General features: G+C 48.7%; 2 protein-coding genes across 2 annotated transcripts in view; both read left to right on the forward strand.

Moving 5' to 3' along the window:
• Nucleotides 1-6,191: 6,191 nt before the first annotated feature.
• LOC144121937 (fatty-acid amide hydrolase 2-A-like) lies at nt 6,192-55,883 on the forward strand. The gene is made up of 8 exons (XM_077655392.1): nt 6,192-6,661; nt 14,070-14,283; nt 35,473-35,682; nt 43,028-43,147; nt 44,021-44,181; nt 44,490-44,585; nt 51,677-51,870; nt 53,742-55,883. The coding sequence occupies exons 1-8, from the start codon at nt 6,473-6,475 to the stop codon at nt 54,163-54,165; spliced, it is 1,608 nt and encodes a 535-aa protein (XP_077511518.1). The 5' UTR covers nt 6,192-6,472; the 3' UTR covers nt 54,166-55,883.
• Nucleotides 55,884-70,096: 14,213 nt separating this feature from the next.
• LOC144120183 (fatty-acid amide hydrolase 2-A-like) overlaps nt 70,097-72,089 on the forward strand; it is a 51,865-nt gene continuing 49,872 nt past the window's right edge. The window contains exon 1 of the mRNA XM_077652605.1: nt 70,097-70,622. Within this exon, the coding sequence (XP_077508731.1) occupies nt 70,446-70,622 (177 nt within the window). The 5' untranslated portion in view covers nt 70,097-70,445. The remainder of the gene's footprint in view (nt 70,623-72,089) is intronic.

A 72,089-nucleotide genomic window follows, 5' to 3' on the forward strand; every position in this document is an offset into this window, starting at 1 on the left:
ATTTTCACCGTCGCCTGTAACTCCATATTCTTGAGTAGGCGGACTACTGTATGAACAGCTGCGTGACACCATGGCGGACCCTCATAGTATGTGTCGCGGTCTCGCATGCGTTTGCACGATAATTGCACAGTTTGCACTGAAAATTTTTGCGCGCATATCTAACGACACAAGGGCGTTACTAAAGCTATACAAAAATGTATTACTCGTTTAAAGAAAGTTTGAAGTTTTCGATATAAAAATGCACGCTAGCTGCAGTGGATAAAACTTATTCATTGCGTTATCGGGCTTTAACGTCCCAAAGTGATCAACCCAGGCAAAAAGAGACGCCATAGTGAAGGGCTCCTGAAATTTAGACCGGCAGGGGTTGTTTAACGTGCACTGAAAACGCGTGGTACACGGGACTCCAGAACTTCGTCTCCATTCAAATTCGACCGCCACAGCCGGGTTCAAACCCGCGTCTTTAAGGCCAGCAGCCAAGCGCCGTAACAACTGAAGTAGGGCGGTGGCAAAAGTTATTAATTGAATTTTTGTTCATTTATCAGATTGCGACGAAAATTTTTGTCATTGCTAGCGTCCGCCAATCCACATAACCTAATTCTATTATGATTTTGTGTACGGCTATCGGTATTTTTTGTTAAACCATTCAATTTTGAACCTCATGTATGGAGGTTGTGTGTTCTTTCAAGTTATGGCTCTATTTTAAAAGAGGAAACAGAGTTCATTTCTGCATGGGTAAGCGGAACCGCTGACGGGACCAATCAGAGCTTACCCATCTTAATATTTAAGGCGGCGTCCCATAAATTTTCAATGAGGGGTTTACATTCAGATTATAAGTTCTGATTGGAGCGCGACAGTTATCTTGCTCTTTCACTTATACGGAGAGCTGCTTCTGATTGCTGTTTGGAATAGGCCATCAGGCAGGACGCATTCTTTCACTCTGGCGCAGGTTCGAATCGCACTCTGGGAATCGCACTCTGGGCTATATTATGAGGTCGTTTTTTATTGTGATTCCGAAATTGTTTGGGTAAGTCTCTCCTCATATACATCTTCAGATCCGCCGCTGTATCAAGTCAATGTACACATTACTTTTTCAAGAATAGAGCTCCATGGAGTCAGGTTTTAAAAACTCATAATAATAATAATAATAATAATTGGTTTTTGGTGGAAAGGAAATGGCGCAGTATCTGTCTCATATATCGTTGGACACCTGAACCGCGCCGTAAGGGAAGGGATAAAGGAGGTAGTGAAAGAAGAGAGGAACAAATAGGTCCGTAGTGGAGGGCTCCGGAATAATTTCGACCACCTGGGGATCTTTAACGTGCACTGACATCGCACAGCACACGGGCGCCTTAGCGTTTTTTCTCCATAAAAACGCAGCCGCCATAAAATATAATTATTATGCGACAGCGAAAAATGTGCCCCAAGTGTTTAGCGAGAGCTTGGAAAGAACTGGTTCTAAATGTTGACAGGAACGTGACAAATTTTTTTAATTGTGGAAAGAGAATCTCCCCCAAGATGACAATTTTTTTCTCAGCTGCGCGGGGAACATGCCCGCTTGCCACGCCCCGTGTACACTATCCTCGCAGCAAAGTCCTGAGAACTAACAGCAAAATCTTATTGGCTACGCTTTTTTGTGTCGAGGTCAACTCTACTCCATGGAACGTACTAAGTGCAGATGTATGTTTAAAACTGCATATGTTATGCGCAAGTGTGGCCAGTCCTTCTCGTTTCTCAAGAGGTATCCGCAAAGTTCGGGGCACACCTAAGATACGCTTTGAGGGTATTGCGCGTTAGCGTTAATGGGTATACCTTCAGTGCCCTGCGGTCTCCTTTGCATATTACTTCGCAGACGGGGACATTGTTCTTACGGACGCGGGTTCAGAAATGAGAAAGGAAATGCGGACGACGCGCACTTTCTACAGCTTCGCATCATCTGCTGGGCCAGCAGTGCACATCATATAGCGGGGTCTTTCCGGTGGCCGCCGCCACTGGAAAACTGAAATTTTTCTTGAACTTTTTATTCGAAAGGAAATCGTTTGCTTTAGAAAGTTAGGTCATTTGAGACATGCGATGAGCTTTTTACGCGACCGCGTATACCTGCAGCTCGTTCGGTGGAAAAGCCACCGCCGCGACCAAGGATTGACTGGAAGGCCACGAAAACCTGACGAAAATATTCACAGAAGTTTTAAATCAAAAAAAAAATTCGTCGCCATTCGGGTTCAAACCCAGGCCTCTGCGTGCTAGGCGGCATGCAACAGATATGTCACATAGGGTTTTCTTAACATTGTATTTATAACTGTGAAGCAATGTTCTATGTACATGAACTATGCACAAAACGCGAAAAAACATTCACAAGTCAACACAATGCATAGTACGTTACACCTAAATCAAACGCGAGAAAAGACCGCACATAAGGTACATCACTACATCATAATACGACAAAAATAAGCAACGATACGTCGGAAAAAGGGCCATTTGCATGCTCTTCCCTCCGCCTATGAACCGCTCCGTGTATTTTGGTTTAACGGGACATAATGTACTCAAAAGAGCACGTACAATGCCCCTCGCCGTCTACAAAGACATTTTTGTTCGAGCTGCATGAAGATACATTGCCGGTTATAACATGTTTACAGAATAAGGTCATTTTTGTGTCCGCGATAATTGTCGCCTTTGTGATATTCCAGAAACGACTGTGCATTGTTTCATCGATTGAAAACATGCACAACTCTTTTCGGACATCTTGCAACGGACGTGGAAAAAAAAATTTGTGGCGGTTTAGCTCTGGTTAAACATGGAGTGACTCGACAGCTAGAGCTGGACGAGTGGAACTTGCTCGGTTGAATTGCAAAGTCAGTCTTTTGCCGCTTCGTTTCTCTGGGCGTTCCTTCTTCAACTTCGTCCCACATGACACAGCGCATGCCCACAACTGTTGCAGCTCGGTTTCGCCGGCACGCCACGCCGCCAGCAGCAGCAGCTGCTCCGCACTGCCTGACGAACCACGTGGCTGGTCACGTGACCGGCCACGGCGTCGCGCCGCCGAGAGCTGCTCCACACCACGTGACCAACAACGTGACCACGCGGCGGTGGCGGCGTCGATACGCCGTGGCTGCGCCGCCACGGCCACGGCGCCGCCCCGCTGAAGGCTCGAAATGCTACCGTAATGTAGCTATCGCTACAGAAAGGGCCATTTGAAACGAATTTTGTACAATAGCTCATTACACTACCATTTGTTCTTTCTGAATGGACTACACTACCCCTGGAAAACAACCATAATGGACCGCCATTGTGAATCTGTTGTCTTCTCAAAAGTCCACTTCAGCAGAATGATGGTTTTCTAAAGGAATGGTATGCCCAGACCGAGTGTGAGAAGTAGTGGCAACCATTCCCAGGAGAAGAAAAAGAAGGAGGAGGAAAGACGGTGAGGTTAACTGAAGAATAGCCGGTTTGCTAGCCTGCACGGGGTTAAGGGGGGAAGGCGTATAAAGATGAAGGAGAAAATAGAGTAGCAGGAAATTGAAGTCACTATGCAAAGCGCAGCGTTCGGTAAAGCCACAGCCTATCGTGCAGGCGCGAAGTTGTCAAGAAGCGGAGCAGTGCCTAGGAGGTCTTCACCGCTGACCATGGCCGCAGCCAGTGGCGGAGAATCTTCATTTTCGTGAGTGAGCGTGGATCTAGACATCGAAGTCTGTGAACTTTGGCATCGGAGTGAAGAAGCACCTCGCATTTTTCATAGCATCCTTGATGCGCTCTTCTATACCTGCTGTAATGTCTTCTCTGCAGGCATCTTCCATAAGGGCTTTAAATATATAGCAGTCTATGAGTTGCAAACGATTGGCAGATCTGCATCAACCAAGACCAGGAACAAATATATATTCGGGAATGTGGTCACTTCCATGTGTTTCTACATCGGCAAACCACCGGACGCGTCTTGCAAGGCACTGAGACAACAACGCCACCTCCGGACACCCGCTGTAAGTCAGCCCGCAAAAAGTACGTTGGAGAAACGTCGTTAAGGCATTGTAGGTCGTCGTGAGGGGCGAAGCAGACAAGACTTCTTCCTTTCAAATACATCCGGATGCCTCCCCACATGGCGTGATGTGCATTAAAGTAACCAGTGACGAGCCAAGACCCAGGTGTTACAGCAAGCAAGTCCCTGAGTCTGTCGGCGCAAACCGTGTTGTTGGAGATAAGTACACGCCCACAAACGTAAAAATCAGGGTGCACCTTTTTACCGTTAGACAGACGTACTGGTTGAGGATGTGGAGGCGAGCCGCATGGTGCACATAAGTAAGCTCCCTTCGAATGTCGGCAATGACCTTGCTGTTTCCCCTGTGCATGTAGGATGCAAACGCTTCATAGCCAGAAGTTAAGGCGGCCTTTTGAAATTTGGGCTCACAAATCACAGCGATTGGAGATTGGTATGTATAGATGTATTCGCGAATGTCCGAAATGCAGGAATTGAGTACACCAGCATTCCACTGGAAAGTGGATGCTTCTTTGACTTGACTTTCAAATGGTAATGCTAGGAGGGCCATTCTTTCTGCTACTGGAAAGCTGCAAGGACTGGATTTACGCGTCCAGTACCTGCAATGCATTCCATGCTGCTGGCGAGTGAAGGATAGACAGCATCACATACATGGCGTTCATAAGGGACCTCAAGATAGTGATCTCCTGCACTTCCTCCCCTAGGGCTAGATCTCTGCCTTGGGCTCGCTCAACTGTAGGCGTAGGACAGTGGGGGCCTGGTGTCTACTCAGACACCAAGGTCGAGAGTGGCTGCGGCTGTGGTAGCCATGCCACCTCTTAAGTACTGGTTCCGGCTTCACTAGTAACCGGGCTTACATTCCTCGGCGGAAGGGGAGGACAAGTAGCAGGAGCGATTGGGGTTTCTCTGCAACTGTCAGCCGTTTGTCTAGTGAGATCGTCGGCGACGAGAACGGCATCGACGCACCGTAGCTGCGGCCTCTCTGTGCCTTTAATGTTCTCGCATCATTTGCTTCAACACTGGCCGTTCTTTCTTAAGGCGGGGACAGACTTTTGAAGAAGCATCATGAGGGCCACGGCTGTTGGCGCGCTTCAAGACAGTATCGCGGCAAATCTCACCGCTATGTGGCTCAGAGCAGCGCGGCCACGATATGGTGTTATTAGAAACACCACTGACATGCCAAATGTTCATGCACTTCCGGCACTGAAGCGACTTCTGAACGAATGGATAAACTGCATGTCGAAAGTGGCCAACCTTCACATGCGATGGCATACAGTCGCCCTTAAAAGTTAGCTTAACGCACATTGACTCTCCGAGGAGCTGAACTTTGTTTATTTCGATACTGTTCGTCGCTGTCTTAATGGGTAACGGCAGGTCGGCGTTAGAGATGGTCGCGTCGACGTCGTAAAAGGCGCCAGCGGTTGTGCCATTGTTTTCAAGAACGAGAGAGCGGACGGCGATGTCTCCAATCTTCTTGACGGTGGCTAGACTTTTTAATGCGCTCCGCTTCATTACATCGATGGCAAGGAGGTTGCTTTGGCTCCTGATGCTGACGTCCTTGATCACTTCCGGGACGCGAGCCTCGAGGAAGACTCGAGGAAACCACTCCTAGCACTGCGTTCTTCATCGTGGCCACAAAGGGTCATTGATTCAAGCGTTCTAGAGGGGAACCAAATCAACGCGTTGTGTTGTGTATGGCAGTAAAGTTTGTTGGGAATGTGCACTGATGAAATAGTAATTAAAAATAAAAAATGGAAAAGGCGCTATCGCGTTTGCTCTTCCGTTTGCGTCCTTCTGAATTCTGCGCGGAACTGGACTTTTAACACTTTCTGCGTTAATATTGCGTTCGCCGTTGATCGTGCTTCGGCCACTTTTGCGGTGACCTTCCCAGGAGGAGCTTTGGGCACCACCTTCTCTTGATAGGAAACCTAAATGCCCGCTCCCTTCGCCTCAACTCACTTCCTGGACGAACAATTCAAGTTTCTGCCTGACCACACCGAAATACGAAGCACTGGCGTAGTATCTAGGTCTTTTCGCCGTCAATTTTCGCTTACACAGCCTCACACGTCTGATTGTAAAGGTATAAGTGGGGACGGATTGAGAGCAAGCGTTTCTGCGTACAACAGAATCGTTGACAAGGAGGTGCTGCTGAGGGCAAGGGCATGCTTCGCTCGCCACGATAAGAACGGCGGCGCGCAACATCAGGTCGAGATAATGGCATCTGAAACCCGCTCGCTCTAATTCAATCTCGTGCTCATTACCGGCGCTCGATGGTTATAAGCTTACTCGAACCATTCACTACGTAGGGCAAACTGCTGTCTCAGAAGCGAGGAGCCTTGGGATTCAACAAAATCTTCGCAGTATTCTCCTCACGTACCCGTCAGGTGTTAAGTTCCTGCAACTTCATGCCGGCCTGAAACAGGACACTCTGTCAGTATTCCGTTGCGCCCCAAACACTTCCTTCGCTCTCACCCACAGGAAATCGACATGGCCGGCATTATGGCGAAAGTGCGCCCATTCATCGGAGAACTCCTGGTGCGCCTGCTCGACCGCTTTTTCGAGTTTCTCCTATTCGTGGCCAACCTCGGACGCCGTCGCCAGCGCATCCCGCCCACGAGCGACCCCTTGCTTCTCGCCCCAGCTGTGGTCCTAGCGAATGCCATAAGACACGGACGGGTGAGTGCGGCTACCACTTGTTGTTTGGGATGTAGGGTGTGGGTGGAGGGGAGGGGTGTGTGTGTAGGCGTATGTCACGTGCCACCGTGCGTTGATAGAAGAGAGGAAGAGTGCAAGGATCAGGGAAAGTAGACCGTGTACCAGGCGACAATGACATGATTTCGTCGATTGCGCGTGCCGTATACTGCTGTCGCTGCAAATGCGCTTTTTAGGCGTAACAAAATGACTGAACCGCCCGACCTGTCGCCGTGGCCGTGAAGAAGGGGAGACGAAGAGAGCTCCCACCGCCCCTTCCCACGCTCCCTTGTTGCTGTACCCTTTCCTTGAACTATCCTACAGTGTATAACGGCAATATGGTACTCTCCGAGAGCGCGCAGTCCTGGACCCGCACGTCCGCTGTGATCCATGTCTGCCTTGCAACATCCGCATTGGAGTGGAAAGGGAAACTTCTGGTCATGCCCAGTACAACGCATGATCAGTGTACTCTGGGAGCAGTAGCTCAACCCTGTGACAAAAACCAAACATCACGGTGCTGTAAGGCCCATCGCTAGAAGCACCTGCACCGCAGGGCAGTGCCGCATCGCTTAACAGCTGCACCACTTCGTCAAGAGGTGTATGACTCCCAAGAATCTACAGTCTAAAGTAGACAATGACCTTCGGTATATATTGGAATTAACCCATTACGCTAGTCAAAACTAGTCATAAAATCATTCGACCGTAGTGGAAATCACGAGTGCCGTGCCATCAGATGATGGCGACAATGGCCCTGGCGGGCAACTGAAGTATATCTGTAACGATTGATCACTGTGTGCCAATTAGAAACAGGTTCATTTATTTGAAAATTAAGATTCTACACGCTGGAAACGTAAAAATAAAATCAATACAGTGTAACTGCTGCCAGCCGTTTTTACAGTCAACCTTTGATGAGGTTACCATAATTAACACGACGCTAATTTTCGCGTCTAGACTACTCTGGCATTCACTCTGAAATTTTAATAACGGAGTTCTTCCTGTTACTTGTAGGTGGCACAAGTTTGAATCAATTGGCGGAAAAAAGCACATTTCTTGAAACGAAAGTTCTCAGCAAGAAATAAACAGCTTGCTGCCCAATAGGCATGAGCATTAATCAGAGTCTGTCGCAAATCTGTCCGGTAAAGCAAATTCTTTCGACGCAACAGAGTTGCCAGGATATGGGTGGGAGGGATTCACTATGAGAAAAAATGATTGGGGTCGCATGCGAAGAAAAAAGATGGCGCACGGTGCACGTATATTTATCGTGCAGGTTATCCGGCGTCCTCTCTATCGCTTCGGACGTCGCTTGTATAAATGCTTTTTTTCTTTTACAAGTAAGCACAAATTGAAAATTGGATTTTTTAGGACAAGAAATAACGCAGTAACTGTCTCACATATCTCGGTGGGCACCCCAATCTCGCCGTTATTAAGGGAAAGTATAAGTAGGGAGTTGAATAAGAAAGCAAGAAAGAGGTGCCGTAGTGGAGGTCTCTGGAATTCATTTCGACCACCTGAGGATCCTTAACGTGCACTGACATCGCACAGCACACAGGCGCCTTTGGCGTTTCGCCTCAATCGAAGCGCTGCCCCCGTGATCGGCTGTGAACCAGGGTACTCCGGTTCATTAGACAAGCGCCTTAGCCACTGAGCCCCCGAGGGGGGTAAGTATACACGCTAAATCGAAATCACTGCTTTAGCCTTTTTGCAACCAAGCTGTATACTTCTACCGTCCAAAGAAATTTTCGTGTCGTCGGCGTCGTCAGCAAAAAACGCGAGGCTAAAATTTGAATGCTATTCCGAGTGCAAAAGTACTCAACAGCATAGAAATCATATATAAAACTGATCATGAAGTAGTCGAATGTAAAAATAATAACGAAAAGAACAGAAATAAAACATTACAAATAAAAATAATAATGCACAAAAATAAAAAGAAATGCATATTAAAAAATACTATTTAAATGGTAAATATCCTTTGCAAACAGGCATACAGCACATAACTTAGTACTCGTTTCCTTTAAGAAAAACAAAACGAGCCTCGAAACCACATGATGGGTGATAAGGCGGGTGTGAACAATGGAAACACCTTTTCACCAGTGCATCTCAACCAACCACCATTCATTGTTCATGCATTGATTTAAGCTTACCATAGAATATCGGTACAGTTCGAACTGAAAATGTCAGTGTATTTCACACTCATCATACAGCAGTCGTGATTCTCGTTGTGGAGTAATAAAGGGTAATTATAAGTATATTTCACTTGCCGCTGGTTTCGCTCTTTGCAGAGCCACGTGTGTAAATTTTCAAGTGACATCGCAATGGGTAATTGGGCGTCGTTTTACAACTTCGCTGTTCAACCACCTTCAGAACGTGGATTGGAGCCGCAATTGTTTTTTTTTTTTGGTCGACGCTCTATCTGAGCGTCCGAAGCCACACTTCTCTTCTTCACACCCGTCCTGTTGCTGCTCCTTCAAGCTACTTTTTAAATGCCCTCTTTCATCTCCATATGCAACGTCATAGCGTTTGAGGAAAATTTTGTAGACGATGCCAGTAACGGTTCCTATGCGTGTACAAACTCGTCGTTTACCTGGTTAGAAGGAACGCGTGCTGCTTGGACGCCGTACTCAACTAATATTCCGGCAAAACATTCACCGGCATCACAGGAATAAAGCATGGCCGCGCGTTCCCTATTTTTGTTCTGGCTCCGGTTTGAGAGGCTGCCGTGCGTCGTTCCTGGAATCGAAGCGCCTGGCTTTGACACCTGCGTCTGTACGCTCCTTTTTCATGTGAATAATTCGATGATGACGATGATAGATTGTGGCTTATTTGGGTTTAACGTTCAAAAGCGGCTCAGGCTATGAGGGACGCCGTAGTGAAGGGCTCCGGAAATTTGGACCCCCTGGGGTTCTTTAACGTTCCCTGATATTGCACAGTACACGGGCCTCTAGAATTTCGCCTGTTTCAAAATTCGATAGAGGCGAAAGTTCTAGATTACTTTTATGGCGCAAAGACATCTGTGGCTAAAAAAGCGCCATGGCACAAGGCATTTTTATTCTACCTCAGTTGGGGGGCAAAACCCATTTCCCAACATTTAACCCAATATTAGCCGAGCACCAGATCAGGGGAAAGCTTGTACTCATTGTGTCGCCGCTCGGTGCCCGGTGGCACTGCGGATCGCACCCAGTACCTACCGAATTCGAAGCGGATGCTCAGACAACTAGGCCACCGCTAACGCGATATGGATAATTTACTGCGCATCCTTGGCCTAGAACGCATCCTTAAATGCCGGTCGCTCTTGGCTAGCGCTTGATATCCCACCACGGTAACCATATGCGCTAGTTGCCGTGTAGCAGAGTTATAACTTCATCAGCGAAAGTACGAGAACACCAGGAGAAGAAGAACACAGGACAACGCTGGGCTAACAACTGAGGTTTAATCGACAGATGACGAACCTGGGTCACAAAACACGTATGCTTATAAGACGCGCTAAAGAAAAACACAGACGTTGCGAGTCACCGAAGCATGTTCTGGCGAACAAAAAAGACAACTATTCTGCCTATAAACCTTACGTCAGCATATCGACGGAGAGGAAATTATTACATCTTTATTAAAAACAAAGTCGCTGAACTCGCTCGCAGTATTCCTTTAATTGGGACCAGACAGCCCCAGAACGGTGCTCTCATATGGTAATGAATAAACACTGCTATTTCATAAAAACTGCATCCGCGCTAAAATTCACTTCTCTTTTCAACTTGGAATGCTCTCAACTGCTGCAACAGTTGACAGATGTGACCCTGCCTAGCTGGGAGCACTCCACATCCTGCGGACTCACACGGATGATCAGATTCTTTATCTGGGCGCTGACAAAGCGATCATTTGTTCACAAAGAAGGGGCGAACGAACCTTTGCACACAGAGAATGGCAAGGGAGTAAATTTTAGTGTCAGTCACTCTTATCCAAAGCTGTTTTTGAGAAGGCCACGGCGAGAGGTGAGATAAGGGACATTGCAGCTTATCTGCATGCAATTGTTAGCAGCCAGCTTAAGGGTCAGACCCGTACACGAATAGCGGAGGAATTAGATTCCCACTGTACAGCCGTATCTTACTCCCGAGTACTCTAAGGAGTCTTCAGAAGGTTCAGATAAGCGTGTTCTTGCGTGGTGTGGCTTAGGATTGTTAGCGGGTAGGTTGAGTGCCCGTGCGATATCGAGATAGCGGCTGCATATTTTGATATTGCTGTACAACAATACCATCATTCCTCGCAGTCAGTGGTATCTACAGAAGGGGTCGCTAAAGCTGAGATAAGCGGGCAATCCCGTGGTGTTGCTAACAATTGTTTGCGGCCAGCTGGAGTGTCAGTGCGAAATTCGACAAGCGCAGCAGGTTGTCAACCACTGTGCATCCACGCCTACTCTACCGTAGAAAGAATGCCTTCCCTGTAATAACTACTTGCGTTGCGTTGCGATTGCAGGAAGGTTGAAACGGAAAGTGCACGGGCCTGCCCACTTGGTCAAGCTGAGCCACAATTGTCGCCACGTGCGACAGTAGGAGAGTTAAAACCGATGTGAGAGGCAAGATTGGAAGAAAGGAGGCGCGTCGCCACAACCACGCCATCCGCAGCGATGACGACAGTTCAGCAACAGATTCCCCGGGGAGAAGCCCTCGCCTCAATGATGAGAGCTCTTAGACTCCAGCCCCGTGAGGCAAGCAAGTCCCTACACCCTGTAATAAATACTTGATCGGAACAGACACATACGTCTGAAATGTGCAATAAAGCCAGCTGGAAAGCAGTATATAATACTTATATTATTACCTGCCCTAACTCATTTGTAAGCGAAATATTTGCTACAAAATGAGCTCTTGTCTAGACAGCAGTGACACTTTACTGCTTCTAACCTTTTTGGGTACCTTTTTTAAAAAGAGTAGTAGACCAGGTACTCCATTTTTGAGGAGTATCTGAACCACCCTGTCGGGAGCTCGCTATGCGAAGAGCCATTCACCAACGCAGCCGGTTTCCATATCTTTTCACTTCTTTAAAAAAAGACAAAAATTGCAGTTGCGTCATATACTATGAAAAAATTGGCCGGGTGGTTTTGCAGTGTTAAGCTCGAAATAATATGCGAAATATTACCTTACCTTAATGTGTTCCTTAAAGCGCGATTGAGGTGTCCGGGAACTCAGGGAGCCAGTTATGTGCGTCTTTAAATTTTTATTCTTAAATGTAAATTTACCCAATGTACGCCGGCGGCCTATTCTCTAGTGCCGCGTTTCTTCAAAGACCTTCCCCACGCCAACGCGTATTGCTCTAATGCGTTGTTTCTGCCACTGTGTTGTCCACGCCGAGGCATGCGGCGCACATCTCTCTGTCACTACCGCCACGTAGCTTAAAGCGCCAATTTTAGGTTAACAATAGCTTTACATGAAGACGAAGTGCAATGCACAGCATCAGAGTATGTTGCATTTCAACACGAGTCGCGATCGGCTACGGTGATAGCGTAGTGCTCTCGTGCAGTGGCCAGCGGAGCTGATCTTTTCGCGCCGCCGAGGGTTCGAATCCCTCTCGCTGCAATGCGTATTTTTGTTATTTATGATTTTCCCTTGGCCACCCTTATCGTCAATCTTTACACCAACGAGTGAGCTGGTTTGACCTCGCAAAGTAGTGCTTTTTGCAGTAAAAATTGATTTACAGAACCAGTTGCTTTCTTGTCCCCTCGCGGGTGGCGTGAAGACTACTTCCCACTTGATTGTTGTGGGTAGCAAGATTGCCGGAAAATTTTTGTTAATCACAGAAACATTTCCCTATCTCGTTTCATCCTTGTGAACCTTGAAAAAAATCACCTCTCCTGTTTCACGCAGCAAAATTATTTACAGATCCATATTTTTTCCGGAGCTCTGATCGGCTGTTGTCAACACTTTCGAGCCGAGGCGTTTCTTGACATAAGGCATCTAAAAGTGCATAAAAAAATCGAAGAAGTTTTTTGAGCACGAAAAGAGCATTACTTCGCTTTAAATGCACGCCTGGAATACATGCCCGTGACTCTCCTGGGCATTTTTCATGCTGTCGCTGACACCTAGAGTAGGCGGGTGTGGTAGGTCTCCATGACAGTTCTTGGATTATTTACCTCTCGTCCGCAGTAGTGGCATGTACGAAGGAGCTAGCGGGCCCAGAGTCGAGTATGGATCGTTATTTGAGGATGAAGAGTCCATTCCTGCGGAGTGGGGAATATACTCATTACATTTATCTGTGGCTTGACTCTAAAAGGAAAAGGCTGCCGCGCTGTTTTTCAAGTGAGGGGACTGTTCTATGAACGTTTATTTTTAATGGGAAAGAATTATATCGCAGCAAGGCAAGAAGCCCGGCGTTGGTGTTGACCAGCAGCAGTGGTTCCAAAAATTTCAAATGATGTCTTCGGGGTACTCAATAAAAATGATATTTCTTCCAAGAGTACAGGGAATTCAACCCAGGATTTTGATATTTGGAGGCGGGACGCAAGCCATGAGCCACAGGAGAGTGTTCATTCTGTTTGAACAAAGGTGAACTAAGTATATGCGTTGCATTATCACTGTACTCTATTGAGCAGGTGTTGCAATCGAAAGCAAGTGAAGCAAATTAAAAATACATGAAAAGAAAAAATAAACATCAAAAACATTTTCAGATTTGAAGTGCATGAGTAGTGTTGAGGTACTTAAGTGATTTTATTTTTTATTCTCCAGGAAAAAAAAACAACTCATAATGGTTTCGAGGAAAGCAAATGACGCAGTAACTGTCTCACAGATTTTTCTAGACACCAGAACCGTGCCGTAAGGGAAGAGATAAATGAGGGACGAAGAGAAGAAAAGAAGAAAGTGAAGCCGTAGTGAAGGTCTCTGGTTTAATTGCGACCACCTGGGGATCTTTAACGCGCACTAACATCACAGCACACGGGCGCATTTTCCGTTCCGCCTCCATCGAAACGCGGCCGCCGCGGTAGGGTTCGCACCCGGGTACTCTTGCTCCTAGCCGAGTGCCTTAACCACTGAGCCACCGGGTGGGTATCTATTGTAAGCATTGCCGAGTTTTGTGCACGTGATTACTAGAAAGAAAATGAAAATCGAGAAAAGTTGTGCTATTAGGCGTGCTAAGAATCATTCTGTTACGGGGAAGCTTGGTTCGGAAGGTGTGAAATTTTCACATGAGCATTCGAAACCATATCTTGCGAAAATATCAAGTAAGTGCTTTCCCAGACTTCATATAAAAAAAATTTCCCGTGAAAGAGTTAACGCAGGAGTCTGGCACAATGTCCAGATGGTGAATTTCTAGCGCTATCATTTGTGGGTTTTCGTGTTCACTTAAAACATATTTGCTTAAACAAACATATTTGTTCACGTTGACTTCATGCGCCTCTGGTCGACCAGCGCAGGTGAGCAGCGAAGCTGTGGTCCGCGCCTACTGGCGGCGCGTTCGGGATGTGGAGCCCCTGGTGAACGCCGTAGTGGACGAGCGCTTCGACGCGGCCCTCAAGGAAGCTCGCGCAGCTGACGAGCTGGTGCAGCGCAGTTCACCGCAGGAACTGGAGCGCACAAAGCCGCTGCTGGGCGTTCCTTTCATCACCAAGTGTTCGGTCATGGTACAAGGTGAGCCATAGCGCACCCGTACGAGATGAACTACGAAAACGCTTTCGATAAATGAAACAAAAGGAAATGCGAGATTTCTCTACAGTGCACCACAGCAACTAAGCCTGTTACTGCAAGAAATGCCGTATTGTTTTTCTCCGTCTAACCGAGCACCACAAACGCATCACCAGAATTGAGAGGTTGGCCTTCCCAAAAGTTTAGGTCATCATGCCAAGAGAATTCGCCTCATGGCGCTATAAAACTAGTCAGGGTTTTTTCAGTCGCCCGTCCCTCAAATCATACAGCAGGGGCCGTGTATTTTAACCTTTCATATAGTGTTTATTTAATTTCGTCGTGATGTCAATCCTGATGAAAGCCGCAAGAGATGTTAAATGAAACGTCCAGTAGACGGTGCGACCGGTAATTCTACTGCAGCCACATCCAAGACCGGCACTGTCGAAGTGACCATGATTCGCCGATTCATGATACGGTCATCCAAATTTTTCACTCTTGATACAGGAGTGGCTCCTAATAATCTCGCCAAGCATGAAAAAAAAAGTATTTCCGTGCTCTCTCATTCATTTTTGTCATCGGAGGTTCAACAGTACAGCATGGGCGTCTTGCGCTGTTGTGAAAGCAAGTGACATTACGGACGTTATTTGGGCACGACAAGTGGGATGTCATCTGCCACGTTATGCGCTTACAGAAGCAGTCGACAAATGCATACGGTCGCACTAAATGAAAACTAAATGAAACGCTAAAAATTCAGCCCTCAGTTGCCTCGAATAAATGAAATTGCTTATAAAAAAGGCCTGTATTCTAGGCGCTGAAGCTGAACTGCAAAGATACACAGTAGATGCGCGCTCTAAGTTTCTAATTGCGGTGAAATCAAAGCATTCACATAGTCTTTTCATGCAATCTCGTCATCATCAGCCGATCTACGTAGATGCATCCACTGCAGGATAAAGGCGACAGATCTGTAATATACAGTGTGCTGCGCCAGGTATTTCCATCCTCTCATTACAAACTTGCTATTCTCATCCACCCATCTGATTCTCTTTCACTCCATACTAGGCCTTCTCTTGGACTTCACTGTGCTACCCTAAACGACCACCGTCTCAGCTAAGCGATTTCCGACTCAATCCGCGTAACCAAGCAGTCCATGGAATGACGATGCGTAACTGCTTCCGGATATGTCGCAGCTGGAGAGTACGGCATTTCTTCGATTCTGCAATCGAACAATGAGGGAGGAGTTGTCGTTATCTTTACCTGCTGCTCTACACTGTTAGGAAACAAAACGCCACGCGGCATTCCCGGTCTTCGCCGTACCACCCGCCGGCTTGAGTCTTTTCCACTCCTGCCGGCGCCCCTGTCACTCTTTCGGTGTGTGCAGCTGCTGTTGCGTCCCGGCAGCCTAATTGGCCTGTCCTCTCCGAAGCAGCGTAGGCGCTCTTGTCCACAGCATGGCCGAACGCGGGCCGCTTAGTCAGAAGGGAGGGGAGAACGGAAGGAGTCGGGATTTTTTCCTGCTGGCTCTTCAAATGGGCCCGTTCACTTTAAACAGATCACTGCCAACCCTCTTCACCAGTTGAATGCTTGTCGGCGTCCGGATAAAGACGACGGCCAGCCTGTCAGTATTCGGACGACTAATGAGCACTGGCCCCCGACACCCAACGATTACTGCTGCCATACAGTCGCTTGCTTAAGCGCCTCCGGAGTTCCAAAAAGGGAAGCTGAGGGTGTAGATAGCGGCGCTCTGGAGACGCGCAGCACACCGCCACAATATATAGACGCGATATCAACATGTATTTGGGTTGTCTGGAGTGGGGCTGCTCTACTCTTTTTTGTTTGAGAGTTGTGCAATGAGGCATAATTTGACAAAAGAGGAGTGGAAACCGGGAGACATGCCTAGCTTTCCGGGACATCTACTACTTGCACCATCTTGGATTTTGAAAAAGAGAGAGATAAAATAAACGAGTCAAAACCGTTAGTCGAGCGTCCTACAAGTCATCCATGTTGCCCGGCAGGCACACAAAAAGACCGTCGGTCAGCGAGCTCGAGCATGGCGGGGGAGGGAATGACCTTTTTTCGAAGGCCTGGAGCTAAACAGACCGTCACCTTTTGGGACCAGAACGGCGGGTGAGAGTTGAAAAGAGTCTTTGAAACGTAACTGGCGCAGTCGTACAGGGCCTACTGTGACAGAACTTTGAGTCTTGGGGAGCGGCGCGACACCCGATCTCGACAACTGCCTCAAAAGCCGACGGCCGAGAACCTCTGAGCCTGATCAAGCCGGGACACGGCGAGCCACGCCAGTGGACGCTGCGGTGATCAGGCGACTATCCCTTTGGCGTCTGTGGGCGCGTGCAATGTCACAGCCCTGGGCTTTGGGAAGCGACAGCGCTAAGCAAAGGACCATGATGGAAGAAAGGGGCCAGCCGGAAGAGCTAGCAGCCGCGAGCAAAACAGGCCAGGGCGATGTAGATGCCGCACTATAGCGACGTCGGCGCAGCTCACATTGCTGCAGTTGCAATTGAACATCGTAGAAGCGAAGCCGGAGAATCAAAAATTGATTCTAGGAACAGAGCGATTGCAACGGGGCCAGAGCACGGAGGCTGGAGATAGCGGAAGCACCGCAGCGATGAACACCGGCGCAGACGAAGATCGGAGGCGAAAATATGCCAGCCTATTCACAGGCGTCTTGGCACCTATTCCAAGTTACGAGCGGCTAGTGCCTAGATGGTTTAAAGAGATTGAGGCTGCCGTATACTCGTACAATGTCCCCACCGAGTGGTGGGGGCGGGCTGGTGTTGTCAAGGCTGAGCAAAAGAGCGCGAGAGCTCCTGGGGCGGTTATCGGCAGAGGAAAGGAAAAATTTTGCCTCTCTCAAGGATAAAATTCTTAGGGACTGGAATTGTCGGCTGCAGAATACGAGATTATTCTCGCCAAGCAGCAATGCAGTCGGTGAAAGGTGGGGGCAATTTTCTGTATTAGTTGAGATTTATCTGGACTATTACCTAGACAGCTGTAAAGTGAGCATGATGGAGGAACTCAAGCAGCTGACGATGACAGACAGAATGAAAGAATGCTTAGGCTCCGATACATGGGCATACGTTGCCTCGAATAAGAAATGGGGATTCCTTAAACCTAGTGACTTTGTGGAGCTCGCGGAGAACTTCGAGGAAAGTCGGAAGTGTACGTCATCGGTAGGATCAGTTCCGGCCGCAACCGGAAAACACACTGCCGAGAAGCTGGCCGCTACGTGGTTTCAATCAGGAGGCAGCGCAGCTGAGCGGCGTTCTGGGCGACAGTGCTATAGGCGCCACGAGAAGGGTCACTTTTTGAGGGAACGCCGGAGAAGAGGAATGGCGGCAGTACAAGATAGCACCAGTCGCAAAGGCGAGAGACATATTGTTGCTCGTGAAGACATTTCAATAATTGCGGAGAGCGAAGAAGGGGGTAGCAGGCGACCCAAGGAAGCAGGTGACGAGCTGGCTGTCAATATATAGTACGGGTCTGGAGCTTAGAGCCCTGGTTGACTCAGGCGCCGACGTGACGGTCATTCGCAAGTCACTCTGCCGAGTGTATGAAAGCGCGGGATTAACACTGAAGCTGACAGGAGCGTTTGGAAGTCAGGCAGTCGCCGAGCTAGCGTACGTGCCATTGAAGGCAGTTGAAGGTGCGCCCCTCATGTGTTTAATCCGTCCGAATGTGGAGTGCTCTACGCTCTTACCGATGAACTAGCAGCAGGCGTAGACGCCCTGATTACGCCAGGGGACTACGAGGAGCTTCTCGGAGAGAGAGCAACAAGTAAATCAGACGGGACAAGAGCTGAGGAATTAAACGCCGACGAACGAGAAAAGAAAGACGGATACAAGCCTCTCATTGACGATGATACAGTAGCGTTCGCCATACAGATTGAGCCCACTTACAGCCGAACCGAAACAAACCAGACAGCGAGGCAACGGTTCAGCAACGCACAGTTGGCTGACGAATTGCTAAGCGAGACTTGGGCGCAGGCCGAAAAGGGCTTACACGGCATGCTTATACAGGGCGATCTACTTTTCCACTGAGAGCCAGTTGAGGGACGGCAGCGTTGTCAGTTGGTGCTACAATCAGAACGGCTCTGAGAGGTGTTAGGGATTGCGCATGAATTGCTGGGGCCAGGGCACCTGGATGAACGTAAAACACTGCAGGGAAACACGTGTTCCTTCTACTGGCCAAGCATAACGAGAGTTGTGAAGCAGTACTGCCGTACATGCCATTCGTGCCAGGTGAAGACCCCTGCACGCACGTTCGATCGAGTGCCGATCACGCCCGTTTCCAGACCAGACAGCACGTTTCAAGTTGTCAACGTCAATTGCATGGGACCAATTGAACCACCATCCACGCGCGGGCGCCGTTACGAGCTGTGCGTTGTCAATGTCAACACTCGGTGGCCCAAGGTAGTGTGCTTGATCGCGCTGAAAGCGAAGGCAAAGTGCGAGGCCGTGCTGCAGATATTTGCACCCCTGGGTATACCTGAAACGCTGTGCTGTGATCAGCGCAAAAACTTCACGGCTCAGTTAACTAGGTAGCTTCTCCACGTCCGACCACCCACAATCTAACGGACTGATCGAGTGGTGGAACGGAAGTTTCAAATTCATGCTATTCCATATTGTTGAGGAGCACGGCAGAGAGTGGGATACATTTGTCCCGTTCCTTCTATGGGCATACAGATTGATGCCTAACGAAACGACGGGGCGCTCTCCGTTCGAGCTAATGTATGGAAGGGTGCCAGTGGGGCCGCTCTCCATGTTGCAAACACTTGGAGCGGAGACTGGTTCGTCCACTACTCTTTAACAGTTGCAGCCGAGGAATACCTTTTGGGGCTACGGAAGAAGTCAGCTGAGGCAAATGCTAGAACCGAAGGCGACTGTATCAAGGCACAGAGAACGTACGCCAGTCGCTACAATCTCCGTGCCACAGATAAACACTTTGCTGAAGGAGACGAAGTGTCGTGGCTCGAGAAGGACGGTCAAGGCAAATTGATGAGGAAGTGGATAGGATCGGCCAGAATTATACAAAAGCTGTGGCCTTATAGTTACATGATCGATTTGAAAGGTGGAACAAGTCGATCTGTGCACGCAAAACAAACTCCGTGCGTATCATGCGCGCGTTAGCGTCGTAGGGACAGTTTTCGAGAAGGACAGGGACTTCAGGGACGTTCCTACATTTCCAGTGCCGTCTGGTGAAGGCAACAACGTGTCGGCCGAAGCTTTAGACCACCTCATTCCGTCGCAATGCAGAGAGCTGACAGCACGGCTCACCAGAAACGGACAAGTATTTGATAGTAAGCCGGGCGAGTGCAGTGCCGAATATGGCTGAAAGCAGGAGCTGAGGTGGTAGCTGGACACGTTTGCAATGTACAAATTGTTTTTCGGAAGGAGGTAAAAAGGCAAGTCGGAGAACTGCGAGAGTGGGGACTGATATTCCTGGTAGATAGCGCCCCCGCCCATCTCGTGGTATGCGCGGCTAAGAAGGACGGTGGCATAAGGCGCTGCTACGACTACCGTAGGTTCAAGAGTATTACGAAACCGGTCGCATTCCGCATGAACATACCATCGGAGCTTTTATTTCAGGTGGCAAAGGCGCGCTACACCACTCTTGTTGACATGCTGAGGGGATATTAGCAGATACCATTAGATAAGAAGCTCCAGCGCTTACTGCGTAAGTAACGGCGGTCGGGCAATACGCATAAATCGTAATGCCTTTTGGGCTCCTGAATGCCAGCTCCACGTTCCGGTAAATTATTAAGGAGGTGTTAGCGCCACACAGAGAGTATTCTTGCGCTTACATCGATGATCTGGTCATTTTCTCCGAGACGTGGGACGAGCATCTGAGGCTCATCGACAACGTCCTCAAATCCGTAGCGGCTGAGGAATTGACAGTAAATGCAACAAAGTGCGTTTCGCGAGAAGTGAGGTAGAGTTCCTCGGTCATATAGTGTGGTCGTGTAAGCATAGTGTCAATCCGACAAAGATACGCGCTATTGAGGAGATTTCCCGCCCCAAACGAAGTGGCAGCTAAGAAGATGTAGCGCCCCTCGCGCCGCGCTCGGCTCGCTGGCCATGGCACGCGGCTTAGTACAAGAAAAACGAAGTTAGGCTAGGCCGCCGCAGCGCGAGCAGAGCAAATAAACAGTTCAAACCTCAACGCTATTGGAGCTGGTTCTTCCTCGCCTTAGCTCCGACAGATTTGGCGACCCGGCTTCGAACACGCAGCCAAATCATCCTACATGAATTCCCCTGGTTCTTCCCGTCCAGAACGCTCAGCCTCTCGGTATTTCGGTGGCCGCGTTCCAGCCAGTCAGCATTCCTCCATTTTGGCCCAATAGCCCCCGCGCCTGGCTCCTGCAGGTTGATGCGCATTTCCAGCTGCGACGTATCACCAGCTAGCAGACCAAGTTCCTCCACCTCGTGTCGTCATCGCCTCCTGACGTCGCTAAGGACTTAGTGAACGTCATCAGCTCGCCGGAATTGGCTCGATCCTTCGTTGAAGGCGGCTATCTTCGACCGCAAGTCAGCGTCCGCGCGCTGCAAACTCCAGCAGCTCCTCAGCGCTGCAGAGCTTGGTCACAGCCGCCCTTCGTAGCTCCTCCGTCGCATGCGCCAGCTTCTAGAAGACTCCGCTGCTCACCACAACCCATTTATGCGTGAGTTTTTCCTTTAGCGCCTTCCCCAACACATGGTTCCTATCCTCGCAGCTGCGGGTGATGTTTCATTAGACAAGCTCGTTGAACTCACTGACCGTGTTGCGGACTACTCACGACTCGTCAACGTCAGCTCTGCGACCAGTCTGCCTCCAACTACGGCCGTAGACTTCCAGCTTTTCAGCATCGAATGTCGACTTGATGCTCTTGCCGGGCGGCTCGATGTCCTCGCGCCTTTGCCGCGACGTTCTCCGCCGAGGTTCAGGCCACGCCGCCGCTCCCCGGCACCTTCGTGCTCCCTGGAATATCAACCATCTGACGCGTGGCCAGCCAACTCGCTCTCGGCTGTCTGCTGGTGCCACCGTATTTTCGACAGCTCTGCCCGCAAGTGCACACACCCGTGCTCCTGGTTGGGAAACGCTGCTACCGGCCACTGACGGCGGCAATTGGTGCTGGTGGACGGACATGCCGCCCCTTTTATGTCTCGGACATGATTACTGACACTCGTTCACTGGTAGACACGGGAGCACAAGTGAGCGTCATAGCCGCCTCTTGGGCAGAACGCCGTCGCAACGAACAGACCTCACCACTCCAAGCGATCAACTCCCCATTCGCACGTATTGCCAACGGTCCCTGACGCTCAACGTGGGATTGCGCCGCACGTTTCGCTGGATCTTCATTATCGCTGACGTCGCGCAAGCTGTTCTCGGCGAGGACTTTGTCAGTTTCTTCAACCTAGCCGTCGACATACAAGCTCATCACCTCATAGATCTCAGCAGGCACCTCTTCGTCAACGGCGTCTCTCCACCACTGAGGCGACGGGGCTTCGCGCTCTCGTCCCTGTTGCGCCGTATGCGAGAGTTCTGTCTGATTTTCCCAACCTCACAAAACCGCATACCAGAGAGTCACGGGTGAAGCACTCGATCACTCACCAGATCGTGACTTCGGGGCCTCCGGTGTTTGTTCGCCCTCGTCGTTTTTCGGGAGAACAACTCGCTATCGCTCGCAGTGAGCTCCAACACATGCTTGAACTCAGCATAGTACGCCTTCTTCCAGCAACTGGGCATCGTCACTTAACATGGTGCCAAAGAAAGATCCAGGCGACTGAAGACCATGCGGAGATTACCAAGCCCGCAACGCTAATACTTTACCAGACCGCTATCCGCTTCCTCACATACAGGACTTCACATCAAATCTGGCTGGGTACACGGTGTTCTCTAAAACTGACTTAATGAAGGCTTATCATCAAATTCCTGTGGAGCCCACTGATATTCTGAAGACGGCCATTACCAACCGTTCGGCCTCTTTGAGTACGTGCGGATGCCTTTTGGCTTGCCCAACGCCGCACAGATTTCAGCGAGCTATCAACGAGGTTATGCCAGGCCTCGACTTTGTGTTCGCTTACACCGATGATCTCCTCGTAGCAAGTTCATCCGGTTCCTGGCATGAAGCTCATCTGCGCGCCCTCTTCCACCGACTGGATGAATATGGGCCCGTCATCAACCCGAACAAGTTCCTCTTGGGCGCAGCTACAATAGAGTTCCTCGGCAACATTGTCACTCCACAAGGCATTCGGCCTCCCGACAAAAGTATGGTGGGGCACCCAGAAAAGGAATGTAAACCAATAGGCCCCTGCCTGTGCCACTTAAGTATAACAGGCTTAATCCAATCGTAATATTAATGAAAAGGCCCGAAGGCAATGTTGTGCTTTTGCCACCCGTAGGTGGGAAAATAAAAAAATGAGGGGGTAATGCTACTAAGCGACCCACAGCCGGGGAAGCGGCCCGGGGAGACTCCCCTGATCTCCCGTGGGACGTAGCGGAGGGGGTGGGACGTAGGTTGTGGGAATGGGACTGAAGGAAGGGTTATGGGTAATGGGATGGGACTGGGGACAGCGAGAAATTGACCCTCATTTTATCATTGCTCGACTCCTGTCTGGCCAGGACAGGGAGGGCGTCGATGTTGACCAATGGTGCGGCTCCACTCACGGGATGCCCGACCACCCAGCGACGCAAAGCTCCGACTCGGAGACAGGAAATCCTAACCCGGGGCAGCTGCCTCGGGCTCCTCCACGACTTTTAAGAGGTCCGGTTCGGACTTTCGAATCGCTGCCCAGCTACTAACCCTCAAGTGTTTTTCGCGGTTTTTCATACTCCGGAAGTATGTGTGGTGGATCCAGCCAATGGAATTAGACTCCCGGGGACCCACCTGTGCTTCAAACCAACCAGCCTTGCACTTATTTCCTCCCCTAGCTTATTGCACTTATTTCCTCCCACACCTACTGAGGTGGGAGTGTTCAGGGCCGTGCTGACCGGGCCACAAGCCAAGAACCTGGCCGAGGGTGAGGTAACCCGGGCCTACTCCACCGCTACTCCACAACATCGACGGTTTTCGCATCGGTCGTACTAAGGTCCCCCGTACCTCGGCGTCCCGCGCTCTAGCCTCACGGCCCCGCGGTCAGCCATCCCTGGCTGCTTCCCCGAGGACATCGCTCCCAAGGAGCCCTTCTGCTGGAAACCGCCGCGCTGACCTGGCCTCTCCGTGACCAGAAACCGACGCGCCAGCCGGTAGCAACGCACGCCCCCGCGTGCAGAGGCCTTTTGATTTTCGAGCACTTTTCGAGCCCAATTCCGTGAGTCCAACCTGATTATAAAACCAGGCCTGCCTCCGCACAGGCTTCGGACCTCACGTGCGCGACTGGCCCACTCAGTCGCTTGGGAGTCGCTGCCACTTCCATGGGGTTTTGCATCCCCAGAGGACGGGCCCCGGCAAGCCCATCCCCACCGCTGGCGTTGCACCGGAACAAAGCCTAGTAGCCGAAACTTCACCGGCCCGTATCCGGTGGCAGGGGGGGCCACGAGCAGGCCGCACAGTCGGATTTTCCCGACAGCGAAATTAAAGCAATTCCAGAATATCCCGCCCCCACGTCACTCAAGAAGCTAAGAGAATTATTGGGCCTCCTGGACTTTCATCGCCGCTTTCTTACGAAGTGCGCCTCTTTCCTGAAGCCTTTGACCAGTGTTTTGGCTACAAAAAAAGATTCTGCTTCGCCACTTGAGTGGACTTAGGACGCTGCAGTACGTCGAGCAGTACGTCTCTAGTTGGCAGCTCCTCGGTTTTTTCTCCCAAAAGCTGACGCCACCTGAGACTATATACAGCACCTGCGGTCGAGAATTTCTTGCTGTTTTCCTCGCCATCAAGCACTTTCGCCACTTCCCGGAGTGCCGGAACTTTCGCGTCGTCACGGACCATAAGCCCTTGACGTTTGCCTTCCAAAGGAACCACAGCACCTACACTGCTTGCGAGGTCCGGTAACTGTGTTTTATCTCCGAGTTTACAGTGGATTTCCGTCACGTTCATGGCCCAGAGAATGCTGCTGCTGATGCGTGTTCTCTTGTTAGTGCTATGGCGTTCGAATCACCAGTGGACATGGGGGAGCTAACGGCTGCACAGCGCAATGATCCAGAGCTGCATCGGCGTCACTCCACATCGACGTACCGGTCCTTCGCGGAGTGTCCACTGCTGTTTTCCTCCCAGTTCCTTACGTGCGAGACAACCAGTCGCCTCTCGCGCCCCTCCGTACTTTTAACTTTCCGTCGTACAATTTTCGAAAACTGCACCTCCTGAGCCACATTAGTATTCGTGCGATGCAGAAGATGATCACATCTCGTTTCCTTTGGCCAAGCATCAATGCCGACGTCCGCCACTGGGGACGAACCTGCCTTCACTGCCAGCGCGTCAAAGTTCACTGGCATTCCGTCACGCCTGCCTCTCCTTTTCGGCCGCCTGAGGCACGATTTTCTCACGTTCACATAGACATTGTTGGACCACTCCCGTTATCACGTGGGGCCTCTTATCTACTCACCTGGGTGGATCGTTTCACCCGCTGGCCCGAGGCGTTGCCCACTGCTGACGGTACAGCCGAGACCGTTGCTTCGGCCTTGATGGCCGGCTGGTTCTCTCGCTTTGGCTGCCCGTCTGTCGTCACCACCGACCGCGGCCGCCAATTTAAATCGACCCTATTTACTGCTCTTGCTAATATTCTGGGCGTCCACCGCATCCATACGACCGCCTGCCATCCTTCGGCCAATGGCATGTTGGAACGTCTGCATCGACAACTGAAGGCAGCCCTTACCACTTATCAGCCAAGAGAACGCTGATCCGAGCACCTTCCCCTCGTCCCCTTGGGCATTGGCTCGGCACTGAAAGCTGACCTTGGCAGCTCTTCTGCTTAGATAGTCTACGGTGTTCCCCTGCATCTCCCTGGGGGATTCTCTCCTTCCTCCCCTCCGTTATTCTATGTCGCTTTCACCTACACCCGAGACCTACGCAACACATTTCGCCACATTACTCCTGCCACCCCTGCAGCCCGTCCCCCTCAGTCCGTGTTCGTCAGCCGAGACTTGGCCTCCTGCGCCCATGTCTTCATCCGCCGTGACCACGTCCGTCCACCCCTCACGGCAGCCTACGATAGGCCGTTCAGCGTCCTCTATCGTGCGCAGAAGACCTTCACGTTAGACGTCAACGGCCGTGAAGACGTCGTGGCTGCTGACCGCCTCAAACCAGCCTACATTGCCACTCCTCTGCCCGTCGGCTCGCCACTCACTCTCACTTCGGCTGCGCCATTATCGTGCCCGCTTTCCTTCAACCACATCCTCTGGGTGCATCCTGTGGCTTCGCTCTAGAGGGGGGAGCCCTGTAGCGGCGCCCCTCGCGCCACGTTCGGCTCGCAGGCCATGACACGCTGCGCCGGACAAGAAAGAGGAAGTTGCGCTAAGCCGCCGCAGCGCGAGCAGTGCAACTAAACTGTTCGAACCTCAACGCTGTTGGAGCCGGTTCTTCCTCGCCTTAGCTCCGACAAAGCTTTCTGTGTTTGGCGAACTACTATAGGCAGTACGTTCCGGAGTACTCGCGGGTTGCGCTTCCTCTGGCTAACCTAACCAAAAGGTAGACCCTCAACGTTTTCTTTGGGATGACAAGGCGCAGAAGGCTTTCCAGAGGATTAAAGAGTGCTTGGGACGCGCAACTGCGCTTTATGCACCAGGCACTAACATGGAGTTTATTCTAGCCACCGATGCCTCTGATTATGCCGTAGGAGCATGTCTAGCACAGTGCGACGGACGAGGAAAGGAAGGAACGCCCGGTCGCCTTACTAAGCAGGAAACTCAGTCCGACCCATTTACGGTGGGCCACTATCAAGCAGGAGGCCTACGTAATCATCTGGGCACTGACGAAGCTTGAGGCTTGGGTGTTCGGTGCACAGGTACGGGTGGTGATGGACCAAAATCCGCTCAAGTACCTCAACCTTACCAGCCCGCGTAGTGCCAAGATAACTCGCTGGACTCTCCCTCTGCACAGGTTTTATCTCGCAATCGAACACAAGGAGGCACTCAAAATGCTAACGCCGATGCTATGTCAAGGCTTGTGGCTGCGAACTGATGGTGCTTCACCAGGGGCATAGGTAAGAGGATTCGGAAACTTCGATTGGGGCTTTGTCATTGTGTATGTTTGCACGGGCCGGAGGGTATTATGCTTGACGCTCCCGTCGCATTGTTTTGCTTGTTGGTGGTGTGGGGCATTATGAAAGCTATGCAGCACACTTGGCGGGAATGTGTCGCGCTCCTCAACGCGACGTGCCTCACCGCAACCTGAGAAGACTGCGAGTTTCTCTTCGAATGCTCCGGCGGCCGTTACGGGCCGACGCAAGCAGCTGGGACACCGCGCATTCTGGCGAACGTCGCTGCTGCTCAGGTTTTCTTGAGAGCGGATCGGGCGGTGCGCGTCTTGCAGTTCATCTGGGCCTGCAGCGCTTCCCAGGAACCTTGGAGTGTCTACGGTGTCGGCACACATGGCTCAAGTGGATCAAGTGCATCTCTCAGCGGCTGTTTACGCTCTACAACGCAAAGCATGTAGCCCGGGAGAAAGGCAACGCAGCGTTCTCCGCGCGGCGGCAAGTGCTCTCAACACGGCGGCAGGACTCCACGTGAGATGAGCGGCGTATAATATCAAACGCGCTCCTTGGGATGAAAGACTCCGCGTCTGGCACTGGGGCACGTGATGCAAGCCGCGGACTCTGGACGCTACATAATGCATGACGACCACGAGAGAGCGCGAGGGGAATAGTGACTGGTGCGAGGCGAGACCGTGAAGAAACGGTTGGTTCCGCCCAGAGACATGAACCTTACGCCTGATTGGTGAAACTGAATGTTTTTGCATGGCGAGGCTATTTAATCTCTTGTTTTGGGGACTTTGGAAGAGAGATCGAGATGTAATAAAAGAGTGAAAAGCGAGGGTCGAGCATCCTAGCAGTCTTCCAAAGTGCCCGGCAGGCACACCCCAGCAGACCGGCGGTCAGCGAGTTCGAGCACGGCGGGTGAGGGGAGGACCTTTTCGAAGGGCTGAAGCTCAGCAGACCGTCGCCTCCTGGGACGAGCACGGCGGGTGAAAGCTGGTAAGAGGCTTCGGAACGTAACTAGTGAGGACCAGTTTCTGTGATGTAGTCGTTGGGGTAGCCCTTGAAATTATTGTTCATAGTCCATTTCACATATTCAAATTCGCGGTTTCACCGGAGGGCCGCCTCCCTGAGGAGCTGTTTTGTAACACGAGCCGTCATTGGTGTAAGCAGATGAAGCTGCCGGATTCATTATAAGCAAACTGGTATATTAGAGCTTAGTCGGATACACAATTAAAGCAAACTTGATCGTTAAAATTTAAGGAGGTTCAGATGATCTGCAGAGCGTCGGAGGACCGTGCAGACGCATCTGGTTCTATCGGCGTCTCTCGTTTGGCTCTCCCGAAGCTTAGTAGCTTGGTGTTCTCTGCAGCCGCCTTTCGGCGGCTCACGTTCTCCTCGGAAGCTCCCCCTCCTTGCCCGCATGACGCCGAGGCTTAAGGAGTTTTGCTTTAGAGTCCCAAAGCATGCGCGGGCCGCCTCGTGAACGCGCAGTTTACGTGGCACGGCGTCGAATGTCCTGGGCCTCGTTGTCTGTGTTTTGACAGGCTTCGGAAAGAATGTGCAGCCGAGTCCCAGTCAGTCTGGCTCGAAGACAGCCCCCCATGCGTGGTTCAGCCCTGCGGTGACGGCGTGAACCGCGGAGAGAGTCGGATGCGGGGCGCCTCGTGATTGCTGCGCAGGAGCGTTAAATGCCCTCTGTCGGCGTTTTGGGTCTGCGTGGCTTGCCAGTAATGAGAATGCTGACACGGTGCGCTCTCGTCCGGGTCTGCTTTCCTCCGGCGCGTTCGGCGTTCTTGGCCACGTACCTTGTGGCCTGCCTCCCGCTCGTTCGAATACGCCTTCGCTTCCATCTAGGAAGACGATGCGGCTTGTACGGACTGTCGTGTTTGTCTCGTTCATTACGTTTTTCGGTCCGTGGAGTCATGCTTGTACCGTGATGGTTGCTGATACGAATGCGTCTTTCTTTTCCATCTGGGGAGACGATACGATTTGAGCAGGCTGCCGTGTTTGTCTCGTTCGTTACATTTCTTGGTTCGGGCCGTCGGGCTTGTACCTTTCTGCTTGCTCATACAAATGTGTCGTCGCTTCCACTGGGGAGCCGATATGGTATGTGCAGATCGCGACGATTGGCTCTGTTGGGACGTTTCTCACTCCGAACTGTCGGGCTCTCTGGATTGTGCCGCATCAAACCGGGCTTTCGTCGCGACATTGGCCTTATAGATTGCGTTGGCAGTGGCTTCTGCACCATTGTGGCCTTGGCAGGGCCGCGTGGTCCGTCGTGTCGTTGGGAGCCCGGTTCGTGGCGAGCTTGCAGCGACACCGGCTGCTGCACCGTTGTGCCGTTGGCAGGGGCGCGGGTTCTGTCATGTCGTTGGGAGCCCGGTTCGTGGCCCGCTTGCGGCGACACCGGCTGCTGAATTGTTGAGTGCGTGGCAGGGGCGCGGGGTCCGACGTGTCGTTGGGAGCCCGGTTCGTGGCCCGCTTGCGGCGACACCAGCTGCTGCATCTTTGAGTGCGTGGCAGGGGCGCGGGGTCCGACGTGTCGTTGGGAGCCCGGTTCGTGGTCCGCTTGCGGCGACACCGGCTGCTGCATCGTTGAGTGCGTGGCAGGGGCGCGGGGTCCGTCGTGTCATTGGGAGCCCGGTTCGTGGCCCGCTTGCGGCGACACCGGCTGCTGCGCCGTTGAGTGCGTGGCAGGGGCGCGGGGTCCGTCGTGTCGTTGGGAGCCCGCTTCGTGGCCCGCTTGCGGCGACACCGGCTGCTGCACCGTAGTGTGCGTGGCAGGGGCGCGGGGTCCGACGTGTCGTTGGGAGCCCGCTTGCGGCGACACCGGCTGCTGCACCATTGTGTGCGTGGCAGGGGCGCGGTGTCCGACGTGTCGTTGGGAGCCCGGTTCGTGGCCCGCTTGCGGCGACACCGGCTGCTGCACCGTTGAGTGCGTGGAAGGGGCGCGGGGTCTGTCGTGTCGTTGGGAGCCCGGTTCGTAGGCCGCTTGCGGCGACACCGGCTGCTGCACCATTGAGTGCGTGGAAGGGGCGCGGTGTCCGTCGTATCGTTGGGAGCCCGGTTCGTAGGCCGCTTGCGGCGACACCGGCTGCTGCACCGTTGAGTGCGTGGAAGGGGCGCGGGGTCCGTCGTGTCGTTGGGAGCCCGGTTCGTAGTCCGCTTGCGGCGACACCGGCTGCTGCACCGTTGAGTGCGTGGAAGGGGTGCGGGGTCCGTCGTGTCGTTGGGAGCCCGGTTCGTGGCCAGCTTGCGGCGACACCGGCTGCTGCACCGTTTCCGTGGCTGCGGGAATCCTCGTCAACGAAGTGGGTAGCTGCGCTTGCGTGGTGGCGGTCATTGCAAGAATTGCTGTCATGCGCGGTGTCCCGTCACTGGCAGCGCAAGGCGCAGGTATATGGGCACTCCCGTTCAGCCCCTTGTCGTAGCGTGCGTGACTGTCACTTGCCGTTCGCAATCTTTCCGCCGTTCCAGCTCTCGTGCCGTCAGCAGTAACTGCAAATTGTGTTAGGCTTCGTCCGGAATTAGTGACGTTTTCCGTCGGCGTTGGGACAACTGGTCTGACGTTGCCGTGCACTCCAGGTACGATGGCCGTGGTAGCCTGAGCGAGCTGCGCCCGGACGATCTCTACCTCGGCACAGAGCTTCTTGATTGTGGACAGCGCCTCCAGGTACGCCTGCCTCTCGTCGTCGTTGGCAGCCTGGCTTGTCGTTCGCATGTCCAGCTCGTCGGAGGCTCGTTGACGAATGTTCTCTTCGAGGATTCGCGAGTTCAGTTCGTCCTTGCTTCTGGAGCACGGAAGTTCTCGGGGTTTCTGTTCGTCCACAAGCTGTTTCTTCGTAGCGGTGCCAAGGATGTTGCGGTCTACTGAGGAGATCGGCGAGTAGACGATCGTAGAGTCGGACTCCGTCGACGAGGTTTGCGGTGGGGCTGTTGCGTCTTCAGAATTACGTCTGACTGAAATCCTGTCGGTTGTGCGAGCAATATGTTCGTCAGCAGCATGCTGACACTGGACACGCACACAATTTCCGTATATCACAAATGTCCATGCAGCACCACAGTGAGGACACTTGTCAGTTGCTAGCAGATCTTTTTCACGCCACCGATGACGGACGATGGGGTTAGAGCTGCCCCCGCCCTAATCCGGCACACAGATACCTCCTCCTCCTGTATGAGACAGCGGAAGAAAGGGAGAGAACACGGAGCAATTAGAGCGCGCGTTCGCTGGCACAGAACTTGGGAATGGAAACGTGGGGCAGGTACGGATCTGGGGGAAGAGGGAAAGGTGGCGGCTGGTCTGATGTGTCAAGGTAAGTCATTGCATCGGCTTGAGTGCTATCTGGACCGTGAACATGTTCGCGAATCCACTGTATGCGCACAGGACAGGGGTACTTTTTCACAGAGCAGATGAATTGATTGTGTAACCTGGAATGTGCGTCGAACAGCCTTAAGCGGTTTAAGGGTGGCGAGGGAGTCGGTGTAAAGATGAACTGTATTGAATGATAAGACGAGCGGAAAGGAACCAATGGCGTTGCAAATGGCTTGAAATTCTTATGCCAGGGGATGCACGAATCCGCGGTGCATGTCGCGAGAAAGTAGAGGTGCGGATGGGAAGGACTATATACAGAAGTAACATACCCCTATGCAGTATGTGATGCATCCGTGTACAATATCCACCCTTCAGGCCGAGACGCGGCTGATACCGACGGGGCAACAGTGAGGCCATTGTCTGTGAGGTGGCAGTATGACCACAGAGGGAGTGTCTTTAAGCGATTAAATTGCAGACTGTTTGCGAGCTCTGTTTGCCACCCGTTGGTCAATGAGTTCACTGATTGTACTATCTTGGGCAAACTCCTGAAGCACGGGTATGGGTGCCACACGGGGCAGATATGCTATGGCGCGCATAGCCTCATGATTGATAGCTTCAATGGAGTCCCACTGTCTGCGGGTGAGACGTTGATATTGTGCCTGTTATGTTACCCGTGACTGAAGGATAGAGCGCACAAGCTGGTGGGCCTTATAAGCTTGCGCGCCACCAGAGCTCATTGATATGCTGCGCATCAGGCCTAGAGTAGCGTGAGCCGATTTACGAGTAGCTGACAGCTACGGGCTCCCAGTCCAACATGTATTAAGCAGAAGGCCAAGAATGCGAATTGTTTCCACCTGAGCAATCGGAGAACTATTTTAAGAACAAGTTCAAGGGGGAGCTTTCCCTAAGCCTGTTTTCTTTTCAATTCGGATGAAACATGATTTAGTAGATGAGAATGTTAGACCGAGAGGTGGGAGGCGAGATGTCAAGATATTCAGCGCGTGCTGCAGGACTAACTAGTGGATAGACGCATCTGTGGGACAACACAACAATGTTATATCATCGGCGTGCACAAGCACCTGTACAGAAGGGATGGTCTCTAGGCTCGAACAAGAGGAATGAAAGCCGAATTAAATAGTGTGGGGGCGAGAACGGAGCCCTGGGGCACTCTTCCATTGGAAGTAGAGTTATGAAAAGGCATTCCTCGGACACGTACACTGAAGGTTCGATTTCTTAAAAAAGCGTGAATCTAGAGGGGAAACTGTTGAGGGAGACCAAGTGTTTGAAGGGAGTCAATAATGGTAGAGTGAAGGATGTTATCGTATGCTTTTGTTAAGTCTGTAGCGATCACGGTTCGAACAAGGTGACTCTGTGGAGAGTGGTGAAGCATGCTAGCAGCCGAAGTAGCAAGTAAGCAGCATGCGATTTATACCCAAACTGGCCAACCCCTCACCCTTCAAAATTTGCGCCCGATCTCATTACCGAGCTATGTCGGCAAGCTTTTCGAGTATGTCATTATCAATCGCTTGCAGCCGTTCCTGGAAAAACAGGCTTTCTCTCCAACGTTCAGTTCGGATTCGGGCCTTCCTTCAGGGACGCAAGGTAGAACTCCAACTTGGGGATATCGGCTCCAGTCATTCCCTCTGCCTAACCGGGGAACCCCACGAAGGGCGGTACTGTCACCGTTACTTTTTAACATTGGCCTAGCGCCACTGGCAAAGGCCCATGCTGCTATCCCAGGACTCCACATAGCCCTATACGCACATGATATGCCCCTCTGGACAAAGGAGGATTCCTTGTAACAGCCAAGGATATCCTGCAATCTGCCACAGACATCACCATCTCCCATTTAGCAAACACAGGCCTCCGTTGCTCTCCAACGAAATCGGAGCTCTTGCAGCTGAAACCCCTCCCCAGTGACCCCCCTTTTGAACTGCACATGGACGGGAATCCAGTGCCTATTGTGTCTCAGGTGAAGATTCTCGGTCTTCTTAATAACAACACACTCAATGCAACCGCACCCTTCAGCTCTTGTAAAGAAAGACCAAGCATGTCGCTGCACTGAACAAGCACGTCGCAGCACGAAATCATGGGCTGTCTGAACGCGAGACCGTCAATATGACCAATACATTAACGATTAGCCGCATTACATACCAGCTCCCATACCACTTACTCACTCAGCGCCAAACACAAAAGGCAGAAATCCTAATACGCACGGCTGTCACCTCCGCCCTGCGTCTCCTGGCCACTGGTAACCACAACACCGTGATCGAATTAATAGAGGTTCAACGCTCCAACCAGCTAGTCCGCCTGAGTCGCACGGAAGCAGGACAACGGCTACTGCATCAGCTCCGTCTCAATCCGCCTATTCGCACCCCAGTAAGTCCTACACCTTACATAACTTCTCTGCGCTCGCAGGATCACATAGACCGCAAGCCCCTACTGCGCAATGTGAGCGCTAGCCTTCTTCAGGGTAGGCTTCACGCTCGAGCGAGCTATTTCACAAAACATACAGCAAGCGCTCCGCTATCCTTTATGTGAACGCGGCAGATAATTGTAAGGTAGGATTCTTCACGGAAGTCGCAACCTATGAAGACGGCACAGCGGGGGCCGCCGCCACTATCCAAACTAATTCGCCTGCAGAGGCGGAATGAGCCGCCATCGCACTTGCGCTGGCCCACACCACCATTGACAAAAACATAACCGAAACATGCACATATTCCTAGGCCGCATACCGTCACTACCTAAAGGGCGCGGCGACGCCGGCCACACACCATTTCTTGCCACAGCCACCTCTCTCGACTTAACGGTTACTTTGTCGTGGATCCCTGGGCATGCCACGGTTGCCGGTAATGAGCGCCTTCATGCGCTGGCCCGAGAACTCTCCTCCCAGACCCCGGACGATCAGGCCCCCAACCCCGCGCAAGAGGCCACATCGGTCCTTTCTACATGCCATCAAATCACCACATTCTTCAAACTCAGCCGCATGACATTGCCACCACCCCATAGTACTTCGTCGCTCTCATCCAAAGCCACACGGTGACAGTTATAAACGGGCTGCTTTATTTCACCTTAAACTTCTCTAATGCTTTCATCTGAGGTTCCCCCGTCATTGTAACGCCTATGGCTTGCACAAATCCACTTTTCCACTACCTTTACGAATGTCCTTCTCCACAGGCAGTACCCCCATCCCCAATCCCAATCATTCTTCCTGGGAGGCTGCTTTGCGTAACACTATGCCCGCCAGCCAGAAATGACTGGTGGATTTGGCTTTATGTGAAGCACAAGCCCGTAGACACCTGGACCAGTAGGGGACCACCCTGAAGATTTTTTTTTATATAATAAAAGTTGTTTCCACCCTTATCCAGAACTAGTACGTTTCGAATATACGGCGGAATATTTATATTGTATTTTAAACCTATTCAGTGTTCTTAAATGCACTAAAGGTATGCAGAAAATACGTTCCTAAACTTTTTTCATCGTCTTCCAAATATATTCTTAAAATTTGTCAAAAATGCGCCACTTCAAGCAGACTTCGTGCAGGTTTAAAATACGTGAAAAAATATTTACGCGATTTTGACATCTTGTCAGTGTATTAAAAGTGTTCTGCAGACATGTAATCAATTTGAAGTATACTTGAATTTTAACGGGCAGCCCTTTTAATTTGAAGCACACTTTTCGCTGCCGTAGAAGATACTAGAGCTCGAAATCTCGTTTCGGGAAATGGCATTTCCATGTTGGCAATGTATTTAATCTTGTGCACTTGTACTTGTGTAAACACGAAATTAATTCTTCCAAAGTATACTTCAATTAAAACAGAGGTGTCCGTGTAAACATATTTGCAGCACGTCAAGCTCCCATTGAACAATCTAGTGCTCGAAATCGCGCTTCGGGAAATGGCAGTTGCACAAAGAGCCTTTCTTTCATTCCGTGTCCAGAAACAATCAGTTGTAGTGGTAAATGATTAAAGCACCAGAAAGATTTCCAGCCGACATTCGTTCCTTTAAGAGGTGTTGCAGGCAACAGTCGAAAAATTCTGCATTATTTGTAACTTTCTTTGCGCGATCGAAATGCAACACTAACCGGCGCCAAAATTAAGTTAAGCACTTGTAGTTTTTTTCTCTCCAAACGCTACGGCACTTTTAATACATGTCCTGCCATAATGCGTGAAGTGTAGCTACCTCAGCCATAATTAATCAATAGTCGCACACACCTCCTCTATGCATAAACCCGAGCCCGTCCTCGGCCCGCAACTTGAAGCCCAGGCCCGGTGAAGTAGCACATTTTCTGACACAAGTTGCCAATGCAGAATAATACTCTATTAGTATCGGATCAGTTAACGTTTCCGTTCGTGTCATTATCCTTTTTTATGTCCATGCATATCGGCGTGAAACGCTCATTACCTCCCTCTACGTCCGCAGTGACATCGCGAACCTTGACAGGGCCTTGTTCATTTCTTGTGAATCAACAGCAATGCCGTTTTCTTCTTTAAAGAATGGTTGTTAGCGCTTTTTCACAAGGCGTCAGCGCCGCAAGTCTTTTTTCGTAGAAACTCCAGAAATCTCAGGGTTTCAATATCTGCCAAGTTCTTGCTTGCGATTTTATAATTGCACATGGAAATCGGCACAAGAGAAAAATGCAGTGTTGCCCATGTTTGACGGGCTCATTTTCTCTATATATTTGATTGCCTCTATGCAGCAACGGGAAAGTGCGAACCATACAAGCTGATATTCCCATCGACCGGGTTCTGTGCAGGGCTGGTGACGGACGCAGGATTACCGGCGTGGCGTGGTGAGCGCGCTGACCGCGACGCCGACACCGTGCGCATGGTGCGTGAAGCAGGCGCCATCCCGGTGGTGACGACCAACACACCCGAGCTGTGTCTCTGGACCGAGTCGTTCAATCAGCTGCACGGACGCACCAACAATCCATACGACACACGGCGGACAGCTGGAGGCAGCTCCGGTATGGCGCCATGTCCTCAAGCGTGTCGAACACAGCGCATTTTCGCGCGCAAAATAACGCTCCTTTAAGTTGGGGCTGAATATCAAAATGCGTAGCCACCAATTCGCGTCCGGTAATACGCATCTGATGTTTGTCCAACATTAAAAAAATAAAAACGCTTGCCGTGCGTTCCGGGGATGTTGCGCTGAACGGTGGCCGGCGGGCAAAAACAAACGATGCGCGACAACGCCCGGTTTCCATGGTAACGCGATAATTCATGTCGCTGATGTTCCCCAGGCGGGCTGATCCATGACGCTGTGATGACAGGTCCACTTGAAGCTGCGTAATTGGTAATTTACCTGGCCGCTGGTGCAATTCCGTGATCTTTCCTCACGTATATATTTTACACCGTGGCTCCGGGCTGGCAGTTTACACGGCGTTGCAATTAAACCTGATGCTCGCTGTCACGAAAACATTGTCTCTAACACCAGTAAGGGCATCTACAACATGCAGGTGATGAGTTGCGACACCACGGTTTCCCCTCAGGGAGCTTTTGATGAGCAGTGCGCCACCATGGACTCAAGAACCTACTCTTAACAGTACGTGGAAGCGCCGTGCCCAGTGAACACCAGATCATGGCGGCTGAACAGATGCCGAGTGTATGGGCCTCTGAGATCCCTCGGTGAAGGCAAGAGGGTACAGTGGCCCAAGCTTCCTGCAGACCGCACTTCAGGGCTGATTAGACCAGGGGAAGTGGGCACTCGCCTTTTCGTGTCCTCCCCTTCATCTTTCCCTTTCCTATATTTTTCTTCGCAAAACACTACTGTCTCGTCTTCTTTTATTGGCTTTTCCTCTTTTTCTTACGACTTGGGCTAACCTTGTGTGGCTAACTACCCTGCGTTAAGGCATATTGTTTTATATCTAGGGTGTACAGCTGAAATGGCCATACCTTGCTTGCAATATTCTGTCCTGCCCACTCGCTGGGTTCCAGGCGGGTGGCTCGCACCATGGCCGAACAGTGCATGTATTTTAAGGCTGGGATTTTATCACAAAACAATCGCCCTCCGCGGAAAAGAGGACGGACCAATCTCACAGTGGAGTGTTTCCAGAAAGCGAAAAAAAAATTCTTAGTGTACTGTGCTCTTCATAGTGAAGAAACAAAGCCGCAAAAAACTATGTTCCCTTTCTCAGCTTCCAAATGTCTCACTGATATCTTGGGTTCAGGCATGTAACTAACAATAATGACCAGTGCAGACCTACCAATAGAGCTCAAAGACACTGTCCAGTACTCCACACTTTCTTACCTAGTGTTCATTTAGGACATCTCTCGGGCAATCAGTGCACACCGATGCCTAAACACCGTCTGCAGTGTTGTTTGTGAAACAGATTCATCCATCTCGATGAGGACGAGATACTGGAAGGTCTTGTGGAGCAAAATGTCATAAATGTACATCGCATCAAAATAATGAAGGAACACAAAGAAATGGTAACAAAACATCTAGCCCTAACTTTCAACTTGAGCATACTCCCCAGTCTATAGATGCATATCACCTGTAAATAAATGTTCAACATTACATTCCAAATCCACGGAGGTGTTTCAAACGCCAACGCAACGGTCATGGGTTGCAAAGTTGCCGTGGCAGCGAACCTTGGGCAAAACGCGCCTAAAAAGAGAATACTTCTGATAACTGTGAAGCAGCAGCACTACTCTGCGCAAATTTTGAAGTAATCGCCCCTTCTATTCATGTTCTTTCTTGCATCTCGTGAATATCTTGACATCCAGCAGTTTGTGTTTATAAATGCTCTTCAAGAATTAACCATCATGTCTGCCTTGACATTACAGTCAGAAAAGAAATTAGACACAGACAACACTGCCTTCCGGTCTTTTTTGATCAGGAAAGAAGCCTACGACACCGCGTGGGGTTCAGGATCCTATGCGGCCTAGCATGCCTAATAATCTGCGGTAGGATGCTGAACTTCTTGTAAGATTTTTTATCTCGCCGTTTATTTCAGTAAGCCTTGGTTCAACTCTCTCGAGAAGCTTCGTTATGAAAAAAGGAAAGCACTGGGGTGCAGTATAAGTTTTACGCTGTCGTGAAATTAATTCTATATCCAATTCAGGAGTCCATTATGCATTCTCAATATGTTAATCACCTTTTAACAGCATGCCTATCGTCCAGCTTATCAAAATGTGAGACAGATATAACTCACATTGAACGAACCAGCGATTTGGGCAGACAAAAAATGATTTAAGTTTTGCCCACAGAAAACAGGTGCTGTTTTGTTCTCGATCAAAACCGACTTGCAGATTGATTGCACCCCGCATTTAAATACAATTATACTTCTTATAAAAGAAAAACAAATTATTAGGCTTAAAATATGACGAAAAACTCACGTTCCCACCAGTTGTAAATGGCATCAAAAAGCAAGCTTCTCAATTCCTCAATATACTCAAAGTGCTCACAAGAAAACACCAGTGATCCTATAGGATGCGCCTTTTACCGATTTAGCGCTTCATATACCCTCTTCTTAATAATATTGATGCATTGTGTATAGGTCTGCGGGGCCATCATATCACAAAACTTGATCCTGTACAAAACCTAGGTCTGCCTCTCTCAAATGGCGCATGCAGAAAATCCCCCGTAAATAGCCTTTATGTAGAAAGAAATAAAACACTCCTCGCAAACAGAAGAGCTATGCTTACGTGTGCATACGTGCTAAAAATAAGACTTACGAAAACGCCTTTGTTACCCACAGATACTAAGTGCACATCCAGAGTATTGTTCAATATTCAACGTCAATCAATCAGACCATTTTTATAGCGCTTTGAAGTTACATGTCATGAAATAGGAATACTACATACCTTAACCGAAATTGCCCAAAAACATGATCTATTGCAATCATGGTGCAGCCTTCCCGCCGCTTGTGACTTCACACTAACACATTTTTGCAAAAAACATACACCACATTAACCTTACTACAAGAATACCTCGCTCTGAAAGGAAAATTACATAAAATTTTACTTGGATGCTTCTAAAACAGCAGCGCACGTCGTAAGTGCTGTAGTACAGGGGAAATTAAAAATAATACATTCAATTTCTCCATCAATATTTACTACTAAATGCTATGCAGTGTGTAAGGTGTTGCGCAGAATCGTGAATAAGAACATCGAAAACAACATAATCTACACTGATTCTCTCAGCTTACAAACTAATAGATCTAACTACGCAATAGAAAAATTATCCTTAACACTTCCAACACTATTAAACCGGTTTAAAAATTCCAGGACTTACCTGCTTAAAATATCTAAACATAAATTACGACAGCTTCACTGCATTTATTCTTAAAAACTGCACCTGTAATCCTATAATATCTATATTAAATCCTATGTTTATTGTACTGCTTTGTACCTTCTGTTTTATTGTATTGATTGTTGTTCTATTTAATTTCTTTCAATTTCATTTTTTGACCCCCTTATTTTTGGCTCTGAGAAATAGCGAAGAGACTATATAATTATTTGTGCGTGTTCTTGCTTTGATGTTGTTACCCTGCAGAGGGAGGCTGTTGGCCTTTATGAAGCTGCCGTTTACGAGCAGCTTTTACCCACAATCTCCTACATCATCCCGCAGAAATAATAATAATTATTATCATTATTATTATTATTCACTGTGCTAACGTCAAGAAATGCAGTTGAGCACAGAGCAGGATCAGTCATACACACCAAACAAAAAGACACAACACAAGGACATAGGAAAAGATTCTGGTGGATCTCGAGCCACGTCGGCATACTGGTAACGAGAGAGCCACTCGTGCTGAACGAGCCAGCAGTGGAGAAGTCAAGAATGTGAACATGACGCGTAAGTACTGCATTAAGTTGACACTTAGTAAATTCAAGGAAAGAGTGGAGTAATACAATACACGACAAACTACACATCGTAAAGCCCCCTTAGGATAATACAAGCAGTGCAGAAACTAGGAACGTTTCATTGAGGTAATCTTGTGTCTTTTTCGCTTAGGACACACACACACATAACACATACCTTCTTACTGACGAAACAAGCCAAACCTTTTTGCGAAAGATGTGGTGACGAGTTCACAGTAAGCCATATAAACAATTCTGATGCTTAAGAATCGAAAAACTAAGGAAAACTTACGTTAATAAATTTTGTATAAAGCAATCCTTTTCACCCAATGCCCATCTTTTGTAACAATGCAATTGTTAACATGTCTTGTGATTTGAGCTTTGCAAGATAGTTATCTGCAAGAAACTCTAAATTCTGACCACACTGCTTCGCTAGCTTCTTAGGTACATCTCAGCACTTACCTCATTTCTGAGAAGCAGTGCCGTAGCCAGAAATTTTACTCTGGGGTGGAGGGCGGTAACAAACGCAACAATAATAATTGCATTGCTGTTGCCATTGACAATGGCATTGTGTGTGCTACGCACTGTCTAGAAAAGTGAAATTCGTATGTCTTAGAAATTGTGGCACACATGATTACGAAACATAATACTGAGCAGGGGAGAAGACACAGGAGAGAAGCAAACAGAACGACCTCGTCATGTTTGCTTCTCTTCTGTGTCTTGTTTCCTGCTCAGTTATATGTCTTGTAATCATGCAATACCAACTATCCCCTTAACGTTCCGTCGGTGGAATCATAACTGATACTAATGCTTCCATGTTTTTCGTATTTAATATGTAAAGAAAATATCACACGAAGTCTAGAACTATATGCAGTTCATATCGTTGATATGAAAACGTAAGGGCCATGAAATTAGCAAGTAGAGGGCAGATATTTTAATGAATGTTTGTCGCTCAAGAACCTTTACACTTTTGTACATAGGAACGGGCAGGGAGAAATCTCAATGACTCTATCTTTCGTTCCAATGCAGCTGCTATCACCGGCCATGCATTGCGAGTAATGGCACCGAAATTTTAGTCGCAGCAGCAAGTCATCGATATGCCCTTGAAAGTTTGTGGTAGGATGGGCCCCTTGCTTTACATGACTGCAGGTGCATGGGCGTTGTCACGAAATCAAACCCGAGTTAGCAATGTTCGAGCCAAAATGTCTTTTCTAGTCTGAAAGACACTGTAGGTGACAAAATCCACAATGACTTCCGGCGCCGGTGGTTGTTTTGGTCTGCGGTGCGTGACAGTTCGAAAATTTTTGTGGGGGGGGAGAGGGCTGAAACCCATAAGCCCCCCCCCCTCCCTTTTGGCTACGTCCCTGCTAAGAAGGCTGAAGTCTTTATCTGATTATCTCGGAGCCTTGAGATCCTTGCCGAGCCAAGGATGGGCCCTAAGGTAATCCAACCCTCTTTAAAGCATGTACTAATAGCCATAAATCAAAGCTCCCGCCTCCCTCTCTCCTCTCGAAAGAAACTTGCTGCCAGAGATCATACCTCCTCGCTCACTTTGTGTCCTTATATCCACAAAACTTATTCATTGTAAACCTGCTCTGACGAAGGGATTACCATTCTTGAAACTGATTACAAAACAAACCTTAAAAACGAGCAGTCGCGTTCGTCGTAACGCGTACTTACCTTATTAGACTGGCCCATTAGATCCTATACTTAATTACCATATATGTCTATATCCAGGGTGTTTCAGAGAAGGCTTTAAGTAATTATCAAAAACAGTTTTCTTTTTAGGCAAATATATGGCATTTTCAGTTTAGTATTACCAGCGTTGGCAGACACCAGAAAACCGTGAATCGTTTGATGTATTAAGCTGGTTAACTAAATTTTAACCATAAACTTTTTAGTACTGGAGTTAGCGCCTAGTTAGAATTATTGATTTGCCGCGAGTCGTTAGTAAACAATTACCAAATTTTAGAACTTCAAAAACACAATTATCCTTGGTGCTGTGGCTCGATAACTTATGGCTTTTTTGACTACTTATGTGCAATGGAAAGGTTCCTTTGACTGCTTGCTCTGAGGAAGCGCATGCATTTTGGCATGATGTATTCAAATTTTTTCTAGCCACTGCGCCGAGGTTAATCGCATTTTCGTAATTCAAAGAACTATATACGGCTAATATTAATGACCGCCTAGAAATCGCTAATATCAGCCAGTTGCCTATCTTTTATAGCTTTAAAGTTATTAGAAACGAGAGATGAGTAGGCCGCAAAAGCCATATTTTTAGCCCAAAAATTCTATTTTTCAAATGTACTCTTTCTATTTAATTATTTATTTATTTATTTATAAACATTGCTATCACATAAATTGCGACATTGCAGGAGTGGTACAGAATGTTTCACATGAACTAAATTATAGGAAAGTGCATCACAAATGTGAGTAAAAAAATTACACAGAAAACAGTATAGTATCAATAAGAAAATATATACGTAGATAATTAACGCAAAATGTTAAAAACAGGCACGTGACAAAGTGCCATCCAAGTCGTTCCAAAATTCGACTTTGAAAGAAAAAACTAAAATTTAAAGCAGTCTAAAAATGGCATTAACGGCACGATGTTGACCGGGATGGTACGGCGAGTGACACGTTCTGAAGAACTGGCGAAAAAAAAACAGGCGTCGATATAAATACGCTTTTTAATAATGTTGTGAAGAAGTTCTAAGAGGACCTTGGCGTGGGCTAGTTGGTTCATACTGCTACGACACAGACTGACAAAGCGCAATGGAACTAGGACGAGTAGAAGAAACACAAAACACTGGACAGGCGCTTCCTGTGTTTCGTGTTTCTTCTACTCGTCCTAGTTCCGTTGCGCTTTGTCAGTCTGTGTCGTAGCATTGTGAAGAAGGGTAACGAGATCACATATGAGTCTGTTTTGAAGTGCGTCAGGTGATAAGGTGCGGGCGTGACCTGTGGGAGAGAAAAGAAACACCATGAAGCAGCCTCTATATACCTGGTGTTTCGGGGAAGGTCACCTCTCGTTTTTGAAAACAGGGTTTTTGAAGTGACAAGAAGCTTTTTGTGGCATAGTAAACCAGCGTTGGCCGACTACTTTTTCACAAACCCCCCAAGGTGTGCCGACGCCTACGGACGGCACGTTTTCGCTCCAACGAGGCGTCTATGTTCTTTGAATGTTCTCTCGCTGGGAGGACTGGGAGGTCCTGCTCATGTCTGCAGACCCGACATCGCAGCTTGCTGCGGTGACTCGGGCTGCCGACGTCATGTCCCGGCATGACCTACTTGATGCAGTGCGGGACCGCGCAGTGGCCCAGGGACCCAGCTGGGTCTAGAACTCACTTGCTGAATAAAGTTGTTCGGTCTGTCTGTCTGTCTCGCTGTCGCTCCACTCCCATGTGTTGGCAAAATGGGCGCGAGTCAAGGCAGCGATTAAGGCAGAGAGCTAGCCACCTCTACGTGTCCTCGTTTCTTTACTGGCTTTTCACTTCTGTGCAGGCGGCTTGGCGAGTCTGCTCTCAGCAGGCGGTGCAATACTTGGCATCGGGACGGACATCGGCAGCAGCATTCGTTTGCCATCTGCCTACTGCGGTGTTTTCGGGCACATGGCAACACCCGGTACTGGGATTTGGCGGCGTACTTTTCGAATACATGAAGGCGGCAAGGCTGCATAACGCACCTGAAATTTAAAATGAGAAAATTTCTTAAGCAAATCTAAAAAATGACTAAGCTACAGCGACGTACTGTTTCTAAACACAGTCTCGAGGAACACTTCTGTGTTCGGATATGATAATTTTGCGGCTCATGAGGTGTGCCTCCAAATGACGTGTCCAGCTTGCTCATATGTAAAAAAACTTTAATTCTATTGATGGCTAACCTGCTGCACACATAGCTTATTTTGATGAAAACAACCTGGTTTTCTAGTTTTTTCACCCCAAGTTCTCGCATTTTCGCGATAAAGTCACTATGTGCCCAGGTGTGAAAGTTGGAGTTGTGATGTAGCATAGTGAAAAGTTCGGCCAAGGCGTCAAAGGTAAGGCTGGCAAGGTCGGCATAGCTTTGGACTTCGTGCGAGCTTACTGGGGTAATTTTTTTTGCGCTTAATTTGAATCTCTGTTCCTGCTGCGGTAGAGTAAATTATAATCTCAAGTGCGTCTATCAGCTTTAACTATCGCTCTTCATTGCAGACGTCAATAATTAAGAGGAATAAGATAAAAATAACTGCATAACTTTTTGGAGGGATTTCGAGTCTAATACCTGCACTTTTTGACTTTACACAGTGGTGATTTGGTGCATTTGCGTCAGGGTCAGTTGTGTGAACGAAATTAAATGTATTGATTTAATTCTACAGAGTATTTTTTCAAGCATGCTTAGCGCAAAAACATTTCTGCAGAATGTTTATCTTAACAGTGCCTGGCGACGACCTACCACCAGGAAGTCATTCCAATGTCAGGGGTCGCTTTAAAGACGGTCACAACATTATGCCTGCAGGTACTGTGCCTTCCAGAGGCCACCGAGGAGTCTACAACCAAGAGTTCATCATGAAGATGCACTCGGCCGGTCCGATGACACGCTACGCCAGTGACCTCGTGACCATGCTGAAGGTCATGCTGACCTCAGAGGCCCGGCCGCGCATGCAGCTGGAAAAACCGGTATTACCACTTCGTACCGATTGCCCTTTCAGAGCGATAACACTGCTCGATGCACCAACCCCGCTGAACACTACGTGGCCTATCGCTGTCTCAAATTGACGCTCAGCCTGAACATTGTCAAAATGGGCCGGGAGAGAAAAAGAGGTGGAAACGATCAATCCACGACTTCGAGTTGGACCCATGGGGGCGCGAACAGATCAGCTTCACAGCACACTGCTCTAGACCACAACTCTCCCGTTGTGCATTACATAGCGTTGTCTTGTACATAACGTTGTCTTGTACATAACGTTGTATGTATCCATTTGTAGGTCGACCTGAGCAAGTTGAGGATATTCTACGCGGACGACGAAGGCTGTGAATTCTTCAGCCGAATACACCCAGATATCAGAAATGCTGTACGTAAGGTGAGTGCTCCGATGAACACACTTCTCTACTTATAATAGCACCCTAGCACGAAATAAGTTCAGTGCTGTCAGCAGTTTCGAGCTAGTAGTTCTCGTAAGGAGTTTACAACTATAGCGAAATATTGTTTATTTATCGTTTGCATGCATTGTGGTTTACATAGCTAACTCGAATGTGATTGGTCTTCGTGGCATATTATATTTATTCCCCAATCGGTCCCCTCACATTTTAGTGAAAAGTTATCACATCATGTTAGTCATTCTGGACTCATTATATTAATATCGTTTATGAGCTAAAGTTTTGACATGGGCCTACCCCAGACGCATCAACCACACGTATGACATCCGCACGACCGGTTTCCATGGTAGACAACCCGGACACTACGTGATGAGGCTGCGTTAGTAGGCTTCGTGAGATGAGGACGGCGGCAGCCAAACAAGAACACGGCCGGTTGAATAAATTGACTTGAGATTTCCTGGAGCATTACCCAAGCATGATAAATACTACCAGCTTAACTTCTGCTAAGATCAACATGAATTTTCTATTGATTCTGTATGTACTCTCTACCGAGTCCACAAGACGGCAAAGTTCCTATCCCGCTTCTCAGCTTGGAACAGACCAATATGCTGTTCTTTGCACAGAAAACCGAGGTTGCAAATTTAAGGTAGCGGAATACTATCTGCAATCAATTTGCAACTTATTATGCCTAAGTGCAACCAAAAATGCCACACCGGCAGCATACAAAGAACAGTAGGTATGGAGCCACACTGTGTGCGCGGTGTGCAAGGACACACTGATATGTCTTCCTCGAGCTCGGACACAGTGAGAGCTTCGTGCAGGAATAATGCAACTAGAAAGAACAATTTATTCCAGTAGCGCTTTTTACAGCCAGCCGATGACTTTGTAGGCATGTGATCATGATGACACACCGTCATTCTTTTCTGAATGGGGAGAGCGTACAGGGGGCCGTCGCTGTCTGGCCGACCTTCGGAAATCTGGCGGGCCAGTCTTAGAGCCGCTACGTCTGGGCTAGCTCGCGACATGTTCAGGGCGCCCTCGGCAGGTTACCGCTCGATAGCTTCTCCACAGACTCTGTCTTATCATACAGCACGGCCGCAAGTGCTCATGACCCTGCGGTAGATACGGCGGCCATCCGTCCACCTTTTGACCTGGCCTTTAGGTTTGACCTGGCATATCGGTTTTTCACTTGTTCTACGTCCGGGGCGAAGACCGGCATTCTTTCAAGACACTGGGCATAGAAAAAGCGCTCCTCGGCAGAGATGTCCCGCGGCTCCGCAGCCCGTAATGGCAAGCGACTGAAGGCTTCGGCATTGGGATGCTCGCTGCCCTTACGGTACTGCAATATATAGTTGTAGTCGTCGAGGAACAAAGGCCAGCGCTGAATTCTCGTGGCAGCTATCGATGGTATTGCTTTCTCTGGATAGAGTAAACCCGTGAGAGGCTTGCGTTTTGTTACTAACACGAACCTGTATCCGCAAACGTGTTAATTAAACCGCGCGACGCCGAACACCAGTGTCAGGCCTTCATTTTCTTCTGACTGCGAGTAGTTACGCTCGTCCTTTTGCGTATTTCTTGGACCAGTGTCCGATTGTGTAGTCAACACCGATCATGCGGTGCAACAAACGGGCCCCAATGCCTACTGGTGATGCGTCGCACTCGGCCCGCAGTGTCTTATCTGGGTCGAAATGAGCCAGAAAATTTGAAGTGACAATTGCCTCCTTAACTATCTGAACAGGTTTTGCTTGTTCATCGTTCCACCGCCAGGTACCTGAGTGCTTCAGCCAGGAGGTCATAAGGCGGAGTCAGCACGGTTGGCAGATTGGGCAACAACTTCCTGTAATAATTTACAAGACCGAGAAAAACTTTCAGCGCGATTCCTGAAGTAGGTTATAGGGCTTCAACAGCGGCTTTGATGTCATCATTCTTCGGTGGCAGACTTCTAGCCTTGATGCGATGGCCGAGAAAACTGATTTCGTCTTGCCGAAACTTGCACTTTCCACTGTGAAGCTTATTTTTTTCAGGCGATGTTTATTGCCTCAGGGCATAAAGGTTTCGAAATGAGAGATGAGTAACATGCTTAAATAAATAAAAAAGGTAGGCTGATATAATGAAATCAAGAAGTGAACGATGATAGGGACGCTCTGTCTAGGCAATGTAGGAATACGGATTGTCCGGTGAGAGCCGCACCACCGCCAGGTGCCGAATTCTCGTCGGCTTTAGCGCCGGGCAAACGATCAACAGGTGGTGGATATCCGCCCCACAGTCTCTGACCTTGCAGACTGGACGCCCGGGGCGGGGATATAAATCTTTGAAATGCGGCCACTTGCGTGTCACAGATGGAGTTGTAAAACTCCGTCTCCCGAACTGCATCCTCCTCTGAACGAGTAAGACCACGGCGGAGGGTTACCGCGCATGAAGGGATTAGAGTATGTGTGTGGCACTGGAGGTGTTCCTTTCGTTTTAAAATGAGGGTGGTGTCATCCAGAATGAAGACAGTTGGACACCGTACTACCGCAGCCACTGCAGCGCCATTTTTACCCTTGATAAATCACAATTGTTTTCTCCAATGATAATATTATTCAGGTAAACTTGCACGCCCGCAATATTGCTCAGCAGGCCGTCCATCCGTCTTTGAAATATGGCTGGAGCGCAGATTAAGCCAAAAGGTATGTTATCGGTACATTTCAGCACGACTACATATGCCTCTTGTACACACTGGTTACTGAATGACTGCATAACTAGTGACATTTCCACTTATCAAATGTTATCTCGCAATCTATGTAAACTATATACACAAATGTGTTACATTCTCTGCATTTTGCTATCACTTATATGATAATATAAATGGGGACTTTTCTCAAATACCCAATTGGCCAGCCAGGCCTTTTGCGACGAGAGCGCCCGAGTGTACCTAGCGAAGCTGCTCGCAGCCGCTCCAGCCTTTCGCAACATCCATCCGGAGCCAGGGCCGCGCGTTGACACTATCAAAACTTCTAGTTTTCGGCACGGCCGTGCTCCACATCCAGATGTTTGGCTCTGCTTGGGGGATGTGGGAAGGCATTTGCACCTTTTGTGATGCGTCATCGACACACCACGTCATCATTACCAGGTGACTAAAAAGTCACCGGCGGACTGAAAAAGTTCTGCTCGAATAAATAGCTTGTTCTTAATGCGTTAGAGCATAGGCATCGCGTGCTGGACGTCGGGGGTTCGATCCCCGGTGGTACAGTGCGCACAAGCTTTTCCCCTGCCTGGTGCTCGGCGTCTAGTGTGAAACGCTGGGGAAACGAGTCTTACACCCCACCTTGAGTCAGATAAAAAACCTTGTGGCATGGCGCTATTTGGTTACAGACGCCCTTGCGCCATAAAAACTCATCACCAGTACAGACCATCCTTCTGCGGCAAAGGCACAATCAAGGCATTCGACGATGCTGGGGTGGCAATGTTGCCGCGTATGCAACCGGCTGAGTTAAAAGCTGCCAGCACGGAGCTGCAAGAGGTGCTCAAAGATTGTGTGACATGTTTTCGTCTTTACTCAGCATATGGAAGGGATCGCCGGTGACGTTTGAACTGAAAGAGAACGCATCTTCAAAGATTTGTCAAGCGAGTACGGTGCCCTACACCTGGAGGGATAAGATGGCGGAAGCGCTTCATCAGCTGGTTGCGGAAGACGTCCACGTCCTGGCGCCGGTGAAAACCACCGAACGGGCAACACCAGTGGTACCCATTAAAAATGGTGACGAGTCTCGTCGAGTGTGCGGGGATTTTCGGATGACAGTGGATGGGGCCACAGTGATGGAATAGTACTTGTTGCCTCGAGTGGACTTTTTTGCTAAGCTTAACGGTGGAAAAGTCTTCACAATTTTGGACTTACGCCAAGCCTACAATCAGCTGCCCTTAGACGAGGACGCCAAAAAGACAGCAGTCCTCAAAACTCCAAATTGCCTATATTGTTTTAACCAATTATACAGATGCAGGAAGGTAAACAAAAGTAGCACCGGGCTGCAGTAGATGTCTTGGGCGTATTCCTGGGGTAGGTACGTACCCGTGCGGCCAAATTCGAATCCTGTGCAATTTTCTGGAAACAATCATTTAGCGAATACATGGGCTGTTTTCTAAGCAGGCAGCAAATATCGTAACCAAAAGCCACGTTACCCTGAATAGTCCAGAAGTGCGGCTGCGCGGGCAGACCGAGGTGAAGACAGAGACGGGTGTTGGTGGGTATAGGAAACTGAGGAATAATGTCACTGTAATGTGGCCAGGGTCCGCTATGGCCCACCGACACAAACGTCCACCGAGCATGGGCGTCGGCGCGTGGCAAAGCGAAATACAACGCAGAAACCGCGTTAGCATGCGCGGTACGCCGAGTGAGATCGGCCGAAGAGAGCCGCTTGGTTTCAGGACTCGGTGTCGTTCCTCGCTCGCTTGGCCTTTCTCAGTATGTCGCAATACCGACCAAGTTTGCCGGCACATGATTTCTAAAAGCGCTGCTATGCAGAGCAAGTGTACGAGAATATAGTACGCATCAATCCGTGCGTCACAACTTTCGGGGCCCAATGTGACCGGGGTTGCTGCTCTTATATGATATTGACGTCGCAGCAAACTCGTGCCCTTAGAAAACGAAAATGAAATCGCTCAGTATAAATAACGCAATAATAAGTTATTTACCGCACATATATCAATTGCACAGCGTGTACCACTCGTCCTGAGTCAATACGCAACGAATGAAACAAAGAACACGCCAACCAAAACATTGGTGTCTCCAACCCTCTAAGGGATGTATATATTACTTCTACCTTGCCAACACTGAAATATGACCCAGAACCCTTATACGCTAACGAAAGGTACAATATTAAATTTGGGACGGAGCAGGTAGAAGTGGAAACAAAAATTAGGGACGGAACCGAAGCAACTAGAACAGAATAAATAGGGCCACCGAACAAGCGCCAAAAGAATAGATTGTAGGTCCTATCGGGAAGAACAAAAGGACAGAAAATTTAATGAGGATACAAGTAGCCGATGGTCTCTTACGGCAACGGAGTGGATTTCAAGAGAAGGAATGAGAAGCAGAGGCGTCACAAGGTAAGGTAGGCGGATAAGATAAGGAACTTTGCTGGGATAAGGTGGCCGCGGCTGGCGTCGGCTAGAGTTAATTTGAAGTAAATGGGAGAGGTTTTTTGTTCACTGGACTAACTTAGCCTGATGTTGAAGATGAGTTTCCACCAGCTCAAATTTTAATATGTTATCGAGAGGTGTTCCACCGATAACGAGATGACTAGCCAGCGTAATTATTTCTGGGACAATTATCTAAACATCAGGTGAGATGAAAATTTATGCAATCTAAAGCATTTTTCCATATATAATGCTTTACAATAAGATATTAAGTTTGCAGTTCTACTCACAACCCAGAACTAGGATATTTTTCTTTCAGACGCGGATGCGTTAAGCCTCAGCCGTCTGCGCATGATCATGACAATCATCATTATTTCGTCGCAATTATTTGATCATCAGCAGCTGTCTGACTACGCCCACTGCAGAACAAAAGCCTTTCCCATGTCTCTCCAATCAACCCTGTCCTTTGCCAGCTGCGCCCAGCGTGAAATATTTTCGTGAAATGACGCACTGGCCTAGTACTGCGGTGATTATAATGCGATCATGCCAGCGGTGAGAAGGCAAGGCTCGTAGCGCGGAAACGACAGACAGGCTTGGCCTGCTGGGGTGTCGGTATAGGAAACAAATGTAGCTGTAAAGCGACAGTCCACGTGTAAAAGTTAAAGAGCGGGGATGTATGCGTGCACAGACTTTTCGCTAGAGCAGCGGTCATGGGTGTATCGTATCGCACCTGGCCTCGTGTGACAAGCTAATTAAGCCGAAGGGGCGTTGCCCCATTTCTGTGTATAAAAGTGAGCGCGCAATAAAGCTTTGGGGAGTCGTGCCGTGGCACTGCGCTCATGCTGGTCTCGTCGGTCAACCCAGTCGACGTGAAATCGATACATGGTGTCAGAAGTGCCTAGACAGTGCCGCCTCCGCCTCGTCTGAAGGAAGCCTGCCGCTGAATGAAGACACACAAGATGGAACTTGTGAAGCCACCGGAGCCGTTGCGGTTGAAAGGAGACATAGGCAAGCATTGGACGCCGTTCAAACAGCGGGTTGAACTATTCCTGACTGCAACAGGGGGTACTGGCAAACCTCGGACCGAATCTACGAAGACTGAAATGCTGCTGAGCATCGCTCGAGAAGCCATCGAGGTTTAAAATACCTTCTGCTATCTGGAAAACGAGTGAAAGAAAGACTACGCAACGGTAGTCAAGAAATTCGACGCCTACTTCGCTTCGCAAGTCAGTGAGGTACATCAGCGTTACCTGTTCCGGAGTCGATACAATGCAAGTCGATACATTGGGCGCAGCGCTCACCTTTCATTAGAATCTTGCTGGCAAAATGACGTCAACCCGCGTCCGTGTTCAGCGGCAGCGGTAAGGTGACAGTGTATGCGCTGCGATCACGTGACCGCCCTGTGCGCATTGCCTGCACCTTGCCCTAACTTCGTCGTTATAAGGTGGCGGGTGGAGTGGTCAAAGATGCCGTGAAATGCTTTGAAAGTACTCTTATGAAAGCGCCCTGGAATTAGGAAATGGCGGCGCTTCTTGTGCATCCGTGCCCTAGCACCCGCCGCAGTTATAGGCTGCCAGGAGAGATGGGTCTGATAAGTCGCGTTTTGTGAGTGCCACCGATCGTTCCGAGGAGGAGGGTCGGGCTCTGAACGCTGCGCGTATGCAGGATAGCAGAGCGCTAGACGTGCGGTGTATCCAACGAGGATCAACGCTGTGTAATAGATGGCCGTAAATACTCCGCAAATATATATGATCATGCCCATGCCAACACTTCTTGCAAACCTTAAACCAGTCGTTATAACTCTCTTAAAACAGAACGAATCGTCTTATTCTCAAGCTTAGCGGCTCGGCAGCACTGTAAGCAAATTAAATGATCGCATAGCCATAGTATTGACCAGCTATCCCTCACCATCCACAGTACCGCGAGTGGCTTCGCCAAGAATTTTCCTCCTTCCCACCAGGTATGCTCTTATCTCGGAAGCGAATTTGGGAGCCCCGTGGAACGCATCCGACTCGAGGAGGCTTCAGCGTCTAACAAAATGTGGGGCGCTGTGTTCACGGCGACCAAGTGCGAGCCCGTCACGCGCTTCTTCACCGACGATGACGGCCGTCCTATCAACCCTTGGCTAGAGCTCATCAAGATTTTATGCGGAAAGTAAGTGGCACTTTGCACGGCACATTTCAAATCCCTGTGTAAGTTTGTGTGTTGAAGGGATGCTGAAAATACTGATAGTCCGAACAGATCTGCAGAAGAGCATAACGACGAAGCGTTGCTGACACTGCTGGTCCTGGTCATCTTTTTAGCAAGTTAAAAAAATCAGTCTTTTCTATTAAGCGTGCGTGTGTTCCGTGTATCTTTATGATGCGCAGTGTGCAACGACCAATGCGACGTAACAAGAACAGCTTAACCGTGCTGAACAATGCTGTCGTAGTTTTCTCAATGAAACAATTCACTGTGTGCGCATGGTACAAATTCGGCGAGATGCTTAGTTTTGTATAACAGTTAAAGTGCACTCGGCTTTCTTTGCTAACCGCATGAACACCAGTTTGTACGGAGTCGAAAGGCAATTGTGTGGAGTTGAAAGGCAACGTTGCCTTTGGGTGAAAATTAAACTGTTTTTCATTTTAGTTTGGAAATTAGCCAACACCGCCAATTCAAGCCGCTGCGCGGATGTTAATACAGCTTTCGTTTTTTACGGTGCAGTTTTCCTTACAGACGGGAGCACGTGAAAGCTATTAAGTTACCACTCCGGTCACTCGATTTCTCTAACAATTACAAAACAGAAAAACTAAGACTGTTCGTTTTAGGTCGTTGTTGGCATGATGTCTCGCCCGCGGTCTACGCATGACCTGTGACAAAGTCAGGCAACCGGGATCTGCAACGAACATCCATTCGTAGACGCTTAGTACCTACGGCTGTCTTCATCTTGAGGGCCAGTTTGAATGTCGGGCGCCTTGCGACGTACGTGGATTTAACGTGTTCTTGTTTGCTGACGTAAGTGTAACCTAAAGTGTAAGTGTAACTTCATGTGGTCATAATTAACCTGAAGCTCTCCACGCACTGCCAGTGCAGCCTTGGGATGTGGAAATTGATTAGCGTTAAAGGCCGCGTTGTCCACAAAATCTGATGTCGACGTTGTGAGCGAAAAATCTTGAGCGTGACTCTGGTAGGTGGGGCCCTGAGAGAAATCTTCGAGGCAGGTGCGCCACCTAGGTGACGTGACCTTGCGGCGTCATTAGAACCGGCCAACTGTATAGTGAGCAAAATGCCAACCGTGGCAGGTGGCAGTTAATTGTTGGTCGCTTGGGAAGAGCAACCTGGGTCAGAAAATGCCCACCACTGGGAGCACCTGCCATCGCAGGGCAGTGGCGCATCGCTTCCCCCCTGTACCACTTCGACAGGCGAAGTGTGAGGACTCCCAGGGATATACGAATGTGAAGTAGAGTATGGCCTTCTGCATATGTGAGCATTAAGCTATCACTTTATGCCCATAAGGAGGAGCTTAAGTGTCCGCTTCATTTTTTTCTTTGTGAGGTTCTTCCGTAAAGCTTCATGAGTCAAAGTGCAGGACGCCTCCGATAGCATGCCTAGAATCCATCAAACAGTGACTTGTTACGAAGGAGTGTTCAGAAAGTTAGTGCAACGCCAGAAGTAAATGACTTCGTCGGGGAATCTACTGAGAATTTTTTCGAGTGTGTGATGTTGTGCACATACATCTTATAGAATTTGTAAAGATGGTGGAACATATAAAGCGTCCAAAATTTTCAGACAAAACGCTCACCCGGAAACATTGAACAAGGTTACTCAAGTCTAATCTTGTTATCCGTAAGTTTTATTGCACTCACCCTGAGGTAATAATGGGCGCTAGGAGGGCTATTTCAGGTGATGAACAATTAGGCACAGCAGAGTAGTGGTCTCGGCCAGTTGCTCACTGTCTTATTAGGAAACTCAAATAAGACAACAGAAAACTGAAATGCCTTGCTCGATATCTGCGCTTTTTAAACGAAACTGTTTTCATTTTCCAGGTCTATGCACACCTTTCCTGCTGTCCTGGTCACGTTACTGGAGCGCAACTCCGTGTTCAAGCCCAACCCCGATTCGACACACTACTATCTGGCCATGGCGCAGGATTTCAAAGAGCGCCTTCTGGCTACTCTGCGCGATGATGCAGTGCTAATCTGCCCGGCTGCTTTAGGACCGGCGCCATTTCACAACGAACATGTCTTGAGGCCAGGCCACAGTTCGCTCACGTCTCTCGCCAACATTGGCGGTTGTCCTAGCACGGCCATTCCTATAGGTCTTACATTCGATGGAAGACCCCTGGGAGTACAAGTCATCGCCGCTCCTTACATGGACAGGCTATGTCTCGCCGTGGCTGCGGAACTAGAGAAGGGTTTCGGAGGTTGGCAGGCGCCCTTCGATGGGGTTGGTACGAGCACAGTCCTGTAGTGAAATGAGCAACCACTGCTGCACATTAATGTGAAATGTGCTAAGAAAGTTTACCGAATTTAGCAGACAGGCCTACTGGCACAAAGAGTGAAGGTTCTGAGCAGACCTGCATGATTAAAGAGGTACATGAACACTGAAGAAGTGGTCAGGCCAAAAGTGGCGACAGACGCCACTATATCCTGACTACTTTGTGCTGCGGAGATCATATGTGTTGTGCCCAACTTGATACATTTAATCTATGGCAGAAGTAAAGGAAAAAGACTCCTTAGTAAAGCCTTGTAGAGCGCCCAAAAACTGCGGCTCGTTGTTTGAAATGTCGCTTTACAGCTTACAGTTAACTTCTTCGTCAATGTTCTTGCTATTCTGATGTTCTCATCTTTGAGAAGTATTCTACACCTTAATTCGAGCTCTGCGCATCAAGCACTGGAGAAAATAAAACTTGCGTATTGGAACGAAAGCCGATTGCACAATGAAAAACTTCGCTGATTGGCTTTTCTGTTGCGAACGCGCAATGAATTAGCAGGAACCGTTCTCGCGCAAGTGCCTACCGAATTTCTGCCGTCGCAGACGTTTCAGACAGATCGACACCTGCTTTCAGTAGGAGGAATAAGGAGGTTTTCTCCGGGGAACAGCACATCCGTGAAGGAGACAAATGTGACGACCGAAAATCCTTGTATTGATATCCTGGCCTATGGCACTGGTATTGTGGGGAATCCGGAAGGCGACGCTTTTGAGCATCTGCGGTTTACGTGCCGACCCATCAGCGTGAGCCTTATTAATGTAATTGTCAATTGGGAAATTTCAAGGTTTCGAAGCTAACGTCGCAAGTGGGGGGGTTACAACTCAACCTGTCTCGTTTTGTTTCAGAAAGCGGGTGAAAGCAGTGATCGTTTTTGCAGCGACTCTGCTTAATACACTATATGAGCTGCCTTTCGTCACCTCTTAATTTCTTACGGCCTCTTCTTTGTTATATCTTTTGTTGTGTGGAAGACTGTCAACACCAGGTACGTGCGAGACGGGTCAAATATCGTCCTCACAAGGCATGTATTTTGTGGGCTTATGGCGTCTTGCCTTGCGTTTCATGATAGCCTACTTTCACCTTTGCTGGGGAGCTGCGCATTAGGGCATTATCTTGAGCCTTCGCCTGGCTGATAAATTCTCAGGCCGTCTGGTTTGCCTTCATAACCTAAGTCGTAAAATACTTGAGACAACTGCTCGGTCCTAATTATTGTTCCAGTCAAGACAACTCTTCCTCAACTTTTAAGGCCTGGTCGTCATAGGTCCTGTAGGTGGTGCGCTACGCGCCTCAAAATCAAAGCATACGGCCTAAAGACATTTGGCCATAGTCACGCAGCCTTGGCTGTACAATTTGCCCTTGATTGGAGTAGATGAAATACGTTGCGCGAATGCAACGCGCCCACTATGGTTTCATTTGCTGTCATGGCTGTGATCAGTCCAAACAGAACTGGAGTAAATTCGCTGATTACATTGCCTTGATGAGCCACTCAGGAGGTGAACTGCAAAAATGATCAATGGATTAGACAGACGGAGAACGGTGGGTTTAAAAATTAACATGCAGAAAGCCAACTAATGTGCAACAGTCTAGCAAGTAAACAACTATTCACAATTGGCATCGAGGTGCTGGAAGTGGTAAAGGAATACATCTACTTAGGGCAGGTAGCCACAGCTAATCCAGACCGTGAGAGGCAAATAACTAGAAGGATGAGCCTTGAGTGTAGTGCATATGGCAGGTTCTCTCAGATATTGAATGGCAGTTTACCCATATACCTCAAGAGAAAAGTGTACAACAGCTGTATAGTACCTGCACTCAACTGCGAAGGAGAAACGTGCACGCTAACGAAAAGTGTTCAGCTTAAGTTAAGGACAGCGCAGGAGCTCGTGGAAAGAAAACTGATAGGTGTAACGCTAAAAGACCGAAAGCGGGCAGAGCGGGTGAGAGGACAAACGCGAGTTAATAACCTCGTAGAAGAAATCAAGAGAAAGAAATTGGCTTGGGCATGGCATGTAATGCGAAGGCAAGATAACTGCCGGTGCTTAAGAGAAGGCAAGCATAGCAGGGGGCGGCAGAAGGTTAGGTGCGTTGGTGAGACTAAGAAGTTTGCAGGCACAGGGCGGGCGCAGCTGGCAAATGACAGGGTTGATTGGAAAGACATGGGAGCAGCCTTTGTCCTACAGCGGGTGTTGTCTGGCGGATGATGATGATGAAATGACAGCGATGTGCGTGATGGTTATAAAAGCAGGACTCTTTTAAGGGACTCGCCCACCCGTGAAGCTGCCTGCACACAGCACACAAAGTTCAAAAGGCTCTCTTTTCAGGTGCTACCACTGAGGACACGTATAAAGACTGGTAGCTTCACGCCTCCGTTAGGTATTAGTTCTGGTGCGATTGAGGGAAGCCGACGGGACATATGGTAGACGACAATACTTGTGACCTGTGCGCGATTTATGGTGGTTAGTCTTCCGCTACGAAATCCTAGCTGGCTTTTGGCAGAACCTTCTGAATAACCACGATAGCAGCTTTCTCCTTTTTTCCAGCTGATGTCCGACTCACACAATCAAGACTCTGTTTTCTTCCTCCACTTGGCTCACCTGGTTTTCTTATCTGCACCAGCCTCACTATACCCAGTGCAAAACAAAGCGCTCTTCACTGCATCAGCCACCAATTAATCGTGTCGTATGCCAGCGACGGCTGTCCACGCAAACCTCCTAATCAGCCCACCTTATTCTCTGAGCCCTCTGCTACGCATACTCTATCTTGGAACTCACTCCATTACCGTAAGGAGCAATGGCTGCCTTGCCTTCGCATGAAAGCCCTGGCCTTGCTTATTTCTTCTTGATGTTGCACAAATCTGCATCATAATTTACAACCTAAAGAACAACTTCTGTTCTTGCTTGGATATCATCAGAAGAGCACAAATTCATTTCGCTAGTTTAATATGGGAAGTGTTTTCTCACAAAATGAATGTTTTAAAAACTGCTGAAACTTTTCCTGATAGAATGGCAATAGCGAAAGTTGTGATTCTCTGGATGAGCATTGCTATATAGGACCTCGGTAATTTAAGGGTAGTTGCAGTAGTTTTCCTAGTACCTGAGATTGTTAGGGAAGCTGGTAGCTACAGAATTACAATATTCGTGAGCTTAGCCTAGTATGAAGTAGCGAAAAGTAATTTCGGAAACATATATCAGCGCTGATGGCAGGAATCTTCAAATCTACGTTGTCTTTAAGTGAAAGGGTGTAATAGTCCGAGTGAATGAAAAAGGTTTGGTGCCAATAAATTGGTCATATACTGGTTGAAAACCGTGTGTAAAACCGGCCAGGAGGCCAACTACGCCGCAAAGCTTTTCTTGTGCTCGACAGCTTTAGAGGGCACCTAACAGATCGAGTGAAGACTCGACTGGCAGACTGCCGAATTGACTTGGCCGTAATTTATGTGGCTTGACAAGCGTGCTGCAACCGCACGATGGCTGCGTCAACCGGCCATTCAAGTCGGAATTTCGGCGCTGCTACACCGAGTTCATGGCTGCGGATAACTACGGAACAACTCCGGCAGGGCTGCTGAAGCGAGCGTCCCTCCAGCAAATGTGCGCTTGAATTCCGCACGCATGGCGTTCGTTGTCAGTGGACACAATCCCAAAGAGTTTTAGAGTCACGGGGCTGTCAAACGCTATGTACGGCACAGAGGACGACCAGCTTTGGGAACAGGCCATTGAGGCAAGCTTGTCCGACAGCGGTGAGAGTGCCGATGAGCAGAGCTCGTCCGACGGCGATTATCACGAAAGCAGCAATGAATGGTGAAATAAAATGTCCGTATCTCTCTCCATGTTTTTAATTATCTGACACAACAGTCGCACAGGTCTGTGTTAATGTGCAGATATAGGCCTGATTCGTGCATATTCAGCACCTGAGAAAATATGATGAAAAATAGTGATGCTTAAAAAATATATGGGGTATTTGCCTCACATTTCGCTTTACACGAGGACCAGTTGCCCACCACTTTGCATCTAACATTAACCAGCTGCCTCCTACTTTGCCGCTATCTCTGTCCAGTAGGTTCCGAGTTGGATTTAAGGAGACACCATTTGTGTCGCATCTGATATCTTGTTGGTTACCTGGTTAAACTACTTAACGCCATATCAAACTAATTACGCTCATGCATGGCAGTTTTCCAACAGCCCTCAGGCGAAAAGTGTAAAACAACTACATAATGCCGGTACTCACCTATCGGTCAGAAACGTGGATGCTCATGAAAACGTTTCAGCATAAATTGATGAAAATGCAGCGAGCTTTGGAAAGAAAACGACATGTGTAAAGTTATGAGGCAGAAAAAGGGCTGATTGGGAAAGAGAACAAACGCGAGTTAATTACATACTAGTCGAAAACAAGTTCAGTTCATGCAATGCGAAGGCAAATGCCTGATGACCATTAAGGGTAAAGGAAACGAGGCAAGCGTGGCTGCTAGGGGTGTTAGAAAACTGACTCCGAATTGATGGAAAAGATTAGCAAGTTTGCGGGAATCAGGTGGCTGCATTTGACGCAGGACTAAGTTAACTAAAGCAATGTGGGAGAGATCCTTGTTCTGCACAAGGTGTAGTGAGGCTAATGATGGCTACAAAGGAGGAACAATGCAAAAACTACAAATGAAACGACAGTTGTCGGAGTGCACCTAGTGTGCGCCACATGATTCCCGTCACCTGTGCCGTCTGTTTTAAATTTGTTTTTTTCTTAATGCGAAAGCATTAGGAAAAGGCGTTCGGCGTAAATTAAACTGTCCGCGTTCTTGTGACTCAAAAATTCTTATTTACTGAGTGGGTAGTGATGTTGAAATGCAATTTCTTTGAAAACAAAAAGTGTGTCAAACGGTATCAAACCCCTATCATTTGGGAGAGGAGCCGGGCACGCTACGTCTGCCCCACAGATGAATGTTCTTTCAATGGGATAAATGAAGGTCTCATATGAGCACCTCACACCGCACAGTAGGCTCACTCTCTTACTCTCTTACAGGAACAATGAATATTTCGGGTCGGCATTTATCGCTAACAAATAATACAGATCGTAATGACATACGGCCTGTAAGCATAATTTTAGCAGTGTCTTAAAAGCTTGATATTGTTGCGTGGCTGCTAGCTGAAGAATGAGGATGAGGGTTAAATGATATCACGAAAGCTCCACCGAATGTTACCTGGAGGCCAGCTGAAGAATGAGGCGTGAAGACCGATGAAAAAGAGATGATTAAATGGCCGCTGGTACAGCGCGGTTAAGCGCTCCGTCCCGCGCCACTGCAAGCTTTGCTTTCTTCTTGAAAATACCTTTTAAACTCATTCGAGCGAAACCTATTCCTCAGGCTTGCATTGTAATGACTGCAGGTGCACGTCTTCCTTTGCAGCAGTGCAGAATCTTCTGATGTAACTTGATACTAAAGCTAGCGTCAGTCAACACAGTGACACGTGCTCAGGGCAACTACAAGGATCGCAAGAATCCTATTTAAAGAATTTCTATTTTTCACAATTCTGAGGGTAACGCTCAAATCGCCCAGAAATGCTGCAGACGCCACAGTACTTTTATTTTTTATATGTACCTGAGAGGCGATCAACAGCTCCCATGTATGAAAATATCTAAATACGTTCCAGAGCCGGGCAATTCCTTTCAAGCCATTGGGTAATCGAGCATATCCTGCACTTCAGTGAAACAAACAATGCACCTCATTGCACAGTAAGCTCTCTAGGACAAGGATCGTTTAATGCTTCCCACAGTAGTGGCCACGATGTTGTTTTATGTGCCTTTGGAAGCTTGAAGGAGAGAAGCAGTGTAATGAAGCAAACCGATATATACTATAAATATATGCCTGACGTCTTAACTGCAGCATGTATATTGTACACTTTTCGCCAGATGAGGGGCGAAACTGTTACTGAAGGCTGGATTGCAGATGTCAGAGACTGTGTGCAAAATTTATTTCCCCGGCCTAAAACAAGGCATGCCCGCACAAGTTCTTCTGATGGAGTACGAGACGTTTTGAGCGATTACATGGTGAGCATTCTCCACTGCGTTCTCCAACTTGCCGAATATTCATAGTAGGTACATCTTTGTATAAATTAGGCATGCACTACAAAAGATTTTCATTCGGCGGCTGCTTGTCAACATCATCTGTGTTCAAACAATATGTTTTGTTATATATTTAAAATTACCTCCGGCTGCTTTCCTGTATGTCGCTCAAATGTTAAGTATTTGCGGCCACTCCGGGATGATGTCGCACTGGTAACAGGTGCACAGCGTCCTGCTGCGGGTGTGGGCCTTAATCTGTGCGTCGCACTGCACTGAATGTCGAACTATTTTTGCATTGAGGTTTTAAGCCTGCGTTACCAGTCCCAGCTGTCGCACATGATGCTGGAATGGTTGTTATGCAGCTGGAATGGGCTTGATCTAGTATTGGTTCGTGGTGCAGGCTTATCATCTGGTTTTGATACATGACCAAATACCGATCCAAGATGGTACAGTGTCGGTGGAAGTCGAAATGCTACTGATGGCGGCACCAGTGTATCTGGAGGCTGTTTGATTTGATGAGCTAACTAGGCCTTTTACTTGCAGGAATGAGGCAGTTATTCCTGCCGTTAGTTCTTTAAATCAAGCATTTTTTTCTTTTACCTGATCTTTTGGCTGTAAAAAGTATATCTTGAGCAATCTCCTGGACCATTTCAGCACTTCTGTTGTGCTGTTCATGCATGGTTGGAGAAAAGTCTCAGCACTTTCCCCGCTTGCATCGCTTTCAAGGTGGCGCAGAACGGCTGGTATTGCTTGCTGCGAGGAATAAAAAAAATGTTACTAGTAACAGATTTTTGGGGAAATAATATTAATCCCTGCCGATCATTTGTGCTGCCACGTAACTATTTTAAGTAAAACCTGTTTTCTTTGGTATGCCGTCAACGTTCTTCCACTGGCCTGTATATTGCGAGCAAGCTGCGTCTGCTGGCAGAAACCTCGGCCGCATTTCCGTCACACAACGTCACAACGCATTTCCGCACAATGTCACAACGGTGGTGGTGGCAGTGGCCCAGACTCAACAGCGGTGGCACACGCAGACGCATTGGTGCATTCCCAGGCGTAACAGTCGGTGACAGCTGCGAGATTGACCAGCGTCAGCTGCGTCGGCGCAGTGACTGCCTGATGCTTTCCTCTCAATTCGCCTGACTTCTCTAGCATGAGCTATCGTAGTCTAGGGAAGCGCACTCTCAAGCGCTATTCTTATCGCTGTTTCAGGCGGAGTCGGATCGCTTTGAAACGAAAACTGACGCAGATAGCGTAAACAAGACTGTGTTGCGAATTGCTTGCGCGCGTCATGCTAGTAGCTGGATAGTAATGTACGGTAGATAAACTCTAAAAAGAACTAACAGGAAGAGGCTCTTGTGGACGATGGAGAAACTGAAGTTGGAGGAATTAATCGAAATTTGTGAAGTGTAGGACACAACGTTTGGCCCGCAAAAGGAAGATTGCGAATTTTGAAGTTATGCCTCCCGAATGCGAAACGACTGAGGAGGCTTATTAGGCCTGGGATGATATTCAACAGGAAAAAATGAAGGCAGAAGCCGGAAGGTTTCAATGCCGTGAGCGCAAACGTGGAGACATTGTAAGGAAAGAGGGCGAGTTCAAGCGCGAAGAGCAAGAAACGTTCTTTGCCTGCGTGAGGAAACGGGTAGAGCTGCGGCTTGAAACACGTCACATGAGTTTGGAGGGGAATAAAGCGTTACCTACATGACATAATGCTAACAGTCGGCACTCGAGAGACAGGAGGAGGCCCTTCGTTATAGCCGAGGTTATGGGGAAGTACCGAGGTGGATTCGAGCGCGTCTGTCTGAAAAGTCGCATCGAGCAAGAACGTGGGGACTGATGTTATTAGCCCTTCTTTCTCGAGAAGTGTCTGTGTTGATCAAGCATATATTACATGGGAAGTTGCAGAACGATTGTGAGCCGATAGGCTTTTTATTTCTGAGATGTCGGCTGCCACTATTATATCCCGGAAAAACGTAGCTCTACGAAAATGAAAGCAAACATTCGTAATTAGACTTCTGCTAGCTGAAAGCCGAAGTATCAGAATGGCTTAAGAACGAGGAATTGTCAACGACCACGGCAAAATGGTAGAGTCGTAGCGGTAGAGCAACCCTGCCATTGCGTCATTCATACGAATGCGTCGTTTGTAGAAGATGCCTCCACATTCTCCCCAGCTGAAGATTTTGCGACTTATCCAACTCAATAATAGGCATCGTCAGCGAAACAGGTTTCGCTTATCGGGAATGTTCGTAGGATAAGTGGTATATCACCGGGAACCTCTATTTTGTCAACAGCGCAAAAACGTGTCAGAGCGTGCCAGAGATAAAGGCAGGCAAAAGGGTGAAGCAAAAGCCATCCTTGAAGGCAACGAAGTAGATGATGACGACACGGGGGAATGAGTCGTGATATGGATATCAGAACTTCAACCAAAAAAAGCGGGTACATTTCGGGTGTGTGGTGGCTGTAAAGTCGTCCCCTTGTGTGAACGATGCGAGACAAGTCCTGACTTTTTGTGTGATATCTTACAGTCACAGCTTCTAAAGCTGCAGCACTAGCAGAAACGCTGCATTAGAGAAAACGGGCGCCAAACTCTCATGTTCGGGTGAAACACGTTTGCAACGTGTAGAAATCTGCCTGACTGCGTTCATATCAATCTCGATCACTGGTTCACCAGCGTTTTAAAAAGCCAAGATGTTGGACGAAACTGTAGAAAGGAGCCTTCTTAACAGCATCGGGGATGCAGATATCACTTCAACTGAAAAAAAGAGCAAAGGTGCATTGGCTGGCACCGAAAAGAAGATGTAGGCACGAGAGATTGACTGTAAAAACTTTATTATCCGAAAGAAACTAAAGATTCTTGGGGTATTCGTGGTTGGCAAGCCTAGTCCAGGGTCCCTGCGGCTGCTGCCACCCTTGCGGGTGCGTTCAAACAGCCTTGCCTGAACTGTTGTTTTCCATCCAGAGCTCAGCCTCCCACTCCTCCGTAATGGGATTCCGTATGTTTGGAACTGCCATTTTCTTATGCCAGGCCCATTTCAACTGGTACAGTGTTGGTTTTTGGCTGTTATTAGGGCACTTGCCCCTACTATACGGTTGGGTGCGTTTTTCTGGAAATATACACCAATGATTAGGTGTTTGTAGCTATCCCCCTGCTGCCAACTGCTACCCGTTTGGCTCTTTGTGTCGGAGCAGGTTGTTCCTTCTTAAAGCTCTGTGATGATCGAGAACGGCCACCGGAAGCCTAAAGGCAAGCACAAGCAAGAAATTTGCCTCCGAAAATAGCGTAATGGCAGGCACGAGAAACAGTGCGGCCACCGAAAAGAGATAAAAGGGAAGCTCAATAAAGAAAGCAGCCGCCATCAGAAGCCCCAGAGTCGTCAGTAAAATTACAGAAGCGACGGTGGTAGGACGGACGACGAAACTGGTGAGGAGTGGTCACCGACTTGTTGTATAGACAGCGGCGACGAGACTCAGAAATTCTCAGGCATGAAGCCGCTGATTGTACCGCCGATGAACATTTCCAATCTATCTTCCATCCCAAAGCTTGATCTGAGAAAGCCACTAATCACATCACCAGCCATAGAAGTCAAAATTGAGCCCGAGATAAAGGCATGCGCGTGCCGTATGCATCGTCAAATACGACGAAAAATTGTATTAGGCCGTGGTGATATGCATGGGCACTAAGATAATTTGAAAACTTCTGGCTAGATCAAAGAAACTACCTCAAAATTGATAGACGGATAAAAAACGAGAAAGTTTTGAGCGGAGGAGTGGTCAGTCTGTCTCTCCAGGTCCATTTTGAAGTTTCGGCCTGCTTCGGTATTGCGACCACTGCGGCTTCTTTGCGTGTTTCGTAAGCTCCGTCAGTTGCGTTATCTCGGGCGCTATCGTCTGCTTTCTGGTGCTGGACACTTTTGCACTTGTTCCTTTATGTGTTATGGATGTCGCTGAAGCAAAAGCTACGGTGGTGTTTGTTTTTCTGCTCTTAACCTCTGGAGGGGCGAAGAGTGCAGCAGGACACGTACTGATAAAGGGACCACGGCTACTAGCAGCCACTTTCTAGAGCTCTGCCGCTCCTATCGGCGCCGTGGATCACGGTATATGTGTTCAGACACTTCTACTGATGCAGCAATAACCGTGTTTGCCCCGTAGAAGAGTCGGCACATTGTGGGGACCGTTATGCAACTGTGTGCTGAACTGAATTTCTTGCTGTCGCATCTGTTAGCATTAGCAGTGAAACAAAGTGAAACTTCTTTATTTTGGATGTCTTTACGTAAATAGTAGATGGGGCAGAGTCCGTATTTTTCTATCTTCATAAGATACTTCTGACGAAGAGACACTTCTGACGAAGATTACGTGACCTCAGGATGCACGGAATTATCCTACATGAATTCCGTGAACCCGCTATGCCCGAACTGATGTACTGCAAATATAAGCGGCACCACTTCAGATAAACCTACCACCCTAATGCGGCGACACAACTTGATGTCTGTGTGATGCGGGAAGGTATAACATAGACATAAATTGTGTTTTTTTAAGTAATTTCTTTTTTCGACTGACAGGATGCCTTAAATTATGCAAAAATGTTCTGTGTTCTGCCTACATTGGGCCACCGCAGGTGTTATCATTGCTGCCCAGGACCACGACCAATTATAACATGCCAAAGCAGCAAACAAAGGGTGCACGAAAACGGGATTACAGCGCTGAGCGCTATCGCACGCAGGCAATGCGGACAACTATACGTCCGCCCACCTCCCCTGGTGATTCAGATTTTAAGCCAGTCCAAGCGTGAAGACGTAATATACAGGCCTACTAAGTGTACTCGCATCACTGAGCACCTTTAAAAGGACCCTTAACAAGAGTCATATTACACAATATATTAGCCACCGAAACGCAAGTACAAATAATTAGGTTCTGCTGTGTTCCTAGGCACTTGGGAACCAGTGTGAAAAGAGAGACCTGATGCATTTGCCGCGCGAGCCTGTAATCGGATATTAAACCACATAAACATACCTCTAGAAATTTGTAAGAAGTTTAAACAACGTGAACAGAGATAGAGAGCTAAGTGGTAGCTTTCGTGGGGTAACGAAGCAAGCAATAACCTACGCGTAGTTTAAGCTAATCAGCACGGAATGGAAGTCATTTATCTTTCAAGAACGCTTTTGCGAAGCACATCTATGTGCCCTTCTCTGTGGACGTAGGGATATTATGAAACATAGGAAGCTCTCACACAGCTTCATTCTTTTGAAACAGGACAAGCCTACATGTAAAGGATTTGGAGATGTGTTCATAATCAACCAAATCCTACTGTTGCGTACAAAACGGGACAAACTAAGAAAAAAACAGTTCCCATATTTTCTTAACGAAAACATCCGATTGCATCTTATCCTGCTGCTGCGAGTAAATGTGCTTGATAAGTTTTCACGTGTTTTCTTTTCTATTTTGATAGGAGGCCTTCTAACACACTCTGACATTCTAAAAAATGCATGCTTTCATCCAAAACAAAGACACCCTTTGGCTAGCGCGTGATGGCCTTCGTAGTTTTGCTCGATAAAACCAAGCATAACATAAGACTAAAAATTTAAGTAAAGTTTGTTTCCCCAACGCCTTCAACATCGAAGCGAGCAAAGCATGCCTGGAGAGGGTGATCGCTAATTTGATTGGCTTCACCTCCAGAGAGGGTTGAGGAGCGGAAAGCGACTACAAGAGACCGAAGGCCACCTTCTAGCACATTCCATATTCATTGCTTTATGCAATTAACTTAATGCAGTTTCAGAGCGCTAGCGCTGCCGCCAGTGGCGTAGCCAAAAATTTTGTTCGGAGGGGGGGGGGGGGGGGGGCTCATGTTGCAGCGCGGCCTCCTCATAGAATTTGTGGAAGGATCAAACGCAACAATAATAACTGCATTGCCATTGCCATTCACAATGCCATATTGTATTAAATACCGCTACGCCCTGTCAAGACAAGTGAAATATGTATTTTTTAAAATAAAAGAATGTATTCGTCTGTCTTAAAAAAATGGCACCGGCATAGCTCAGCTATGCCAGGATATACGAAGCGAGAGCTGTAGTTTCCCGCAGGTTACGCAAGTTGTGGAGTTTCTTGTTGCAACTAAAATGTTAAGCATTGAAGAAGTATTCGGTGAGAAACAGTGCTTACTTATCCAATTGTTTTGACAGAGATAAACACTGTCCGATGATCGGTAAAGGAACACGCAGTTGTCTCAATGCTGCCTACACAGTATTTAGACTGGTTGCTTTCTTTAAGGTACACAAGGTCAATCCGTGCCGTTCAGGATTCGGAGTACCCAGGTTCGAACCCGACCGCGGCGGATGCGTTTCGATGGAGGCACGTTAAAAATCCACATGTGGTCGAAATTATTCCTGAGCCCTCCACTACGGCAAATTTTTCTTCCTTTTTTCTGTCATTCCTTCTTTTATAACGCCAGTGCAGTTTGATGCGTTCAGCGGAACGGTAGGTGTGGTGTATGGGACGCCTGCAGTGGAGACCGACACCGCGGACTGCGGCCGTTAGGTTAAATGTGTTTTTGGGAAAAGAAATGGCGCAGTAACTGTCTCACATATCGGCGGACACCTGAACCGCGCTATAAGGGAAGGGATAAAGGAGGGACTCCGGAAGAACGAGGTGACTAAGCGCGCGGCGCACCCACTACTCCTCCTCGGCTGCCATGGTAACGGCGCATGCGCACAACTGGCCTCTCGCGTGTACCGCGAAATGCTCGACTGGTAGCCTAGTGGGACCCGCCGCGGTGGCCCAGTGGTTAGGGCGCTCGGCTACTGATCCGGAGTTCCCGGGTTCGAACCCGACCGCGGCGGCTGCGTTTGTATGGAGGAAAAACGTTAAGGCGCCAGTGTGCTGCGCGATGTCAGCGCACGTTAAAGATCCCCAGGCGGTCGAAATTATTCCTGAGCCTTCAACTACGGCACCTCTTTCATCTTTCTTTCACTCCCTCCTTTATCCCTTTTCTTAAGGCGCGGTTTAGGTGTCCAATGATATATGAGACAGATACTGTGCCGCTTTCTTTCCCAAAGAAACCAATTAATATTATTAATATTATTAGCCTAGTGTAGCTCCCGCTACAAAATCATGGGAGACATGATTACAAAACATAAAAATGAGCAGGGGGCAAGACTCAGGAGAGAGCCAGACAGGAAAAGCTCGTCCTGTTTGCTTCCCTTCTGTGTCTTGTCCCCTGCTAAGTTTCATGTCTTGTAATCATGTCATAGCTACTATCCTCTTATTTTTCACTCGTGGCAGACATAACTGATACCAACGCTTCCTTGTTCTTGCTCATTTAATAAGTAAAAAATATCACACGAAGTCTAGAACTATATCGGTCCGGAACCAGCAAAGCAGTGCATGCTGCTGATATGAAAAACGTAAAGGCCATGAAATTAGGAAGTAGAAGACAAATATTTTAATGAATGTTTGTCGTTCAAGAACATTTACATTTTTGTACATATGCAACGGCCAGGTAAAAATCTCAAAGACGCTGTCCTTCGTTCCAGTGTGCTGCGCAACACACTTTATCCTGCATGCAGTCAAGTATGCTACAAGTTGAAGTCCTACTGCAAAAAATTCATTGATGTTGATACTTTAAGTTTATTTTTTGCCTGCCTCACCTGTAGCTGTATTGTGATACGTGTACCACTAAGAGCGATAAATAAACTTCAACCAGTGAGCGCAGTATCTGTGCGTCATCAGAAACTGTCCGCCGCACCTGTCAATCAAATGACGTCATCAGCGCTGTGAATAAAAAAATGGGGTTCTAGGCCGGGAATCGAACCAGGCCCTTTGGCATACGAGACGCAGACGCTTGCCCTCTGTCACGATGGGCGTCCGTTACATCCAGCAACTAAATCCTTACATGCCTCTTCAGTGTGCGCAATGATTTGTGCGTCCTCAGAGACTGCCGCTTCACCTGTTCATCAAGTGACGTCATCAGCGCTGTGAATAAAAGAAAATTGGTGTCTAGGCCGGAAATAGAACGAGGACCTTTGGCGTTCGAGACGCAAACGCTTCCCCTCTGTCACGAAGGGCGTCCGTTATATCCAGCAACTTAAGCCTTACATGCCTCTTCAACGTGCGCAATGATTTGCGCGTCCTCAGAAAATGCCGCCTCACCTGGCCATCAAGTGACGTCATCAGCGCTGTGAATAAAAGGAAACTGGGGTATAGACCGGGAATTGAACGAGGCGTTCGAGGCGCAGACGCTTCCCCTCTGTCACGACGGGCGTCCGTCACATCCAGCAACTAAAGCCTTACATGCCTCTTCAGTGTGCGCAATGATTTGTGCGTCCTCAGAAACTGCCGCCTCACCTGTCCATCAAGTGACGTCATCAGCGCTGTGAATAAAAGAAAACGGGGGTCTAGACCGGGAATTGAACGAGGCCCTTTGGCGTTCGAGACGCACACGCTTCCCCTATGTCAGGACGGGCGTCCGTCCCATCCAGCAACTAAAGCCTTACATGCCTCTTCAGTGTGCGCAATGATTTGTGCGTCCTCAGAAACTGCCGCCTCACCTGTCCATCAAGTGACGTCATCAGCGCTGTGAATAAAAGAAAACGGGCGTCTAGACCGGGAATTGAACGAGGCCCTTTGGCGTTCGAGACGCAGACGCTTCCCCTCTGTCACGACGGGCGTCCGTCACATCCAGCAACTAAAGCCTTACATGCCTCTTCAGTGTGCGCAATGATTTGTGCGTCCTTAGAAACTGCCGCCTCACCTGTCCATCAAGTGACGACATCAGCGCTGTGAATAAAAGAAAACGGGGGTCTAGACCCGGAATTGAACGAGGCCCTTTGGCGTTCGAGACGCACACGCTTCCCCTATGTCAGGACGGGCGTCCGTCCCATCCAGCAACTAAAGCCTTACATGCCTCTTCAGTGTGCGCAATGATTTGTGCGTCCTTAGAAACTGCCGCCTCACCTGTCCATTAAGTGACGACATCAGCGCTGTGAATAAAAGAAAACGGGGGTCTAGACCCGGAATTGAACGAGGCCCTTTGGCGCTCGAGACGCACACGCTTCCCCTATGTCAGGACGGGCGTCCGTCCCATCCAGCAACTAAAGCCTTACATGCCTCTTCAGTGTGCGCAATGATTTGTGCGTCCTCAGAAACTGCCGCCTCACCTGTCCATCAAGTGACGTCATCAGCGCTGTGAATAAAAGAAAACGGGCGTCTAGACCGGGAATTGAACGAGGCCCTTTGGCGTTCGAGACGCAGACGCTTCCCCTCTGTCACGACGGGCGTCCGTCACATCCACCAACTCAAGCCTTACACGCCTCTTCAGTGTGCGCAATAATTTGTGCGTCCTCAGAAACTTCCGCCTCATCTGTCCATCAAGTGACGTCATCAGCGCTGTGAATATAAGAAAACGGGGGTCTAGACCAGGAATCGAACAAGGCCCTTTGGCGTTCGAGACGGAGACGCTTCCACTCCGCCACGACGGCTATTTATGGCGACAGCAAGGCTTTCGCCTTGACGCACATAAGGTGAATTAAGTGCTCCCCTAATTTTCCACACTGTTCTTATCTTAAAACATTGAAAGAGACACTTAAGGAAGTCAAAGACCACAACACATACGCTAGGTTCACTTTTATTCAGTTCGAACCAAAGAGCCTTCTTAGCGTGTTCTGCGCGTGATTGCTTCGCAGTTTCAAAGATTTGGGTTCGATTCCCCTAATCTAAAAATAATATTTATTCGAAAGTTCCTGTGTTAGAATACAGATAACGCCAACAACTCCAACACCGGCTTTTCTGCGACGCGAGCTCCTTAACGCTGACGCGTTGAGATATAGCAAAGCTTTGCAGCGTACAACAGATGCTCTGATAGCCGGGCTGCTGAACCTAAGCACACGCTTCGCTCGCCACGACACGAACGTCGGTGCCAAACATCCGGCCGAGGTAGCTCCGTGCTCCAACCCGTCCGCTCCCATTTTAATACATACTGTGCACCGTACTGGCACCCGATAGTTAAGCTTCATCGAGCACTTCACTATTGAGTGGAAACTTCTCAGTTTCGAATACGTGAACCTTGCGACTCTATATAATCTGCACAGTCTCCTCCTCACGTACCCGTCAGGTGTTCGCTTCCCAAAACTTCATGCCTGTCTGAATCAGGACACTCTCGCAGTGTTGCGTGCCGACCTAAAAATTCCCTCGTTCTCACCCACAAGAAATCGACATTGCCGGCATTATGGCGAAAGTGCGCCCATTCGTCGGAGAACTCCTGGTGCGCCTGCTCGACCGCTTTTTCGAGTTTCTCCTATTCGTGGCCAACCTCGGACGCCGTCGCCAGCGCATCCCGCCCACGAGCGACCCCTTGCTTCTCGCTCCAGCTGTGGACCTAGCGAATGCCATAAGACACGGACGGGTGAGTGCGTCACTTAGGGTGTAGGGTGTGCCTGGGGGGGTAGGGGGATATATAAGCGTACGTCACGCGCCACCGTGCGCTGACAGAAGAGAACACCAGGGCAGGGAGCAGAAAAAAGAGAGCGTGGACCTTGCGCCGGCGACATTATTTCTTCCAATGCACGTGCCGTAGAGCGCTCCCGCTGTAAAAGCGTAACCGAGGAAATTCTTAACAAAAGACTGCGGTGCGGCGGCCGTCGCTAACTCGCGTACTTAGTAAACATGGTGTTTGAAACTGCTTGCCTCCATGACCGACTAAATATACAAGATGAAAGACGGTTCTCAGAACAACTGAGAGGTGAACCCTCTCACATAGTGCATGAAAGATACGTTCTGTCATATACTGAAAGTCTAAAATTGAGAATCTTCCATCATTTCGCTTATCAAGCTCTTGTTCGCTGAGAGCCAGGTCACATACTCTGCCTTGTTGTTGCTTTTCATTAAGCCACGCGTATGACCACAAGTTGGCAGCAGATATCTGGTGCGCGACGATATTACGCACCGAGGCACATGCGGGCTCGTCTAGCCATGCCCGTTCTTTGGCCATGTATGGGGGAGAGAGGATCATGGTGACTGAGTCGACGCTGAGTAGTTAGGCCTTTGAAGGCTCCTGGATGGAAGCAATTCATATAACTTAAGCCCCCGCATCCACTCGGCGGCACCCCCTGCTTACCTAACCGGGGTAAATAGGCGGTCGCCTTTACCAGTCCTCATATCTCATTTTCCTTACTGGAACTTTCCTCTCATCCTCTCTACTTCTCTTTTCTCTAACCCTTCCTCTGATCGCTGACAGTTAACCATGTGCGAAAAGTACGATCAAGGATTTCGTTGTCGCTAATATTTTGTACGCATTCAAATTTTCGAGGGCTTATTTGTATTACTTGTCACACACAAATACGGAACGTTGTCCATATTTGTTGATTACCAACGGGTAAGCGCACTAATAGGATATAGTTCACCCGTTCCCAGTCATAGAAGACGCCTTACAGGTTTTAACTGGAAGCCAGTTATTCCGTTATGGACTAAGTACATTCTTTTTGCGATACCCCATGGGGCCAGAAGATATAGAGTAGATATCAGTAGCGCTTTCGAATCTGTGAAGTTTTCTAGCGGTCTTTTTGACAATATAAAACCACGATTGACCTCAAAAACAGCCGTTGACCAATATAATTGCTATATTGTATGGATCCTTTCATCACCGTTTTGTTGATCCGTTCCGTTGATCATTGATCAACGGAATAAAATTCGAGCATGCCCTCGTTTACATAAATAACTGCTCTGTCCTTTTCAGCACATTTGAAGGACATGCCGCTCACAATGCAGAAATTTTGACGCAGTTTATAGGTTCACACCTCTAATTTAACATCTGCTGACCCACCGAGGTTGGTTGCAGTACAGATATTTCCCGTACCTGTAAAATGTCGTCTTT

This window comes from Amblyomma americanum, chromosome 2 (assembly GCF_052857255.1).
Source record: "Amblyomma americanum isolate KBUSLIRL-KWMA chromosome 2, ASM5285725v1, whole genome shotgun sequence".
Taxonomy (NCBI): domain Eukaryota; kingdom Metazoa; phylum Arthropoda; class Arachnida; order Ixodida; family Ixodidae; genus Amblyomma; species Amblyomma americanum.

Bases quoted from the DNA above. Each gene is read 5' to 3' on its own strand.
- LOC144121937 (XM_077655392.1), top strand. From the start codon at position 6,473: ATGGCCGGCATTATGGCGAAAGTGCGCCCATTCATCGGAGAACTCCTG. The intron at 6,662-14,069 runs GTGAGTGCGGCT...CGACCAGCGCAG, and splicing joins ATGCCATAAGACACGGACGG to GTGAGCAGCGAAGCTGTGGT. The intron at 14,284-35,472 runs GTGAGCCATAGC...GGTTCTGTGCAG, and splicing joins GTGTTCGGTCATGGTACAAG to GGCTGGTGACGGACGCAGGA.